The sequence below is a fragment of the Schistocerca americana genome, chromosome 1, assembly GCF_021461395.2.
Source record: "Schistocerca americana isolate TAMUIC-IGC-003095 chromosome 1, iqSchAmer2.1, whole genome shotgun sequence".
NCBI lineage: Eukaryota > Metazoa > Arthropoda > Insecta > Orthoptera > Acrididae > Schistocerca > Schistocerca americana.
In genome coordinates, this window is record NC_060119.1 from 1179259888 (window position 1) to 1179331976 (window position 72089).

Here is a 72089-nt window from a genome sequence, read left to right on the forward strand (position 1 = left end):
AAAGAACTACTATAATGAGTAGAAGGAGTTGACCACCAATAAATCCTTTAGGCTTCTCTCAAACTGAATTTCATTGGTTGTTAAGCTTTTTATGGCTGCTGGCAAGTTATTGAAAAGTGTGTTCCTGAATAATGCACATCTTTTTGTACAAGAGTAAGAGACTTCAAATCCTTGTGAAGATTATTCTTATTTCTAGTATTGATTCCATGAATTGAGCTGTTGGTTTGAAAAGGTGATATATTTTTAATGACAAATTTCACTAAGGAATAAATGTATTGGGAAGCAGTAGTTAGTATCCCCAGTTCCCTAAACTGGCTTCTGCAGGATGTTCTTGAGTTCACACCACATATAACTCTTACTACATGTTTTTGTGCCCGGAAAACTTTAGTTTGGCTTGATGAATTACCCCAAAAAATAATCTCATATGACATTATGGAATCAAAGTAAGCACAGTATGCCACCTTTTTCATTTTTATATCCCCTATGTCCGACACAATTCGCATTGCAAATAGAGATTTGTTAAGACGCTTCAGCAGTTCTGTGGTGTGCTCCTCCCAGTTCAATTTATTATCAGGCTGTAATCCCAAGAATTTAACACTGTCCGCTTCTTCTATCTGCTTGTAATTGTATATTAGGCATATACTCGTGGGACACACCTTACAAGTTCTGAACTGCATGTAGTGTGTTTTTTCAAAGTTTAGTGACAAAGAATTGGCTAGGAACCAGTGATTAATGTCCACAAATATTTTATTAGCCAATCTTTCTAAGACTACAATTCATTTACTATTTATTGCAGTGTTTGTATCATCAGCAAACAAAAAAACACCCTTTGTTTCCTGCCAGAGATAGATACAAGATTTGAACCATTTTGCAGCATTTCCTGTTTCACCACAATATTCTAATTTACTTAAAAGGATATTGTGATTTACAAAGTCAAATGCCTTTGACAGATCACAAAATATACCAGTTGCCTGCAATTTTTTATCTAATGAATTAAGTACACTTTCACTGTTAAGTGTAGATAGCCTTCTCAATATCAGAACCCTTTAGAAATCCAAACTGCGGCTCTGACAGTATGTTATTTGAGATAAGATGGTTATAAAGCCAATTGAACATTACGTTTTCTAAAATTCTTGAGAATGCTGGCAAAAGTGAAATTGGACTGAAATTTGATGCTATTCCTTTATCTCCCTTCTTAAACAGTGGCTCAACTTCAGCATATTTCAACCATTCAGGAAATAATGTACTGATAAATGACTGGTTACACAGATAGCTCAATGTGTTACTTTGCTCAGAATCACATTCTTTAGTTAACTTTGTTGATATTTCATCATACCCACTAGATGTTTTTGATTTTAAAGATTTTATGATTGACATTATTTCTGCAGGGGTAGTGAGTGTCAAATTCATAATATGGAAGTTACTTGAAATGTCTGGTCTGAGGTATTCCATAGCAGCATCTACCGAACCTGACAATCCCATCTTTTTAGTAACAGCTATAAAATGTTTGTTAAAAAGTTCTGCAACACTACACATCTGTCACCAATGTATCATTTACTCTTAATGCTATTTGTCCCTCTTCATGTCTGGTTCTACCAGTCTCCTCCTTTACTATATCCCATATTGTTTTTATTTTGTTATCTGATATGACTATCTTTTCCTTGTAATATATTTGCTTCGATGTCCGTATTACAGTCTTTAATATTTTGCAGTATTTCTTGTAATGCGCTATAGCATCAACATCAGCACTGTTTCGAATTGACAGATACAGTTTTCTTTTTGTTTTACAAGATACCCCTATTCCTTGAGTAATCCATGGCTTCTTTGTAGACTTTGCTCTAACCTTGGTTAGTTTTGGGGGTGAAGAGTGTGTTTGGGTTGGTTGCACCAGTAATCACACCTCTTTAGCAGTAGTTCATTTATTAACCTTAACACATACAAGGATCACAAAGGACTGAGCTGAACATGGCGGAACAGCCAAAGATAATGCTTAAGAGTCCAAAGATGAATGCATCTTCATCACCCCCCCCCCCCCCCCCCCCCCCCGAGTAGCACAAGGGGAAGGGCCTCCATCCATAGTGTGTCGTGGCATCAAAGAGTCGCCTTGAAAGTGCGGTGCCAGCGCTAGACTAGCTCGTTACTTTGCGGGTGTGGGTGATACGCTGTGACACAGATGCGTCGGATGCCTTACAAATCCCGTTGAACAGGGCCGACTCAAATTGTCTGTCCTGGTCAGTCATGATGATAGCTGGACATCCGAAACGTGATACCCATTACTCGGCGAAAGCTCGAGCAGCAGTTTCTGCCGAAATATTGGGGAGGGGGACAGCCTCGACCCAGCGAGTTGTTCGGTCGATAGATAAGAGAACATAACGAAAGCCATTAGAGGGGGAGAGAGGGCCAACAATGTCAATATGAATATGTTGGAAACGCCCAGGAGGGATCAAAAATGTGCCCGGGGGGGGGGGGGGGGGTGAAGTGTGCTTGTGTACTTTGCAGCGTTGGCACACGATGCAGGAACGTGCCCATTGCTGGCAGTCCTTGTTGACATTTCTCCACACAAAGTGCTCCGCTACAAGGTGGGCGGTTGCACGAACACTGGGGTGGGCTAAATTATGCAATGCACTGAAGACAGCTCAATGGAGCATGGTTGGGATGAGGGGGCGTAACGTGCCCGTACTGTCATCGCACCAGATCTCACCAGAAATGACAGGGAAGGTGGTGCGGACGAAGCATAGTTAAGAAGTAGAGTCTGAAATCAGGTTTTGTGTTTCCTCGTCAGCAGGTTGGAGGTTAGGCAGTTCAGAGAGGTCTAACAGCAAATGGACGGCATCAACTCATGAAAGGAAATCAGCAACTATATTGCCAGCACCCTTTACGTGTCTGACATTGGTGGTGAACTGAGATACGAAGTCCATGTATCTGACGCGGCGAGGAGGCAGGTCAGCTGGCGGGTTTGTAAAGGCCGCAGCCAGGGGTTTGTGGTCCGTTAAAACATAGATAGGGCGTCCCTCAACATCAGTCTTAAAATGCTTCATCACTTCATAGACCGCCAGCAACTCCCTGTCAAACGCGGAATATTTCCATTGTGCATTGGTGAGCTTGCGTGAGAAGAACTGGAGAGGCGAAGTTTGACCATCGATTGTCTGGCTAAGGACAGCGCCGATGGCAGTATTGCTCGTGTCTGTGGTGCTGAAAGGCTGCGCATTGGGATGAGGATGCGTGATGGTGCAGGCCTCAGCACAAAGATTTTTGAGGGCAGTGAAAGAGTCAGTCATTGCAAGGGTCCATGGAACGGGCAGAGATCCAGAAGTGTTGTTGCCTGCCAAGGCGTCCGTCAGTGGAGCCTGTTTCTCTGCAGCCCGAGGTAGATGTCGGCAGTAATAATTAACCATCCCCAGAAAACGCCGGAGCTCTTTGAATGATGAAGGTCTGGGTAGGTTTAGTATTGTTTGTACTTTCTCAGGGGGCGGTGAAATGCAGTTGGCAGAGACCTGAAAACCAAGAAAAGTGACAGCAGGTTGATGTAGCTGCAATTTGTCCTGGTTGGTCTCGATGCCTGTTGCCGCGAGAGAGTTCATAACAGTTTGCACATGTCGAATGTTGTCCTTGATGGAGGAGCTGAACACAAGAATGTCATCAAGATATGCAAAGCAGAATTTTAGGTCGAATAGCACTTCGTTGATGAAGCATTGCCAGGTCTGGGTTGCGTTTTTCAGACCGAAGGGCATGAATCGAAACTGAAATAACCCAATTGGGGTGGTGATTGCTGTCTTCTCGATGTCTTCAGGTGCCATGGGGATCTGTTGGTAGGCCCATTTGCAATCAATGATAGAGAACGTGGTCGCACCTGCGAGGGAACTGGTAAAGTCGGCAATGTTGGGTATGGGGTAGGTGTCCATAATTGTTTGTGCGTTTAGTCGACAGTAGTCTCCACACATGTGCCAGGACCCGTCTTTCTTGAGTGTCATATGTGTGGGTGTAGACCAGCAGCTGGCAGAGGATTAGATGATGCTGAAGCTTAGAAGTTCAGAAATCTGCTTTTTAACGTCCAAGAGGCACTCGGGGCAAAGTCGACATGGTTTGCTGGAGATCAGGGGACCTGGCATGAGGTGAAGCTTGTGAACCATGCCGTTGGTGACGACGGAATGTTGCCAGCGGCACGGGAGGCGGTTTGTTTACAATGTGTGCTGGGCGAGGCCAGCGAGGCGTGGTCGTGGTGTTCGGATCCACTTGGCGGTTCCGACGGGAGCCAAGGCGGCAAAGTGTCCCAGGAGTCAACGTGACAAGATAGCCGCCGGCCCGAAGCAGTGGCACTGTGGTCGCGGGCGAAACGCTTGGTGCAAGTGCACTGTTTGTGTTGTCAGTGGTGGTCACACGGTGGCGCACAGGAGCTGAAGTTGCGTAGTTTGAGGTGCTGTCCGTGAGGGGTGGGGTAGGAGCCGTCAGTTCAGCAACACATGATGCTCATTGCGCATGTGCACTTGTGTCCGGCCAAGTGTCAAACGCTGCCATGTTAGGAGGGTGTGGCCCTGCGGAACTGTCAGTACGTGTTATGGCAGTCTTGATAGCACAGTTGTGAGGGGTAGCGGGAGGTAAACACATGGAGGATCGATTGTTGGTACTGCAAGCAGATTCGGCGCACTTACTGACCTTGCTTTGTCGTTGCTGCAGTGTCTGTAATTCCTTTCCTGCATCGGAGAGCTGGAGCTGTGTTGCGTGGAGCCGGAGGGAGAGCTTAAAGTTTTCCTTGCATAAGCGAGCGGCGTGTTCAAGCTCGACAAGGCACTTGTGCGTGGTTTCTTGCAACATAGTCGACAGAGACAAGCATGTACGGATGAGATGAGCCTGGACCGATGTGTCATGGGGGGGGGGGGGGGGTTTGCTCGACGGAGCACAGGGGAAGTGAGTCTTGCACGGGTGATGAAACTCGGTGTTTCACACTAGGTCCGGTGAAAGTTTGTGGTGTCGCAAGAAGTCAATGCCTAGTACAGGTTCGTCAATTTTGCACATTAAAAAAAGTCCACTCAAGTTTGCAATTTGCGGAGAGTAAGATTATGTGGGAAGTTGAACCCGAGCATTGCAGTTTCATTGAATTCACGGTTTGCAGTGAAGTATGATGGGGGCGGATGTTCGATGATGCTAAGGACGTAGGCAGCAGCAAAACATCGTTGCCTGTGTCCACCAGGAAAAGGTATCCCGACAAAATGTCTTTTATGTAAAGTCGTCCAAAATTATCCGGTCGTTCCTGGACAGAATGGAGCACTGGGGGCTGCCTGTCATGTTGTGCGCAGGAGGTGGCACCCGGACCTACCTGTGATTGGCATTTGGGAAGTAGCAGGGTGGTCTGCAGTTATGTGCTGCCTCACCAAACCATGTGTGGAAGTAACAGTACGGGTAGTGCTGTTGTATTTCCTGCAGAAGGTTCATGGCCAGTGGCGGAAGCCGAGGTTTGGTGGCCACAGGCCGAGGTTCGGTGGCCACAGCAGGTTCGGTTACAGGAGGGGGGCGTGACCGTGGGTGGAGCCGGTGACATCCCAGTTGCTTGTTTACTGCTTCCCAGAGCGAGCGGAGCGGTCAGCACAGTACGGCCGTGGCCGCGTCTGGACGCAGGGCGATGAGCCTGAACCTGAGACTTGTCAGGTAGGCAGTGGCTGGCTAAATAGAGCAGTGATGCATCGTGTAGCTTGTCAGCAATTGTCATTCTTTGCTCGACAGGTTCAGGAGACCTTTGAGCCAGAGCAAAGTGGACGTGAGGAGATAGTTTATCTGACCCGATGGCAAGTGAGCTGTGTCAGAGAGTAGATTGGCGCTGACCAGGGCACGTAGCTGTCTCCAGAGCTGGGAAGGTTTGTCATTGCCTAGTTGCTTGACGTGGAGCACTTGCCGTATTGCTGCCCCAGTTGAGCGTGCATGCCGATGTAGAACTGTCTTTTTGGCTAGAGTGTACTGGGTAGGTGAGTCTGGGGCGTCGACCAGGACAGCAATCAAGTCATCCTGGTCGTGCAGGTGGGTGATGAGGCACAGAAACCAGGTTGATTCGAGGAGTTTTTAATGGTTGAACACTTCGTCCACAATTTTGAACCAGGTTGTAGCTCTGTTGGGATTGAACGGCGGCAGCATCGGTAAGCATTGTAGAATGTTCGGAAGAACAGGTTGAGTTGAGTTCGTCGGGGCACTGCCTGAATCGAGCTGTTGTTGTAGTATTCCAGGAGAGTGTGCCTCCAGGGGATGTGGCAACAACGGCTGTTCGGGTGGCAGTGTGAAGGTGACACGTTGTGGTTTCGCGTGATCAGTCGCGACGCAGAAGGCAGACGCGGGTGAGACACCGTAGTGTGTCGATTGGAATTGCAGAAGCTCAACATGTTGCGGGTGTGTTCGGATTGATGCGTCGTGGAAGACCGTCGCGGATGAGGCACCATGATGTAACGAGAACGGTAGTGGAAGCTCAACTGGAGCCGGCGCGGGGTCGACAGGTGAGAAAAAGTTCAAAGTTTGAGAATGCGTGTTAGTCCATGGAAAGCTCGATGTATGAGCAGAGCCGGGGGCCACCTGTGTTGCAGGGAGGCTGCGGAGGTGTGGGCTGTAGAAGCACAGTGTGGGAAATGATGTCGAACGTGGGATGGACCGTGCGAATGTTCACTGTTCATAGTCACTCCACTTAAAACGGTGTGCAGATAAGATGAATGTCATAGCAAAAAACACTGAGGCGTAGAGTGGGACGGAGATGAAGGTCAGGCGGAGATAAAAAGTTATTGTTCCTGTTGCAGGCTGAGGTATCGAAGTAGGAAGGCATGTGCTGATGCTGAACTGAGGCACGCGCGGGCGTGGTCGGATGATGAGGTGGTTGACCTATGAATGAAGCAGTTCTGGCCACGTGGCAGGTATCCGCATGGTACTGCACAGATTTCAGTGTGAAAAATTGTTGTCCTGGCGGTAGTAGGTTGTCCAACGAATCAGTTGCAGAAATCGGCATTGGTCCCACACTGCACAGAGATCCATAAGAGGTAACTGCACAGTTGATGAGGGAGGTCACATGTGGCATGAACAAAGGCGTTTGATAGCTGGAGTCATGCACACTCCTAACCTCATTTATTGTTGCAGGCTCGAAAATTTCCGGCGGAATCATCGAGTGAGAGGCATCGTGTTGCAGTCCTAGCGGGTGTACATCGCCCGCAACACAATGCATGTTGAGCACAAAATCCGGCATTAGGTGCTGGGCTGAAGTCATTGTTTGAATGCTGTGCCGATGTAATACATGCAAAAATAACCGACGCGGAGGTCGCGGAGACAGTAAAACAGCCAAAATGGAAGATGTTAGAACTCGGGGTCACCAGTGAGGAGTGTGTTCTGGTTGGTTGCACCAATAATCATACCCCTTTAGCAGTAGTTCATTTATTAACCTTAACACATACAAGGATAACAAAGAACTCAGCTGAACATGGTGGAACAGCCAAAGATAAAGCTTAAGAGTCCAAAGATGAATGCATATCGATGTTGGTGTCTATTTCATCGGCGCCACAGGGGAAAACAGTGTTCTACTAAGGTAAGCATTTTATTAGCAAAAGTGTTATATATTTTTCATTCATGCCATGAGCACTGTAAACATCAGTCCAGTGAATGTCTCTGAGGAGTGTCCTAAAATGATCAATTTTTGGCTTATTGATTACCCTCTTGAGCTCAGATTTAACAGATTTTATATGCTGTTCAGTAGTAATATTTAACAGAAGGAACTGCATGTCATGGTCTGAGAGGCCATCGACTATTGGTTTTGTAACAATTTTTTTCATTGAACTTTCCTATAAAGAAATTATCAATGTCGGGCTGTGACCAGTTGGCTACCTTATTGGGGAACTTTACAGTGGGAATTAAGTTGAATGCTAGTGCTACTAACTGAAGTAAGTTCTTATTGGGAGAGACTAAGGAAATCTACATTGAAATCAGCAGCAACCAATATTTCTTTGTTTTTGGTTGTTAAATGGGCCACTACAGCTTCAATGTAGTTTATGAACAGATTAAAGTTACCTGCAGGTGCTCAATATACACTTAATATTATGAAGGAATTTTTGTGAAATTCTACTTCCGTTGCACATGCTTCCATATGCTGCTCTGGGCAAAATTTATGAATGTCTATGTTCTTAAATTTATGACAGTTCCTGATGAATGTGGCAACTCCTCCTTTCTCCATTTCTGCTCTACAAAAGTGAGATGCTAACGTAAACCCTGTAACACTTAAAAGTTCTATACCAGAGGTCACATGATGTTCAGAAATGCAGATTATGTCAGCTCGGTTTGAGGACTAGTTCATCTCTGCAGATAATTAATTCATTAATTTTATTTCTCAGTCCTCGAATATTTTGGTGCAATAAAGATAGCTGACATTTCACATTGACTGAGTTAAAATTGAGTAGAGTTGAAATATCTGCTGACTGTTGGAAATTCTTAACCAATAGCTGTTTATGCTGATGTAATAAGCTAGAATTATGTTTTTTTGGTTTCTTTCTCAAACTGAAGGTTTGTCTCAATCCTAACCTCTTTTAAAATTTGGTTTCTTTCTGTCCTCCCTACCCTAAAAAAGGGTCTTTTCTGAACCCTATAACCACTGGTATTTTATCACTGACAGTGCCTCCCCCTGTAACTTTCCCGCTATTTTCCCTGCCAGTTTGCCCTTCCCTTTCCTCTTGAGGTGAAGGCCATATGTAGTACAATCCCACCTACTGAGAGAATCAACAGGAACCACACCAATGTGTGACCCTGCACCCGACATAACCAGCTGTTCCAACTCCAAATTAACTCTCTTGACAGAAGAGTTTAAATGAGGTCAGTCATGGTGCCCAAGAACAGATACAAACTGAACACTAGTATGCTTCGATGCTGATACAGTCTTTGCCAGGTCACACACTATACTGTACCCAGGATTACCTGCCCCACCCACTATAACCACAGTGTCTTCCTTAGTGAAATCTTTGCAAAGTGATCCTAAATCCTCTGTCATGTGCTCCAGACCAGCACTAGGTTTAAAAAAATTGGTGACCTGGTATTATGATCCTAGTTCATCCTGCAAAAGTTGGCCAACACCTCTTTCATGAGAACTACCTAACAACACTTTCTTTCTCTTTACTGATTTCCCTACATTCTTACTTTTCCATTTGCTGCTGAAAGTTTGTTGTGCCCTGTCTACACCTGCAACTGCTTGACACTCACCAGCTTCTAACTGAAGCAACAGGTCAAATCTATTTTCCACATTCACCACGAAGCTGTGAAAGTTCTAGGCCTGTTCCTCCTGTTGCCACTTCCCACCTCTCTTTACCCTTCTCCCTCCTTAACCTGTCAAGATCTCTCCTTACACAGCCCATTCATCAGAGAGACTGGTCGGTAGTTAAAATATGTGGGTCCTTTACCTGTTTTAGGACCACTGAGGTGGAAATTCTTCTTCCTCCAAAATACAATTAAAAAGTCTGAGGATATGTTTCATGCTGTGGGTGCAAAGATTTTTGAGCATTTGGTTGTGGATTTTTATGGATCCAGGGGCTGTACCTCAACACATTGCCAAAGTGCTGCAAAGCTCCAACACACTAAAAGGGGCATTGTATAAGAGAGGGAGACCTGTGTGGATGGAAGGATAGTGGGCAGTGCAACTTAAAATGTTTCAGGGCCAGGAAATGAGGATGATAATTACTGCAAATGGACACTTCAGTGAAGTGAGCTGCAAAACAGTTGGCAAGTACTGTGGGATCAGTGCAGATGTTACCATTGACAAGGATGCCAGAAACTGCCATAGGTAGTGGAAGCTCAAAAATATGGCAGAGTTTAGTCCATACTTGGGACAATGGGGTGTGGGATTGCATGATGATACATATTGCTCATAACACTCCTGCTACCTTTTTTTATTAAAAACTGTGCTTCTACCCAGAGTCTCTTGAATCCTGTTAAATTATCCATTGAAAGGTGGCACTTGGGCCATTAAAAACCCCTGCTGCAGTCCCTGATAGCTATGGCTATATCTCCAGACCACCACAGCACTGGTGGTCATTGGGATGAGCCGGAGGCCTAGTGGATCACTGCTGCTGCAACGTGAATAATAGTATCAATAGTATCATATAACAATTTGTTGATATCTGTTGCATGACTGGCTGAAAAAGTGGCTGTAGAGGAGAAAGCCTGCCAGTCACGTTTACAAAGTGACCAACATGGAGCGTGTTTCCGATGTGTGTGAGTGGAGAGGGAGAGTGATAGGAAAATGGTCACTGTCACAAAGATCGCCATGGTTCAATTGCTAAATCAGGGGTAAGACACTTGGGCTGCAAACTGTGACATCAGTAATTGAGTTGTTCTGTGGGCCACACTGAAATGTGTTGGAGCTCCAGTGTTGAGTAGGCAGACATCCAATTCTGAAAGATGATGTTCTGGTACCCGGCTCCACGGGACAATGTCATCACCCCACAGAGGATTATGGACATTTAAGTCCCCCTGTAGAAGGCAGGGGGAAGGTAGTTGTTCCACTAACAGCTCATGATAGTGGGAAGGTCCATCTGGGGGTAGATAAACACTACATATTGTCACCCAAATTGACTGGCAGGCTTTAATGGCGGTGGCCTCTAGTTCAGTGGTGAGGGGCACCTGCTTACTGAAAATATCAAAACATACGAGGATACAAACCGCACCAATCGTCCTCTTGACATTAACACGATTGGTATGGTAAGGTAATCAGTTTTTCAGAACAGGGAGAAATGTTCCAGTAGACACTGCCTCCTTAAGTGCTATGCCAATTGTGGACTAAGTAGCCAGTAAATGACAGAGTTCATTCAGATTGCAATAGTAGCTGTTACAGTTCCACTGCTGGAGCATTGGTGTCAGGTCTGAGAAAGTGTAGAATTGAAAATATGGGTGTGATTACTTTGCCACCAGACCAGTCTGCCTGATTGTGTGATACATTGTGAAGGTGCATAGGTTTGACCTTTGCAGAGGTGGGAAGCAGAATATCCAAAGCCGCAGAAAGTAATTTTTTCTGCTTATCCTTATTATCCTTGTGAGACTGATTTATGTGAAGATTTCCCCAGTTTATCTTCCAAGAGTGAAGAAGACTGTAGTTTTATTTGGCCTGCAGCCTGCGGCTTCTGGCTCTTGTCTTGAGAGGTGGGGGGGCTCGTTGGCAGGTGTCCTCATCCCTGAAGATGCCAGGGGATGAGCAGGCATCTCTGGCCACACCAGTGGTGTGGGAAGCACTGGTCCTACAGGGGTAGTGGGCATGGGAGCTGTCTTTCCCTCTCGCAATTGTGTGGCAGGTCCCAGAATACCTCCAGGCCTAGGAGGTATCATGCAAGGCCTTGTCATCGTTTGAGGTGTGTATTGACAACATTCGCAAAATTTAAGACCGTATCAGTTGGGTGACCTCTTTCAAAATTTTTCTTTGCTTCTTGACAAAACAGTTTGTCAGATGTTTTATACTCTTGAATTTTCTTCTCCTTCAAACACTGAGCATTGCAGTGGACAAGAATGGTGCAGTTATAGACAGTTGACATGTTTAGGGAATTGGTCAGAAGGCCTGCACTCAAGGGGACACCCGTCTACATTCCAACAGATAGCCTCATTAGAACAGTGGGAGGACATGTGTCTGAACCTCTGGACCTAAAACATCTCATTGGAGGAGGAAAATAAGGCCTGACATCATACCTAGAAGCCATGACCTTAATCTTCTCAGGCAAAATGTTGCTGTCAAAGACCAGGATAAAACCTCCAGTATCCACTGTTATCTTTGGCTCATTTCTGGATGAGGCACACAGAATGGACTCCATGCCATGAGAGATTATTATGCAGCTCTTCATCAGTTTGTAGTGTTGGGTCCTGATGGACACCTTGAAATCTATTGAGCATGTTATGAGGAGAAATGGTGACTGGTATATTTACTATCTTTACACAGGCCTGAAGTGCCTGTGATTGGTTGGTGTGCGATGTTTTGATCCACAAAAATCAATTTCTGATCTTTTCTGTCGCTGCAAGCTCCCCAAATTGATCTTCAGTAATTTCAACAAAAATCACTGGTTTTGTTGTACTGAAAAATCTGCTGTCAGTTTGGGAACAAACCAAGAACATCAAACTGTCCACTTCCATTTGTCATTACCTAGCTCCTGTCTTGAGGCATGATCAAAGACAGAAGTGCCACAGGATTGTACACTTATGCATTTAAACCACTGTTCCTGATTGTAGAGATGGCCATGTTGGCATGACCACCATAAGTTTGATCTGTTTCATTGCAGATCATTCAGCCCAATGCCACTTGCTCTGGTCAGAGGCTCTCTCCATTTGTGCCACCCACCCAAGGCAAAGGCCATCTGGTACAGTAGCCATTGCCCTGAGTCCCAGCACCCTGAAATTGATAGGCACCTACTTCTTGGCTGACATGGGGAGGTTACAGCTCAGGCATTGGCAGTGTGATCACTGCATTGTCAATGGGCTACCACCAAGACATCCCCACCTCAACAGACTGGCTACCATGCTGGACATAGGTGCAGAGGTAGATCAACTCGACTGGTAGGTGCAAAAGGTAACAGTGCACAGTGGAGAGTTAATGCACCACAGTAAGATGTACTTCCCCAAATGGCATGCACTCTGTAAAATTTGGGAAGTGGAGGTCAAACACAAAATGGGCACCAGAATTTAAAAGCGAAAAGAGGTGAGGGGAAATGGTGTTCAAAAAGTGAAAAGAGTGAAAACGTTCGGAAGTCCAAAATATAGCCAAAATGCCAAGGTGAAAACATAACCAAATAAAGACACTCCTATTAGTCACATTTAACATCAGGCAATGAAGACCATGCATATATTCTAGCTCTCAACACCACAGGGTCTTCTTAGAAAATCAGTTTGACATCTTTCACAGAAAATATTAATTTCTTGTGGCTTTGTTCAAATGGCTGCGATGTCACTGTAGTTCTAGCCCTAAAAAATAACTGCAGTGCAAGGACTGAACTGGGCGAGTCTGCAGAAAGGTCACAGTTTTGTGAATGGATTTTGAATAGAGTGCACAATTGAGAAATTGACCCTTACGTACTTCTTTTCAGGTGAATCATGGTTCCACCTAAATGGATAATTTAATTCACAAAATAACCATTATTGGAGTTCTGAAAAGTGTAGTGTAGTACACAAGGCATCCCTGAATGAGCAAATAATAGGAGTGTGGTACACTGTTAGTAGTGAGAGAATAACAGGCCTTTTTTCCAGGAAGCAGTTAACCATGAGAGATATGTGGAAAGCATTCTGTGGCTTTTTTTTGCCATTTCATGGAGAGAAAGTGCTGTTGTGACATTCACCAGGACTCTGCAGTGGCACATACAGCCAATTTTGTATTAAAAGAAACTCATGAAGTATTTCTAAGTATAGTTAACTCTAACATATGGATTCCTCATTCCCCCAATTTAACCCAATGTGATTTTTATTTGTGCGGGACATTAAAATAGGGTACAAATCAAATCCACACATGTAAGATGAATCTGAAAATAACATTTGTCAAAAATTGCTGCCATTACTCAGATGGAACTGCAGAGTGTTACAAGCAATTTCCTAAAGAGGTGTCAGTAATGCTGGAACAATTAAGGGAGGCAGTTCCAGCATCTCCTTGCTTAATATTACATGAGTAATTCACTTTAAGTGTTTTTGTTATGTATGCTAGAAGTAACTGACACTAAAAACCTTACTAAATTTGCTGTGGACCTGTGCTGCGCACACAGCAGCTGGCCTCACCAGCCAGCCATACACCACAAAAGCAGTTGTATTTATGACTCACCATCCTGTAGTTACACCAAATCTATGATATCACTTCACTGATTTATAATAACCACGTAATTTCTTTGGTAGACAGACTGCTATGGAATATGTACCTGATCATGCCATGAACAGACTATGTGTTCAAATAAAAAGTACCACTATAAGAGCAGAGGATCTGAACCACTGTGATGAAGCAAGCTGGGATATTTTTTACTTCCCCTCTTGTTTTGCCATCTTCCTCCTTAAAATTCATTTTGTTCATAACTAATCACTATCAGTATATGTGAGTATAATCTGCATTTTCATAAAAGGAAGGTTGGCCCTCAGTTTTAAAGAGTATAACACCAGATCTAATTTTGAGCTTAGTTTTATGTATGTAATTGATTTTCTAATTTATTTTGACTATTCCTAGTTAGTATCTTTATTTATAGGGTGAAATCAGTAACTGTTTTGTAACTTAAATTCTATTGTTGGTGTATAAACAAATATAAATTCAGTACTAATTATAAACATTTGGAGGAACAACTAATAGTATTCTTAATGGATCTATTTGGGTATTCGAAAACATGTTAGCAAAGCCAGCTCTTAATTAATGCCAAAGTAATTAACAGTTTTGTCAAAAGTATTGTCTGCATAATGATATATGTTAATTTCATCATTTAAACAAATAATTCAAACTAACTCTTTTAGAAGAAGAAAATTATTGCGAGGGTATATAAGGGCCCAATTTTTTGTCCTGATACAGACAGTCCATGGCTGAGTTTCAGACAAGAAACCTGTGTTGGTTAGAACAACATTGCTTCAGCTTAACTGTGAAATAAGTGTTACACAATTAGGCTTTGTGTTAAAACAATGACAGAGAGTGCTCCATACATACCTTTCTATTCTTCAAGAACTGTGAACTTTGTGGTTAGGTTTTTACTGCTTGCAGATGTACAATAGTAAAATATTGTATCAGTATGTGGAGGTTTGCCTGCAAGCTATTAATGAGGCTTATGGAAAGATTAAACAACAGTGCACTGGCCATATAACTGTAATGTAATGAAAATTTTGTGGTGCAGGTAAATACAAATAAGTAAATATTTAAGTGAGCTGGGTGGGTATATTAAATGCAGTCCATATGAGGCTTGATCCAATGGATTTCCCACTAAAAAATGTGTTCATTTGCAAATCAACAAATATGCAGTGTTCAAGGATATTTTATTATTTAATCGCACAGAACAATTTGCTTCTATATCTCTCATTTGGAAGGTACATTTGGTATTTCATGTACATAATGCAGCAGTCACAAAAATACAGAGGATATACTTTAATTCATAGAAAGGAAATACAGCTGTAGCTCATCTACAGCTAAGAACATAGCTTAAGGTTTGTCATAAGTAATGAAGACTTCATGTAAAAGACCAGCCTAATACACACAAATGTGCAACACCAAGGAAAACCATAAACAAATCTTTCATGTATTGCAGAAAATGTTATAATATGTGATCTCTTACTATCAGATAAGAAATTATTTAGTTATACCCTGGCCAACAATGGTATACTGTCATTAATAGATGAAGTGAAAGTGAATTACAGCTAATTTACTGCCTTAAGACTTCAGTGATTGTTGGCAACAGGTTTCAAAGTCAATATTACTACAGATATAACCAAGTCTTTACTACAGATCAGAAATTCCATGTGAGAAATGCATTATGTCCAAACAATATTGTTTACTGTCAGAATGAGTTAGTAGCATATCTTGAATGATCCAGCAAGACATGCAATAGCTGCTGCTTTCTTTGCCTCCTTTTTGGTTTTACCTGTGGACAAACATTATATTAATACTCAGCAATTAAATTTCCATTGCTATGTCAACAATAAAATCTTATCAAATTTTAGGAATATAAACTTGAACAATCTATTACTTACCCACACCACTGTAAGTCTTCCCATCAACAGTTACTGACATTGTAAATCTCTCATCTAGATGTGTGTGTTCCTGCCTAGCTTCAGTGAACTGTATTCCTGGTTTTAAATGATGTAATAAGAGAACAGGATGACAACCAGTTGGGTTTTCTGGAATTTTTTTCATGGGAGAATGTGCTGCCAGAACCAGAGGCTGTAACTGACATTAAGATTATACACAAGCACTGGAAAATGTTTTTCAAACATCAGATTTACAAAACGTCTGGCAATTCATTACTCACAGCAGATCAGCAAACTTCCAGGATAAAGCTGAAAAGGAAGAAAGCAGCGTGCTAGGTAGTGTTATGTGTAATATACCTGTCCAGCTGCTGCCACTGCATCCACCCTTGCTGGAGGTGGCAAAACTGGTTTCTGTTTACAAAAAGGAAGAGGTACATGTGTACCTTGACTCTGCCATTCAGTAAATAACTTGTACAGGGCAAATGAAGCCACATTTCCCCATGGCACATCATCCTCTGGGACTGGTGGCTTTCCCAATGCTTGTGCACTTTCAGCGATACTTCCATCATCAGAAACACCACTGCCAGCTGCATTGTTCACTTCCTGCTGCATGGGTTCAACAACTTCTGCATTATGCCATTTCTGTGTTTTCACTGCTGCATCAGACATTCTTTCCAAAAGTAAGTCTTTTAGAGCTTTTTCAGCAGCATTTTGCTTAGCTATTGATTTGGATAAACCTCCACCTACATACACCTTCCCATCCACCTGCAAAATAAATTTTAGAATACTGCCAGACACACATGGCTGAGTGATATACAGGGTGATTATAATTAAAGTTAAACTTTCAAAATGCTGTAGAAATAACACCACTGGTCAGAATGACGTCAAATTTCAACAGAATATTATCGGAGAAGGGGGAAAATTATGGCAGAAGAAAAAAAAAATAGTGTGAAAATTGATCAGTAGATGATGCTGTGTGTGTCAGAATACATAAATGAAAACACCTGTTATGTGCACGACCCATTGGAGTTGTTATAAACATGCAGGATACACGGCTTTTCCTCCTTTCACGTCTGTGAAGTTTGCAATGATTGTCTCAATGCAGGACCGCACTCTGTTTGTATAGCTGTATTACACGAACGATGTCTGCACACGTCACACTGCAGAAGTTCTGGACACTTAAGGGTTTGAAGAAAGACATTGGTCTGATGACTGCTGTGGGTCTGGAGAAAATGATTCAGAAATTAAAAAAGACTGGTTCTTTTGGTGTGCAACCTGGTAGAGGGAGAAAATGAACTGATTCAACGTCAGTGGAAGCAGTGGCCACAGCAATTCATGAGGAGATGAGTGGTGGTGTGCAAACGTGTAGTGCATGGAGAATTGCCTGAACATTGGACATGCCTATGAGCACAGTGCATAAAATCTTATGAAACATCCTTCTTTGCTATCCACTGAAAATTATGCATGTGCACCAATTGTTTTTCCTGTTGACCTACCAGCAAGAAAGACCTTTGCTTTAAAATTTCTTGCTTGCATGGAAGTGGACAATGATTGGCCATGGAAGATTTTGTGGATAGAGAAAGCCCACTTCCATCTGACAGGATATGGCAATACACAGAATTGTTGAATATGAGCAACTGGTTCATACCAGTATCACTTCATCCCGAAAAGGTCACTGCGTGGTGCAGGTTTACGGCATCTTTTATCATAGGGCCATATTTTTTCAGAGACACAGGTGCTTCCAGTTCTGTTACCTGTAATGTAACTGGTAAGCACTATGAGTGTGTTTTGCACAACCACGTCATTCTAGCTCTCCAACAGCTTGGTGTGTGGATAGGATCATTTTTATGCAAGACAGCACAACTCCGCACATTGCAAATCCAATGAAGCAACTGCTGAAGTGCCATTTCGGAAATGCTAGAATTCTCAGCCACCATTTCCCTACAGCCTGGCCATCCCGATCACCTGATCTTAATCCATGTGACTTCTGGCTGTGGGGCTATCTGAAAGATGTTGTGTTCAGTGTTCTGATTGCAAACTTAGCTGCATTGAAGGCATGCATTGTGCAACATTCTGAATGTGACCCCAGAAACACTTCGATCAATTGTGGAACATACTGTTTCTTGATTTCAACTTGTTGCAGAAAAACGGTGGACAGCATATTGAGCATGTTTTGCACCAGTAGCTCTGAAATTAATAATCCAATCTGATTTTGATTTATGCTTTTTATGTGATTTTTGGCCTCAGGACAGTTAAAAACCAGTTTTTCCCATCCAATATGATATGACCTTGGGGTGGTGGATGGGCTTACATAACTAACAGTATCACACCTGTACACCAATGCACACTGTATAGTGAAGTTAGTTTGGTGTCAGACATACACCTTAGGCATTGTTGTATGAATCATTTGTCATTTGTAGTCAACCACTATTAAATTATGATGCTTACAGTGCCACCTATTGCTGCATTTTGTAATTATTTATTTTTCTTCTGGCATACATTTTCCCCCTTCTCCAATAATAGTCTGTTGCAATTTCATGTCATTCTGAGAAATGGTGTTATTTCTACAGTGGTTTGAAAGTTTAACTTTAATTATAATCATCCTGCATATTAATGAATATATATTGCATTATACTGTGGACAGTCTAACATTACGGAAATGGCACAATTTTAATTGCTATTTTTTCAAAGTGTCTTTTAATGACAGTAGAAGTTAACAGCAGGTTAAATGAAACAAACTAACCTGAATAGTACAACTAACTGAACTGGTGTTCTTCAGTTTCTCATAGAATATTTGTAACGAAACAATCCACAGTTGTTTTGCCAGTTGTTGGTGTCCAAAGGACACAACATTTCAGCAGTTTATCATGTAACTCATCAGGCTCAGTCATCAAAACATTATGTCCTTTGGACAGCAGCAAGTGGCAGTATACCTATGGACTATTTTATTAACTGAACTGCAAATTGCAGTTGCACTTCACTGATAAAGTAGGTCAACAGCATTACCTGCTTCACAAAGACATTAATAACTCGCTGGTGATTTCTGTCAGAACCATATAAAGAAGTTCTATTAGTTTCATATTAATATCTAGGACACTACTGGGACACACTTAACCAACAACCAAGATGATCCATTTTGGTTTATGTAAGACACAGGTGTAGTCTTTTGTAATTTTAAGAATTACAATATTAGTTTTCTGACAATACTGTAACATTATACCAAAGGTTTGACTTATTCAGTTTATTTTATTTTTATACTATTAACTTTTGCTTCTTGTTCAATTTTCTTCCTCCTAAGCTGAAAATTTTTCCATTCACATTTGTTGTACGTACAAATCAAAAAACCACCATACGAAATAAACCACATTATTGTTAGCACATATATAATCTTATAGCTGCACTATATTTAATTAAAAAAGTGTAAGTCAAGTATGTTGGCATTGGATATATAAAAAGTAAATACTAACCTCAGCACTAACAACAAACATAGTTTGTGTTAGAGCATTTGTATGCTCCTGAAATGTAAAGTTTATTCCAGCTTTCAGTTCACGCAGAACCATCATGGCATTCTTTGGTTGCAACAGCTTCCTCAGTCGTGCATTTTGTTTTCTTTTTCTTAACTTCTTTTTCAACTGAACTATGATTGAAAGAAAAGCTTTAAAATAGTTTTTAATTTTTCAGGGTGCACAGCAAACTTTTATAACCACAAGATTATTTCAATTCAACACAGTTTTTGGAAAGGCTAATTTTTATGACTGTCCACATTAAGTTGTTATGGTTATTAAAAAGATTAAAACTGATACATAACATCACTAAGATATATTTCTATTCGTTGGGGGTGGATGAGGAATTTATTACTACTAGACAAAGCAAACCCTAGGCCCAGATGACAAAATTACGTACAGCCACTTTCCAGTTCACATTATTACCTCCACAGTGCAAGCACAGAAAATGATCACAGATACTGCATTTGTGAGTAGCTGCAACAGCTTGCTGTGAACCTCGTTAAATTTATCGACAATGAGTAGGGAAAGGAGTGGCAGCTTTGACAAAATGTGAAAGCAAAGCGTTGAAATTTAGCAACTCACTGGTTTGCAAATGTTAGGGGCAGATACGTGGTGCCAAGCAGGCTGACAAAGTATCTAGCCCAGAGTAGAAATAAGCTGTACATGGCTATCCCATTAGTTATTTATTTACTTATTTTTTATTCTTGGATCACTTTTGGTAGAAATATTGGATACATCAATGTATTTTAGCAGCACCACCGTTTAGGATAGGGAAAGTTAGTTTTGTGCAATATTCTGAGCACAAGCTACAGCCAAGTGTGGACCGGATTGCAGCGAGTTACACATACCAACATTTGCCAAGTAGGATAGAGGTCACAGGGCTATCAAATTGCTGAAAGAATATACATAGTGGTTTTGCATGCCACAAATCACAGGCAGAAGGGGCCCACTGGCCAACCTAGTGTGTTATGAGTACATGACACAAAGGGGCGCATATGGCAAAACAAAGGCACACAGCCACTTACAAATAGATGCGGGTTTCTAACAGGATTCATTCAAGTGTGGCAGGTCTCCTGGATGGCAGGGCATGTCACCACACCAGCTACACCCAGCAACAGATGGGGGCACCAGCATTCCAGTCCAAGGCGGGTCGCTGGTTCAACCATCTGAGGTTGATGCGGGGTCTGTAGCCAGCCAGTGGCAAGACACTACACGGCTCGCTAACATGGGCAGATGTCCTGGCTTCCAACACACACCGGAGGCATGCTGAGGCCAGGTTGTGGGCGCTTGTCGCGATCTCAGCCATGCTGGCGACGATGCCGAGTCGGCAGGGACGCAGACCGCTGAGTCGATTGCCGCCACCCTGATGATGCCGTTACTCCACTGGCATACAAAGCCAACACACATTGTGAAGTGGTGTCCTCACCATTGCAGGACCCGGTGACGCAGACCAAGAGGAACGCAACGCTCTAGTTGGAAACAATGAAGCACTTGGAAAGTTCAGACGAGTCTTAATATGGTGCCTTCTACCTCTTCACACTACATTTGGTGTTGCTGTTACATTTGTGGCAAAAGTTGCCACTATATTTAGTTACAGAATAGCAGACATTGTCTGTCCAGTACAACGTTCGACCCCAATGCCCGCATTACATTCACAAGATGTGGTGAGTTTTGACCAGTTTTCTTTTGAGTATTGGACATTTCCTTGCCTTTTTCTGTTTTTGAGTATGGCTCATGGCAGGCCATTTTAGATTTTTTTTTTTTTTAGGGCTCAAAACTGTTATGGTCATTAGCGCCCGGTCCGTGACTTAGGAAACAGTAAAAAACTGAAAATGGAAACCAGCAGCAATGGGAACGAAAGTCATAAAATTGGAGAAACTAAAAGCAAAAGGAAGGGAAACTAAAAGCAAAAGGAAGGGAAACTAAAAGCAAAAGGAAGGGAAACTAAAAGCAAAAGGAAGGGAAACTAAAAGCAAAAGGAAGGGAAACTAAAAGCAAAAGGAAGGGAAACTAAAAGCAAAAGGAAGGGAAACTAAAAGCAAAAGGAAGGGAAACTAAAAGCAAAAGGAAGGGAAACTAAAAGCAAAAGGAAGGGAAACTAAAAGCAAAAGGAAGGGAAACTAAAAGCAAAAGGAAGGGGAACTAAAAGCAAAAGGAAGGGAAACTAAAAGCAAAAGGAAGGGAAACTAAAAGCAAAAGGAAGGGAAACTAAAAGCAAAAGGAAGGGAAACTAAAAGCAAAAGGAAGGCTTAAAAATCCACTACAGAAAGGGGTTGGTTGTCCCCTAAAAAAAGCTTCAAATGACTGACGTCATTTCACTGGCACTAATAAACTCAAGAACGCGATCGGCTGAGCGCGTGTCATCTGCTAAAATCGACGATATATCAGGCGACAGCTGTAGACGGGAGCGTAACGGATTAAAATAGGGGCACTCAATTAAAAGGTGTCTTACTGTCCAGAGCTGAGAGCAGTGGGGACAGAGTGGGGGAGGATCGCCGCTTAAAAGATGTCGATGGCTAAAAAGACAGATAACATACTGTATCCGCTGATGGCGGCGGATGTAGTGGACAGCCTGGAGAACAGCGTAAAGCTCCGCAGTATAAACCGAACACTGGTCAGGAAGCCGAAAGTGATTTGGGGTGTCGCCAACAATATAGGCACTCCCTACACCTAACGATGTTTTCGAGCCATCGGTGTAAATAAATGTGGCTTCCTTCATTTGTGCACATAGAGCAGCAAATGCCCGACGATAAACAAGTGAAGGGGTACCATCCTTGGGAAATCAACAAAGGTCACAGAGCAGGCAGATCCGGGGACGGAGCCAAGGCGGTGCTGTACCCCAAGTTGTCAAGAAGGTTTTAGGAAAGCGGAGGGAAAGAGAATGGAGCAGTTGACGGAAGCGGACTCCCGGTGGTAGTAGGGAGGAGGGGCGGCCTGCATACCCTACATCAAAGGAGGTGTCTAAAAAAATGTCATGGGCTGGATTAGTAGGCATGGAAGACAGATGGCTAGCATAACGACTCAGAAGGACTGCTCGCCGATTGGACAGCGGAGGTTCAGCAGTCTCAGCATAAAGGCTTTCCACAGGGCTGGTGTAAAAAGCTCCAGACACTAAACGTAATCCACGGTGGTGGATAGAGTCGAGACGTCGAAGAATAGACGGCCGAGCAGAGGAGTAGACTGCTTCCATAGTCCAATTTCGAGCGCACTAAGGCGCGATAGAGGCGGAGAAGGACCACTCGGTCCGCTCCCCAGGAGGTACCATTCAGGACACGGAGGGTGTTGAGGGATCGCAGACAGCGAGCCGAAAGATAGGAAATGTGGGAGGACCAGCACAGTTTTCTGTCAAACATAAGACCCAAGAATTTAGCAACGTCTGAAAATGGAAGGTTGACAGGTCCTAGATGTAAGGAGGGTGGAAGAAACTCCTTACGTCGCCAAAAATTAACACAAACGGTCTTACTGGGAGAAAAACGGAAGCTGGTTTCGATGCTCCAAGAGTGGAGGCGATCGAGACATCCTTGAAGACGTCATTCAAGAAGGCTGGTCCGTTGAGAGCTGTAGTAGATCGCAAAATCGTCCACAAAGAGGGAGCCCGAGACACCAGGAAGGAGACAATCCATAATTGGATTTATGGCAATGGCAAATGGTACAACACTCAGCACGGAGCCCTGGGGTACCCCGTTTTCTTGGGAGAAAGTACGGGAGAGAGTAGTGTTCACCCGCACCCTAAATGTGCGCTCTGCCACAAATTCGCGAAGAAAAAGGGGCAGCCGACCTCGAAAGCCCCAAGAGAATAGTGTGCGGAGAATGCCTGTCCTCCAACAGGTATCGTATGCTCTCTCCGGAGAAAATTGTTCATGATATAAGTGGAGAGAGCAACAAGATGGTCAACTGCAGACAGATGCTTTCGGAATCCGCATTGGGCAGGTGTTAAAAGACTGCGGGATTCTAGCCACCAAGCCAAACGGTAATTCACCATACGCTCCAAAACCTTACAGACACTACTCTTGAGAGAAATGGGGCGATAGCTAGAGGGGAGATGTTTGTTCTTTCCAGGTTTCGGAACAGGAATGACAATAGCTTCCCGCCATCGTCTGGGAAAAGTACTGTCGGTCCAAATTCGATTATAAAGGCGAAGGTGGTAACGCAGACTATGGGTTGATAAATGGAGCAACATTTGGACGTGGATACCATCCGGTCCTGGGGTGGAGGAGCAAGAAGAAGAGAGTGCATGTTGGAGTTCCCGCATGGAGAAAACCATATTGTAGCTTTCGCGATTTTGAGAGGAGAAAGCAAGATGTCGCACTTCCGCTGCACGTTTCTTCGGGAGAAACGCTGGCAGGTAATTTGAAGAGCTCGAAATCTCAGCAAAGTGCTGACCCAATGAGTTAGAAATTGCGCCGGGGTCCACTAATGTATCATGCACGACAGTGAGCCCAGAGACCGGGGAGAAACTAGGCGCGCCTGAGAACCGTCGAAGCCGACTCCAAACTTCCGAGGAGGGAGTGAAGGTGTTAAATGAGCTAATAAAGAATTTCCAGCTTGCCTTCTTGCTATCGCGGATGACACGACGGCATCGCGCACGGAACTGCTTATAGCGTATATAGTTGGCCAAAGTAGGATGGTGGCGGAAAACGCAAAGAGCACATCGCCGCCCACGTATTGCGTCATGGCATGCCTCGTTCCACCAAGGAACTGGGGGGCGCCGGGGCAATTCAGAGGTGTGTGGTATTGAACGTTCCGCAGCTGTAAGAATAACGTCGGTAATATGTGTGACCTCATCGTCGACGCTGGGAAAGTGACGGTCATCGAATGTCACTAGAGACGAAAAAAGTGTCCAATCGGCTTGGGCAAACTTCCAGCGTCGCGGGCGCATATATGGCAGTTGAGGCTGCAGTCTAAGGACACATGGAAAGTGGTCACTCGAGTGTGTATCATCAAGTGCGAACCATTCGAAGCGCCGAGCTAGTGGAACAGTACCGACCGCAAGGTCCAAATGAGATACATTTGTCATAGAGGCAGACAAAAATGTAGGGACCCCAGTGTTGAGGCAAACTAGATCCGCTTGGTGGAAGACGTCTAGCAATAGTGAGCCACATGGACAAGGATGTGGAGATCCCCAAAGTGGGTGGTGGGCATTGAAGTCCCCAACCAGCAAATAGGGGGGTGGAAGCTGACCAAGAAGATGAAGGAGATCAGCTCGTGCCATTGGTGTGGACGATGGTATGTATACAGTACAAAGAGAGAACGTGTATCCAGAAAGGGAGAGATGGACGGCGACAACTTGGAAGGAAGTGTTTAAGTGGATTGGGTGATAATGGAGAGTATCATGGAGAAGAATCATGAGTCCTCCATGGGCTGGAGTGCTTTCAACAGAGGGGAGATCATATCGGACGGACTGAAAATGAGGGAGAACAAAGCGGTCATGGGGACGCAGCTTTGTTTCCTGAAGACAAAAGATGACCGGCGAGTAGGATCGTAAGAGGAGCGACAATTCATCCTGATTGGCTCGAATGCCGCGGATATTCCAGTGGGTAATGGACATAGGGTGAACAGAAAATGGAGGAATGTGACCAAGGTTGCCGTCAACTCAACGACTGCTCAGAGCTTGCGACCGACAGCATGGAATGGCATTCAGCCGAAGGCAGAAGATCCTGATCCATAGGTTGTTCAGGAGCAGCTCCTGCCACCAGCGATCGGCCGGTTGATCGGCCGCCAGCATTGCGCCTCGGCAACACAGAAGACAGCCGAGGGCGATTTCCGCCAGGTGGTGCTGTAGATGGGACACGCCTTGGCGGAGAAGGAGATGAACTGGGTTTCTTTGTAGCCTTCTTGGAAATATGATGTTTAGATGAATGAGGAACCGATGGTTGTGAAATTGGGGTATGTAAAAAATCTTCACGAGTATGCTTTTTTTCGAAGTCTTGGTGTCTGACTTTTGGGCTCGAGATTTAGCAGAACCCGATGAAGGGTAAGCCATAGAGTGGGCAGGCGAAAGTGGTGAGGTTGAACGGGCAATCTTTGCACTGGCCGATCTGACGATCGTGGCACTAAAGGTGATGTCGCAAGTCTGCGTGGCCGCCTCCTTTGTTGGCCGAGGAGAAGCAAGGACAGTGCTGTATTTTCCTGTCTGAGGCACGGTGGGCTGTCGACTGGCGAATAATTTTCGAGCAGCAAAGGTCGACACCTTTTCCTTCACTCTGATTTCCTGGATGAGCTTTTCGTCCTTAAAAATGGGGCAATCTCAAGAGGAAGCAGCGTGGTCACCCATACAGTTGATGCAGCGAGGGGATGGAGGTGGACAAGCACCCTCATGGGCATCCTTGCCACACGTAACACATTTGGCCAGATTGGAACAGGACTGGCTGGTGTGATTGAACCGCTGACACCAATAGCAACGCGTAGGGTTTGGGACGTAAGGGCGAATGGAAATTATCTCCTAGCTTGCTTTGATTTTCGATGGGAGTTGAACTTTGTCAAATGTCAAGAAGACAGTGTAGGTTGGAATGATGTTCGTGTCAACCCTTTTCGTAACTATGAACAGCCGTTACGCCCTGGTCAGACAGGTAGTGCTGAATTTCTTCGTCAGACAATCCATCGAGGGAGCGTGTATAAACGACTCCATGCGAGGAATTTAAAGTGCGGTGCGCTTCAACCCGGACAGGGAAGGTGTGGAGCAGTGAAGTACGCAGCAATTTTTGTGCCTGGGGGGCGCTGACTGTTTCTAACAACAAGGTGCCATTCCGTAATCTGGAACAAGACTTTACAGGACCTGCAATTGCGTCGACACCTTTCTGAATAATGAAAGGGTTGACTGTAGAGAAGTCGTGACCTTCGTCAGACCGAGAAACAACAAGGAACTGTGGCAACAATGGAAGAACTGTCTGTGGCTGAGACTCAGTGAACTTACGCTTGTGAGCAGACATAGTGGAAGGTGAGGAAACCATTGCGGAAGAATCCCCCATGATTACCGGCGTCTCCGATGGCGCGCTCCTCCCTTGTGGGGGCCCTCTCTGAGGGCACTCCCGCCTTAGGTGATTGTTCACACCTCAGGTCACACCTCCCGACAAACGGGGCGGGGAATTACGCGTTACCCCATCACCGGCTATGCACAAAAATGCGTGGGTCGGCCTTCAGACACGCACAGGGAGGAAGAAAGAGAAAGGGAAAAACAAAGAAAGGGAAAGGAAAGAGGAGAGGTCTCAAATGCTGCAGCGGAGAAAAGGGTAAAGAGAAGAGGTAAAGAGAAGAGGTAAGGAAAAGACAAGGGCAAAGGAAGGATGAAGACATACAAGCAGAGAAGGCGAAAAATGCGTTACATTTACGACCGTCCGTCTCCAGACGTAGGCACGAACCATACTCCCAGAGGGGGAGAAAGGGAAGGAAAGAGCCAGAGGTGAGGGGAGGAGGGGCGAATATGGGGCAGAGGAAAGGATGCGGAAAAGGAAGGTATGCAGCCTGGAAAGGAAGGAGGGCCACATTAGCTCGGGGTCCCGTGCTTGCTACGCACGTATCCACAAAAGAGTTGTGGACCCCCTGGGGGGCATTTTAAATGTTTTGCATAGACATATTATTATTTTTTTGTCAGAATAAGTGTTAGTGTATTAAGGGCAGTAAGCTTTATTTTTTTCGTGGCATTTAATTACCTTTGTATTGGTTTGAGTATGTTACCGAGTATTATGATACTGAAGCATAGGGAGTTGGGTTATTCTTGTACTTAAATGTTTTGTTTCAGGACTAACTGTGAACAAAAGCAACACAATGGCAGAGTCAGGGATGCGAGGTACGTCTGAACCCAAAGCAGTACGGATTTTGTTGGAAGAAGTAGCACAATTGACAGCGGACAATACGCAGTTGAGAAATGAATTAATATCTAGAAGCGAGCGGGAAACCACATCTGATCAGTCGTCGTCGCCTAGGGTGCAGGAGATTGATCCGGCTGCCGTGAGTTAGATTATTCCACTTTCTGGCAAGGCATCTGAGAATGTGCGTTCATTTGTGGCAGGCTTGGAGGCTTCAGCAGTGATGAATGTTTGGTCTGATGAGCAGTTGTTACCCATAGCCAAGATTAGATTAACGGGTGAAGCAAAAACATATGTAAGGTGTGTTCTGAGGCCTTAAGGAAGGCAGGACAGTTAAAGAAGTTAAAGGAAGGGCTTTTACGAATGTACAAAGAAACAGAATAGCACTCAATACTTTAGAGAGAGGTTAAGTAAAATGTCAAAGAGACAGGGGGAGACAGTGGAGAAATTTGCGGACAGGATAAGTGAAACTAATGAGTATACTTTCGAGCTGGGTCCAAGTGATGAAACAAATAGTAGGCTGAGCAAAGGGCACTTTATGAATTTTTTAGAGGGTTACCGGTGTGTATGTCATGGAAACTGCGTGAAGGGACTCCAAAAGATTTGTATTTGGCCATTCAGCTGGCAATTCAATGTGAGGAAATAGACGTCGCAACAGGGGTATGCAAGAGGCAAACAGTGTTTACAGTGGATGTGAAATGTTTTAAGTGTGGTTGTATGGGACATGTGCAGAGGCAATGTACCTAGTCACCGAGGAATAAAGGAAGCAGAGGTTGGAGAAGTGGAGATAGGAGAGGTGTTAAATGGTAGAAAAAGACCCACCTAAGTGAACTCCTGTTTAATTTCAATGCTATGAATACATATGCAGAGGTGGAATGTTCAGGGGTTGGATCCATAGGAACTAAACAGTTTAAGATTTTGTTGGACACGGGGGCTCAAGTGTCAGTGGCTACTAGGAATATAATGGGATGAAGAAAGTTAGACCCATCACGTTATAGGTTGCGTGGAGTGGGGGATAAGGAGGTCACACCTTTGGGGTTGGTGACTGTTGACTTTCGAATAGAGAAAGTCTGATTTAATGCATGCATGGAAGTAGTACCATGGGTAAGAGAGGGCTACGACATGATCCTAGGAGTAGATTTCTTGCATTAACATCATGCCAAAATTGACCTTGAACAATGAACTGTGAACTTGGTGGAATGTTATTTCAGCTAGGGGAAACTGTTGTCAATGCAGAGCAGTCGCAAGGGGTGTTCAACATAATGGACAAACCAATTTAACCACGTACATTAGCATTAAGGCTTAATTCACGTGTGTGTGTGTGTGTGTGTGTGTGTGTGTGTGTGTGTGTGTGTGTGTGTGTGTGTGTCTGTCTGTCTGTCTGTCTAGTGGCACGGGGAAGTTGCTTGGGGTAAGTGCGGAGTCAAATCTACCTGTGAGTACAGTATGTGTTATTGAACCATAGGATGATAATGAAGTTTTGGGTTCACTGGCTTCTTTCATGAAACTGAGTGTTGTACGTGTACAGGAGAGAAATGAAGGGTGAGTAGTTCCCATGAACGTGGATAATTTTAGCGCTGTAGACGCGAATTTGAGGAAAGGAGCTGTAGTAGCAAAGGGCCGTTACCAGCAACTACATTAGTTCAACATAGGATACCAACAGGGAATGAAGCACCTGTTTACCATAAACCATACAGTATACCAAGGTATTTGCATCCGATTGTGGAGGATCTCATTGATCAGCAGCTTGCGAACAGTATTATAGAGCATAGTGATAGTTACTGGAGAGTGGGCATTGTCATTGTGCCTAAAAATCTAGGGATGGAACCGAGAAATACAGATTCTGTTGTGACTACTGATACCTCAATAATGAGACAGGAATGGACGCATACCCTATTCCAAACCTATCAGAGACTTTGGATTACTTAGGACATTGCCAGTACTTTCCTACAATGGATTTCACAAGTGGTTGTAATCAGTTACATGTGGCTCCAGAGGATCATCCAAAAACTGCTTTCTCTACTCCTGGAGGCCATTACCAGTAAATTAGAATGCCATTTGGTTTGAAAAACGCTCTGGCATTGTTTCAGAGGTTGCTAGACAGTGTCTTGAGGGGGTTTGAAACCAAGGCAGTTTCTGGTCTATTTAGATGAAAGTGTTTTCAAGTAGTATGGAGCAACATAGACAGTGGTTAAGGGAAGACTTTATGAGGTTAAGAGAAGCTCATTTGACATTGAGCCTGGAGAAGTGTCATTTTGCATTAGAAGAAGAAAAATATTTGAGTCATATTATCAGTAAGGACGGAGCGTAAACAGACATGAGGTTGGTACAAGCTGAAAGGGATTTTCTGGAACCAAAAACAGTTAAGGAAGTGCAGTCACTCATCGGATTATGCAATTTCTATCAAAAGTTCGTGAAGGGATTTTCAGATGTAGCACGGATGTTGACACGATTGTTACAGAAGGGTGTGGCAAAAATAGAAGTCATATGTTATGACCTAGCAGTAAGGCAAGAATTACAGGACGCAGACAATGATTGTAAATTATACTGGACATGGCCACAGTTTAATGTGTACAATGGTCTTCTGTGCAGGTAAACGAAGTTAGGGCCAAGGGTAGTAGTGCCAGTGGAGTTGAGAATGAGGTTTTAAAGGAAGCACATGATCACGTGTTATCTGGTCATGGAGAGCTTAGAGCAACGAATAGGAGAGTGGTGGAGAGGTAGAAAAGTAGATGTGGATCAGTATGTCAAGAATTGTATACCATGTGCGCAGAGAGCAGATTTGAGCTGGAAACAGATACAGCTACAGCGATTACCAGAAGTGACATGTCCATTCTCTATGCTGGGGATTGATGTCTTAGGATCTTTCAGGTGAACACCATCAGGGAACAGATTCATTCTGACAATAATAGACCATTTTCTGAGGTATGTGGAGATGGTGGCTATACCAAATCAACAAGCAGCAGTTGTCGCCAAAGCGTTAGCAAACAATTGGATTTTGAAGTCTGGTGTACCAGAGACAATTACTGTCCAAGGGATCAACTTCATGTCAGATTTAATTAAGGAACTGTGTAAATTGTTGAATGTAAAGAAGTTGAGGACGAGGGTGTTGCATCCACAGGCCAACAGAGCGACAGAACAGGTACACAGAACAATCAGGAATATGCTGAGTTTTTATTTGGATTCTCATCATCAGTTGGACGAGTATTTGAAGCATGTTGTATGCACATACAATGCAAAAGTCCATACAAATACCGATTTGTCTCCATATGAGGTAGTGTACGGGCGAAAAATGCCGTCACCATTTGATTTGGTCAGGCTACAGAAAGGAAGGACCGGTGAATCACTACATCAATTTGCAAGGACAATTCGAGATATTTGGAAACTAATACAAAAGGCAAATGCAAAGGCTTTGGAAAGGCAGGAAGACGCAGTGGAGCATAAAGGAAGTTTACCGCAGTATAGATTGTCAGTGGGTAATGCTGTCCAGCCCCTATATGCAAAACAAAGAAGTTCCTCACGAGGTATCAAGGGCCATACCAACTTCTTGAAACCACATCCCCCATTTATGTTAAGCTTCAGCTGCCAACTGGAACAATGATAGTACACATTGGGTAGTTATGGCCATTTAAGGGTTGCCCAGATGTGATCCCAGGCGTGTCACAGGAAGGAAAGATGAAGAAAGAGCGTGCAGAGAGGTGCTAAGCACAGAAAAAACCAGGAAGATAGAGTACAGCATGAAGTACCATATGCTTTGTGATCCAGAAAGTAGAAGCAAGCTGTTTTGAATCGGGAGAATTTGCAGATGTGAAATGTATAGAGCTCGAGGGGAGTGCAATTTTAATCAATGGAACTGCGTGTAACATAATAGGACCAACCTTCCACCTGCCAGCGTCTATTTCAGTAGTCACGCAGTTGAATGTTATGCAGCCACAGCTGTACTGGCCAGAAACCACTTTAGAGTTTTTGCCAAAGCAGAATCTGACCTCGTTAAATCAAACTATGGAGCCAGGTCTGTTGTGATCTATAGAGCAAGAGCAGCACATATCAGCCCAACAGCTTGTGCAACATATCCTTCAGTATAGGGAAAAGCCACGGCAAATAATGATCATTTCGAGCACCTCTGTGCCAAGTGTCTTTGCAGCCTTAACTTTGTTATGAGTTGTTTTCTTTATGATCAGACAGAGAGCTAATTCCAAGAGGGTACCAAGGGTAGTCGAAGTCCCAGTCAATTGGATACCGAGGATGCGAGACGATTAGGTAAGGGGTTGATCGAGCAGGGGTCGTCCAGTACGGAATTTTTACGTTTTGTTTCATGTCATGGTTTTAAGGGGCACTAGACCACATTTAAGCTTTCTAATAGTAAGGAAATATGCCATAGGTGCTGACCCAAACAAATTAAGAGCTAGTTAAGGGTTGACCTTGGGACCAAGTTTTTCCGAAGAGGGGAATAATGTAGCGGCACCACTGTTTAGGATAGGGAAAGTTAGTTTTGTGCAATATTCTGAGCACAAATTACAGCCAGGTGCAGGCCGGAATGCAGTGAGTTACGCATACCAACAGTTGCGACGTAGAATAGAGGCCACAGGGCCATCAAATTGCTGGGAGAGTATACTTAGCAGTTTTGTATGTCGCAAATCACTGGCAGAAGGGGCCCACTGGCCCACCTAGCGTGTAACGAGTGCGTGACGCGAAGCGGTGCGTATGACAGAACAGAGGTGCATAGCTACATATAAGTAGGTGCGGGTTTCTAACAAGATTCATTCAAGTGTGGCAGCTCTCCTGGACGGCAGGGCATGTCACACCACCAGCTACACACAGCAAGAGATGGGGCACCAGCATTCCAGTCCACTGCAGGCCGGTGGTTTGTCCCTCTGAGGCCGACGCAGGGTCCATAGCCAGCCAGCGGTGGCCCACTCCACAGCTCGCTACCACGGGCAGGCATCCTGGCTTCCAACACATGCCAGAGGCAACCCAAGGTGAGGGCCACAGATTCGGACCCCGGATCACGGGCACTTGTCGCCGCGGTCTCAGCCATGCTGGCGAGAACCACGCAGCTGGCCGTCTGCGGCTCACACCGAGCGGCGCTGAGTCGGCAGGGATGCAGACCGCTGAGTCAACTGCTGGCATCCTGACAAAACCACTATTCTGCTGGCATACAAGGCTGACACACAGTGCATGCACGGGTCACTGAGACTGCCATTCCGTGCCAAGCCGTTTCGCAGACGGCGAAGTTGTGTCCTCGGGATTGCGGGACCTGGTGACGCAGACCGAGGGGAACATGGCACTGTAGTTGGAAACACCAAATCACTTGGAAAGCTTGGACGAGTCTTAATATGGTGCCTTCTACCTCTTCCCACTACATTTGGTATTGCTGTTACATTCGGTGGCAGACGTTGCCACTACAATATACAGGAGTGTATTACAAAGTGCGAGGTAACCAGTTAAAAGCATGGATATACACAATTTTTTTAACATTTAAGATTTTACACCATAGATATAAAATTACACATATCAGAGCATTAAGAAGAATATGCACAATTGTGCTTACATACAGTGACAGAACAGTGTCTTTATATTCTTTATATGGAGTTTCCAGAAGAAACTCTTCTTTAAGAATTTGAACATTTACATATAAGATACTCCTTTACACTGTTGCACTTTTATCTAAGAACTCCTTTACATTGCAACAAGCTGAGACCAGATGACCTTTTAGTTTTTGTTTGGAATCAGACAATGTTTTTAAGATCCTGATACTGCTTGTTTGTTTTATGAGGATTGCCCAGAAAGTAATGCACCACATTTCTTTCTCCAACAATTCTTTACTGAACATAATGAGAATTGCACACACAAAACAATGGCGTTTTATCTACACACACTATTTTTCCACATAATCTCCATTCCATTCTATGGCCTTCATCCAGTGCAAAATAAGGGCTTGTATACACTGTCAGTACCAATCCTTGCCCTGGTGGCAGAGCCAATGCCTCACTGTGTAAATCACCACCTAATCATACTCAAAATGTCTTCCACCAATTGCAGCCTTTAATGGTGAATGACATCAGCTCGCTGCTACATGTCAGGTATGACAGCAGTGGAGGGTCTCCCCCAACCACTGCAAATCGTGGAGCTCCGCTGAACTGCCTTCTGATGACCTCACCCTCCATGCCCAGCAACTAATTGTAGTTATGCTGATACCAGATGCTCCCTGGACCATGCACAAGTGTTTGTGAATATTCCCCACAGTTTTTTTCTCTGCAGTGATAAATTCACTGATGGCACGTTGATTGTAACTTACATCATCTACAGACATCACTTCAAATAAATACATAACATTTCACATTCGTAGCATTGATTTCGGCTGGGGGGGGGGGGGGGGGGGGGGGCAAAAAAAAAAAAAAAAAAAAAAAAAAAAAAAAAAAAAAAAATGCTGTGTGTTACTTTCTGGGCAACCCTAGTACAACACACATCCAGCTATTTTAGGTTCTTTGTAGCTTAAGTCTATTTGAATACATGTGGTGATTATCTTTACACTTAGTACTGTAGTTCTGTAAATTTTTGTTGATCAAAGCTGTACAGTTTTATTTTTAGGTGCACAATTGTTTCATGTATGTACAAAGAGAGTATGTACACTGTCAGTATTTGCAGTTATTAGAATTTATTTCTGCAGGACAGTCTAGATGACAGATTTCCAATGCACCTAATCACTTTATTTTGGAGTTTAAATAATTTTTTTTTGTGTATATTAGCTGCACTACCCCACACAGGTATACAGTAAGAGATATGTGGATAAATTAGAGCATAATACATTTTTAACAAAGTGTCCTGATCAACAGTGTGACTTTTTTCCTCATGAGAAGTATATTTTTGAGCATATTTCATCTATGTCATGAGAATTCCAGAAACTTACTGCAATGAACTTTTGAAAGGCAGGAGTCCCCAAGCTTGATATCAAGATCATCTGCTTTGAGTTTGTTTCGCTTCCATTTATGGAAAGGTTGCACCCCCAAAATGTGTGTTTCACCTATCCATCTCTAAACATGTCCTGGTTTCAAGGTCCTTTGTAGATTTACTTGTGATTAGTAGAGATGAGTCATCAGCATAAATAATCACTGTGTCATTTACAGCTTCTGGCATGTCATTCACATACAGAACAAAAAGTAATGGTCCCAATACCAAACCTTGGGGTGCACCACATTTTACCTAATTGAATGCTGAGAACACATTTTCCAGTCTGTTGCCATTTCTATATTTTTATCTCTATGCATTGTTGCCTATGTTTGATAAGTGTTTTGATAATATTGTTTGCTCTGCCTCTTATACTGGTTTAGTTTTTTTAACAGGACTGTGAAAAGAGCTTTTGATAGGTTAGGAATAAACTACATACTTGTTCCCGTTTCTCCAGTGTCCCGATTACATAAGCTGTGAAATATGCCACTGCTGCTTTTGTAGATCGACCCTTTGTGAAACCATATTATGCTCTATTTATTATGTTCTGTTTCTGTAAGAAATTTACTATGCTGTCTTTTATGGCTATTTCTACAATTTTAGACAGTACAGATATGATTGTAATAGGTTTGTAATTGCTGGGCTTCCCTTTGTCTCCTCCTTTATATATAGAAATTACTTTTGTTTTCTTTAGGCAATTTGGAAATATCCCTTCCTGCAGTGTTTGATTTATAAAGAATGTGAGAGGTTTACTTATGTATTTAGAAACTCACTTATTTTAAGGGATATGCCATCCAGTCCATCTGAATTTTTCTTTTTTAAGGATCTAATATTTATGACTTATACATATACAATGTTACCATCTTATAATAACATTTAGTATAAGTAAGAGTGAGATGATTGTCACAACAAGAAAGAAGGAGAGAGGAACAACTGGGATAACAATGGGTGAGGAACGATTGAGGAGAGGAGAGTTTCAAGCACTTAGGAAACCTGATACAGGAAGACAGAAAAAACGACAGAAATATACGAGCGGGGGAGAAAATCAGAAGCATTTTGGAAAAGTGTCAGAAGCCTGATATGGAGGCAAGGATGTAGCCAAAATCAGTAAAAAGGTTATATACCAGTCATACTATGTCCCAATCCTGACATATGCGTCAGAAACCTGGGTTATGAAAGGAAGAGAGAAAAGGGAAGCACAAGCTAGTGACATGAAATTCTTGAGAAACAGTATTGGAGTGACAAAGATAGACAAGTTAAGAAATGAGAGGATCAGAGTGTTAATGAATGTGGAACCATTACAGGAGGAGATAGAGAAATCAAGGCTGAGATGGTATGGACATCTTAAGAAAATGGAGAAGAGGATACTGTAACATCTCCTGGCAAAACACACATTATATGTGTGTCAAACAAAAAAGATAAAATAAAATAAATTGAACTGGATGATTATAATTTTATTTCTGCATGGACAATGATTGTGTGAACTTTATGTAATAAAGAGGAACCATTGTGTGTCATGTTTTATACTTGTATAGAATTATGTATCTATTTTGAAAGATAATATCCGTGTCAGTGAGTACTGAAACCACCACAGACGATACTTATTAAATATCAAACAAAAATGTAAATGTATTAAACTGAGTATAAACAGTAGTGACCGAGTATTAATTTCTCTGTCATCCTTTTGGAGTTATGTGAGTAGGAAGAGCCTGTGATGCTATATTGTAAGCTTGTGTAGCATTCTTTTGTCAAGATTGAGAAAAGGATGTCATTAGGCACTGATTAGTAAAGATGTGTAAGAATTTAATCTGTCTAAATGTTTTGAAGAGAGTTACTTAGTGAAAACTTGTATTATGATTTGTAAGCTTGCCTGGTATTTTATCCCATCCTTTTAAGACATTTTCAGCTATTTAAATATTATTTGTGGTGCAGAGCTGTGCTATGAACGAACGAGCTGCTGGTGCAGCGCATTCAAACTGCATTAAATGAAACTAATCATACCGCAAAGAAGCGGACAGGTAATAGTGAACTAAAATTATTTTTTTCGGCTTTCGGGATTGCAGGGCAGAGCAGCAGATTTTATGATGTGTTTCACAGGTGGACGCGGGCTGCAGATGATGTTATATTATTAACAGTGCAAAAAGATAATTTACCTTCATGACATAAAAGAAATCTTGCCGTGCGTGGTTCTGATCTGGCAAACATTATAATAAAAACATTTTTTTCCCTGATAATAGTCTCATGTTCTCATGTTGGTCGCGGTATGTATTGGTGTTTTAATGTTAACAAAAATCCACTGCAAAAAGAAGGCACCAACTTTCATTTGTTTCATTTATTGTGCCGCAGGCTGCACAATATCAAAGTTCCCACTCTGTCCAATTGAATAGTACGTGGCACTGCAAAATTTATATTGAACTTCCTAACTAAGCTTTTCTTCTTTGAGGAATGGCTATTTTTATTTTATGTTGGAACAAAAGGTGCATTTGTGTGTAGACATACCAGCAGTGTTCACACAAATGACAACACACCACATCAACTGCCAACAAGACTTTGTAGTCTTGTCTTCTTTGCCCACAGAAACCGCTCACATGTTATAAGAGTAAGTGTGTTAAGAGTTGCTTCAGCACATATCACAGCAAGGAATTGCAAAAATTATTTGCTTACTAAATTAGAAAGATAATGTCAAGAATATTCAGAACATATTTGCGTCCTAGCAAAAATTCCGGTGATGCGGTAAACAAAGGCCAAAAACAGGACCGTCCCGTTTTCTTTATGGGACGAATTCCAGTCAGCAGGTGTGCTTCTGTTCACTGACAACAGAGAAACAGGCAACGATGAAATTAAATTATTCTGTATTGTCGTTCTTTCATAGCACAGTTACATCGAATAATCCAAGTTGGTCAGTTCATCACTCCGTGTTTAAAGGAAAAGTCTTTGTTCTTGTGTTATGATGAAGCAAGCTGGGATAATTTTACTTCCCCTCTTGTTTTGTCATCTTCCTCCTTAAAATTCATTTTGTTCTTAACTAATTGCCATGAACAGACATGAGTATAATCTGTATTTCCATGAAAGAGAAAGGTTGGCCCTCAGTTTTAAAGAATCTAACACCAGGTCTAATTTTGTGGTTAGTTTTATGTATGTAATTGATTTTCTAATTTATTTTGACCATTGCTAGTTAGTGCCTTTTGTTATAGGGTGAAATCAGTAATTGTATCATAACTTAAATTCTACTGTTGACATATAAACAAATATAAATTCGGCACTAATTATAAACATTTGGAGAAACAACTGATAGTATTCTTAAAGGATCTATTTGGCTCTATTCAAAAACATGTTAGCAAAGCCAGCCCTTAATTCCAAAGTAATTAACAGTTTTGCCAAAAATATTGTTTGTGTAACTATATACATTAATTAATAGAGGGAAACATTCCACGTGGGAAAAATGTATCTAAAAACAAAGATGATGTGACTTACCATACGAAAGCGCGCCAGTGCTTTCGTTTGGTAAGTCACATCATCTTTGTTTTTAGATATATATACATTAATTTCATGATTTAAACTAATAATTCAGCCTATCTCCTCTAGAAGAAGAAACTGTTAAAAAAAACAGAATTTTTTGATGTATTCAGTTAATTTAATGAGCTAAGTTTTAATTGTAATTTCTGCAAATTTAACTTCAAACAACATGTAGTTTCAGTACCTATTATTGTGAGGATATATAAGGACTCAATTTTTACTCCCGAGACAGTCAGTCCACGGCCGAGTTTCAGATGAGAAACCTGTGTTGGTTAGATCACCAGCAATGCACCAACTTAACTGTGACATAAGTGTAACACAATTAGGCCATGTGTTAAAACAATGTCAGTGTGTTTCAATAAGTAACTTTTTATTCTTCAAGAAATGTTAACTATGTGGTTAGGCTTTTAATGCACATAGATGTTCAACAGGAAAATATTGTAATAGTATGTCAATGTTCGCCTGCACCCTAGTAATGAGGGTTATCGAAAGTTAAACAATAGTGCACTGGCCATATAACTGTATTATTGGAAGGTTGTGAGCAGTGGAGGTAAAGTACTGTGAAATGCAAATGTGCACCTGTCAGGTACATCATTTAAAGTAGTCAGTGTTGTACTTCCACACTCATTTTTCAGCCAGTGTAGCAACGCAGTAAATTGACACTGAGGACAACAAACAAAGAAATAAAGCAGGCAAATCATCACATTTGGTGCCCCAACATGAGGACTACTGTATGTAGGCACAATAAACGAAGACCCTCTAATTTCGACAGTGAAGTGTGAACTCTAGCGGTTTACAGTGATTTAAATGGAAGAGATGCTACAGCCAATCAGCATTGGGGTTTCGTGGCCATAATAAGACAGCAGTCAATCAGTGTGTGGGTTTTATGGAAGCAGCCATTGAGTACAGGAGCAGCCAAGCAGCACGCAGGTGGACACAGCTGACCAAGGTAAACAGGACTTCTCGCTGAGAGAATTACAACTTGCAGCAGCAGACGAGTCGAGGTGACAATCACAGCAGAGCAGCAGCAGACGAGTGATTAAAAACAAGGTAATTCATTGCAAAACTGTTTTGTATTAAATGATACATAATGAGTTCCTGCTACTAATAAGGGGAGTACACCATTCACTTGTTGCATATTTTTATGAGCTTCAAACAGGAGCGACTGCAGTAATGGATAGGAACTGTGACTGTTGTGTACAGATGCAAGCTGAGTTGGGAACCCTTTGCTCACAGCTCCAAGCTGTGCTGGCTTCCATCACACAGCTTGAGGCTGCTGCCAAGGGGCGTCACTGTGAGGGATCGGATGCGGGGATACGAGGTACGTCGAGTACATCCCACACTTCCTACGATCAGTCAACTACTGTGACCGCCCCAGGTACTGCCTGCACTGAGGTTGACCCCTCACCAGTGGTCGAGTGGGAGATCATTCCAAAGTCTGGCAGGCAGTGAAAAACTTTCCGAGCGGCCGATCATAGGACCTCCCCGGTTCGTTTGACGAACATGTTTCAGGCGTTATCTGTGGCTGACGATGTCTCTGAGCTGGATGCAGTCATCCACCCTGTTCCAGAGGAAGCTTCTCGGCCTGCAAGGTCTGGGCATTCACAGAGGGTGGGTTCGCTGGTAGTTGGGAGCTCCAGCATTAGGTGCATAATGGGGCTACTTAGGAACATGGCTGCCAAGGAGGGGAAGGAAGCCAGAGTGCACTCTGTGTGCATTCTGCAGGGGGGGGGGGGGGGAGAGGAGGAGTCATTCCAGATGTGGAAAGGGTGCTTCCAGATGCCATGAAGAGTACAAGGTGCAGCCAACTGCAGGTGGTGGCTCATGTCAGTACCAATGACGCGTGTCGTTTTGGATCGGAGCAGATCTGTCTGGTTTTAGGCGGCTAGCGAAAATGGTAAAGACTGCCAGTCTTGCTTCCAAGATTAAGGTGGAGCTCAACATCTGCAGCATCGTCTATAGAACTGGCTGTGGTCTTTTGGTGCAGAGCTGAGTGGAGGGTCTGAACCAGAGGCTCAAGCGGTTCTGTGACCGTGTAGGCTGCAGATTCCTTTACTTGCACTATCGGGTGGTGGGTTTCTGGGTTCCGCTTAATATGTCAGGAGTCCACTACACACAGGAGGTGGCTACATTGGTAGCGGGGGCTGTGTGGAAGGGACTGGGTGGTTTTTTAGGTTAGAGGGTCTCAGGGAACCACAGAAGGGACGTCCGTCTAAAAGTGGGCAGGTGAAACACAGTAAGGTAGTTGTAGAAACAATTGGTATTGTAGTTGTAAATTGTCATAGGTGTGTTGGGAAAGGACCAGAGGCTCCAAGCCCTAATAGAAAGCACTGAAGCTCAAATAGTTTTAGGCACAGACAGCTGGCTAAAGCCAGAAATAAGTTCAGCCGAAATTTTTTAAAACGATCTAACAATCTTCAGAAAGGATAGATTAAATACAGTTGGTGGTGGAGTATTTATTGCTGTCAGAGGTAGTTTGCCTGGTAGTGAAATTGAAGTAGATAGTTCATGTGAAATAGTATGGGTAGAGGTTATACCTGACAATTGGACTAAGCTATTAATTGGATCGTTTTACCAACCCCCCCCCCCCCCCCCCCCCCCCGACTCAGAAGATATAGTTGCTGAACAGTTCAAAGAAAACTTGACTCATTTCAAGTAAGTACCCCACTCATAGAATTCTAGTCGGTGGTGACTTTAATTTACCCTCGATATGCTGGAAAAATTATATGTTTAAAACTGGTGGCAGGAATGAAACATCATCCGAAATTGTACTGTATGCTTTCTCAGAAAATTACTTTGAACACTTAGTTCTTGAGCCCACTCAAAGCGCAAGTGGTTGCAAAAGCATACTTGACCTTTTAGCAACAAATAATCCTGGACAAATAGAGAGTATTGTGACGAACACAGGGATTAGTGACCACAAGGCAGTTGCTGCTAGGCTGAATACCTTAACATCTACAACCATCAAAAAGAAACGCAAAGTATATCTATTTAAAAAAGCTGATAAAAATGCTCTTAACACCTTTTTAAAAGACAGTCTTCACTCCTTCCAATCTGATCATGTAAGTGTAGAAAAGTTGTGAAATGTTTTCAAAGTGATAGTGTCGACAGCAATCTAGAGATATATACCACATAAATTAATAAGTGATGGTACTGATCCCCCATGGTACACAAAACAGGTCAGATCGTTATTTCAGAAGCAATGAAAAGAGCATGCCAAATTTAAAAGAACACAAAGTCCCCAAGACTGGCAAAGTTTTACAGAAGTTTGAAATTCTGTCTCGAAATCTGACAGAAAACCCAAAGGGATTCTGGTCGTAAATTAAGCACATCAGTGGTAAGACGCAATCAATACCTTCACTGTGCGATAATGATAAAGTCACTGATGGCAGTGCCACTAAAGCAGAGTTATTAAATATGGTTTTCCGAAACTCCTTCACCAAAGAAGACAAAGTAAATATTCCTGAATTTCAATCAAGAACAACTGCCAAGATGAGAAACATGGAAGTAGATATCCCCAGTGTAACAAATCAGCTTAAAGCACTTAATAAAGGCAAGGCCTCTGGTCCAAATTGTATACCAGTCAGGTTTCTCTCAGAGTATGCTGATAAAATAGCTCAATATTTAGCAATTATATACAACCACTCACTCACAGAAAGATCCATACCTAAAGACTGGAAAATTGCTCAAGTCACACCAATACCCAGAAAGGGAAGTAGTAGTAATCCACTGAATTACAGGCCTATATCACTAACGTCAATTAGCAGTAGGGTTTTGGAACACATACTGTATTCGAACATTATGAAGTACCTCGAAGTAAACTATTTATTGACACACAGTTTCAGAAACTATCTTTCTTGTGAAACACAACTAGTTCTTTATACTCATGAAGTAGTAAGTGCTATTGACAGGGGATGTCAAATTTATTCCATATTTTTAGATTTCCAGAAGGCTTTAGACACCGTTCCTCACAAGCGTCTTCTAACCAAACTGCATGCCTATGGAGTATCACCTGAGTTGTGCGACTGGATTCGTGATTTCCTGTCAAAGGTCACAGTTCGTAGTAATAGACTGAAAGTCATTGAGTAAAACAGAAGTAATATCCGGCATTCCCCGAGAAAGTGTTATAGGCCTTCTATTGTTCCTGATCTATATGAATGACATAGGAGACAATCTGAGTAGCTGTCAGATTGTTTGCAGATGATGCTGTCGTTTACTGTCTTGTAAAGTCATCAGATGATCAAAACTACTTGTAAAATAATTTAGATAAGGTATCTGCATGGTACGAAAAGTGGCAATTGACCTTGAATAAGGAAAAGTGTGAAGTTATTCACATGAGTACTAAAAGAAATCAGCTAAATTTCGATTACGCGATAAGTCACACAAATCTGAAGGCTGTAAATTCAGCTAAATACTTAGGGATTACAATTACAAATAACCTAAATTGGAACAATCACATAGATAATATTGTCAGTAGAGCAAACCAAAGACTGATTCACTGGCAGAACACTTAGAAGGTGCAACAGGTCTACTAAAGAGACTGCTTACACCACGCTTGTCCGCCCTATTCTTGAGTATTGCTGTGCGGTGTGGAATCCGCATCAGGTGGGACTGACGGATGACATCGAGAGAGTACAAAGAAGGGTAGCTCGTTTTGTATTATCGCAAAATAGGCGAGATAGTGTCACAGACATGATATGTGAATTGGAGTGTCAATCGTTAAAACAAAGGCATTTTGTCATTGCTACGGGATCTTCTCATGAAATTTCAATCACCAGTTTTCTCCTCTGATTGTGAAAACATTCTGTTGGCACCCACCTACATAGGGAGAAATGATCATCACAATAAAATAAGAGAAATCAGGGCTCACACAGAAAAATTTAAGTGCTCAATTTTCCCGTGTGCCGTTCGAGACTGGAACGGTAGAGAGAGAGAGAGAGGCTGAAGGTGGTTCATTGAACCCTCTGCCAGGCACTTTATTGGAACAGCAGAGTAACCACTTAGATGTAGATGAATGACCTTAACGAACAAGACAATGTGACAGAACAACTGTAGAGGTAAGTTGTTAAATGAACAGAAAGATCTTGGTGGGACTGGTTCTGTAGATGAAAGTGATTATAAATCAAACATGAATGTAACTTTGAATGATGGGGATGAAAGTCCTGTTGTAGATGGAAAGATAGAAGCCTCATATACACTGTATGGTGATGTGAGCAAAATGGAAGAAAACAGTACAGAAGTGGATGAAATCATTGAGGTTAAGAGGAAGGAACCTAATAGCGAAAGTCAGCAAGGGCAAAAGTTTATGGCAGATGGAAATTTGGAAGCAACATTAAGGCAAATTATGAGTAGTTTTAATAATATGAGTATGAAAGAAGACATTAGTAGGGTGGAAAATAATATGAAAGAAGACATCAGTAGTATGAAAGTAGATATTAGGAATATTAAAACTGACATAACTAGCTTAAATGATGAACTGAAGAAAGAAATTAAAAAGGAAATTAAGGTAGGTAGCTCTAGCCTTTCAGAATTAAATAAGAGGGTTGAGGCAGTAGGGCAAGATTGTGATGAAAAAATAAAGAAAGTAGAGCAGAATACTAATGAAAAATTAACATTAATGAGTTTTAAATGTGTAGAAGAGAGAAAGAAGCTTTGTGATGACTGTAGTAGGAGGGTGGAGGCTTCTGAAAAACAGTGTAAAGATGAAGTCAAAGCTGTCGGAAATTTTGTGCTGAAAACAGAGTTAAGCTTTATAACCAAATGGATCAGATTAACAATGATTTATAAACAGAGGTAGAAACCAAGTGTGCAGTAGTGGTAGAGGAAAAACTGGTAAAAGTAAATAAAAATGTAGATTCAGAATCAACAGAAATGGAGAAAAACATGGAAGGGGTACAAAACCAAAAGCATAGAGAAAGTGACAGTGTGTGTGATTCTGACAGTAGTGGTAATGATAGCAGTGACGAATCCAATAGTGATGAGGATGAGGAATTTGAATTTATAATTGATATTTGATAATGATGCCCATGTGGTATGTAAAGAAAGAACGAACAAAGAATGATAATATTAGGCCTAGTGAAGAGTTAGAGCTTGAAGTGGTAATGATGATCAATTTGGTAAGCAGGATGATGGGTTTTCCAGGGAAAGGATTAATGAGGATTTCTTTTACGAAGAAGATTACATGGCAAGTGAAAAGGAAGTGTGGCATCCTGTAATAACAGCAAGCATACAAGGTATAAATTTTAAGTGTTTACTAGACCGTTGTAATGATTTGAATGGTATTTCACAGGCATTTTTTGTATCTATTAAGAACACGGAGAGTATAGTAGTGATGCATGTTTCTGAAATAAAACTTATTGGTGCTACTGGTAAGCTATCAATGATTGTGAAACAAGAAGTAATATTAACAGTGGAATTGGCAGCACAGCTGTTGGAGTGCAATTTGTTGGTGATCCAAAATCTCAGAATTGATGTAATATTTGGAACTAATTCCTTGTGCAATTAGCAAGTAGGGGGTTCAACATTCTGTGTTGAGTTCATTATGTGGTGATAATGCTTACCCCACCTGTCTGTCTCATTTTTTGTGTTTTCTGAGGCAATCAAACTCTCCTCCTATGCTGTGTATAGTTTCTAAGTGAGTCAGGAACAGTGTCTTCTACTTCTACAGAAAGATAGTTATGTACAGAAATATTTTAGAAAAAAGTTTCTCTAGTGTTACCTATATATATTATTTTGTGTTAGGTGTAAGTAATGGAATTATAAGAGGATGGAAGAAAGTAAATGGGTACCAGGATTAAAGGATTTCTGACAAAGAGGTAAAGTAAACAGAAAATGAGAAGTGTCAGCATATATGGAAGATCATTAACATGGGAAGTAATTGGCTCATTGGTGCAGCAGTAGAGACAATATGCAGTAAAAACCATTTTGAATAATAGATCACATTATTAATTGTGGTATAATAGAAGTTTTTGTGTTCAGTGCAGTCAGTATATGGAGATAACTATCTGTGTCATGGTACAGCCTTTTCCAACTTTAAGGTATTTCAACTTTAGACATAATTGCCTGGAGTAATGTGTGGAAAGAATAAGCAAGGTTTGTATGTATATCACCCTTCAGGCTAGAATGTCAAGCAAATAATAGTTTTTCTGAGTGATAATTTCATCTAATCAGTAATGAGAGTTCAGTTAGCCTTAGCATAAGCATCTGTTACTGTGGAGTGTTTTTCCAGCACAATCAATTTTGCATTAGATAACCAGAGCAGGTGTTTATTTATTAGAGAATGAAACAAATAATGAATAATGTTAGGGTCTTAATGGTTAGGGAGCCCGTCTCTGCAGTAGGAACATTTTTTGAGAATGCACTCAACTAGTTAACGAGGAAAGAAAGGTAAGTAAAATAATGGAGCTGACAGACATGAGTAATAAATGTGTAACTGTAATGATGATCTAATTGTGAACTAGGCAACATTGGGTACTGTTTATATTGTGCAATTCATGACACTGCAGCTGGGAATGAGAGATTAATGGAAAGAGCATCATTTTAGTGAGGTAAAAGTCATAATGCTGCATCATTGGATCTATAGGTTATTTGAAAAATTTTATTTGTGTTCTGAGGAATTATGAGCTTAAAGTGGTAATACTGGGATGAAGAACAGTACTTTTACTGATTAACTGATAACTGTGATGCTAGACTGATGTGAATATTCTGACAGGTCAACTATTTGGTAACATTTAGTGATTTAATGAGGTTTTAATTTTCTGGTTGTAAGAGTAGTGCTCAGAGTGGAGTAGAGAAGTGGGGCAATGATTTACATCCATTTAATTTTGATTTGAGTAGTAATTAAGTTTTTTTTATATTGTGACTATTTTTTCATAATGTAATGATTAGTAAATCTATGCTACTGCACATCTTGTGTTTTTTCTAGAGGCAATGCACATATTTCAGACACTAAGGTGATTTTTGCAAGTGGGAAAGAAATGAAAGTCTTTCGAGTTTAACCAGTTTCAGACAGTTATGACAGAGTAATGTTTTGTAGTGTAATGTGTACTTGATTTAAAAAATTTTTAGAGTCACCATCTTTCAGACTGTAGTCAATTTTAGTGATAATTATTGTAATGTTATGAAGACTATGTAATTTATCTATTTATAAAGTAATGACCATTATTTGCCATCAGTGTTAAACATTTTTTCCTTAGACTTAAGCTAGAAGTAAAAGTAAATATCCTAAAGTAGGGTATTTTATCTAATTTTTTCATGTACTGTGGCAGAGAAGAACCACCTCCAAGGGAACTGATTCCAGTGCACTTCCTTACTAACTGCCACTTGGGCCTGTTGAAGGTGTGGACAGCTTGGTGAGAAATAGCAGAGTGGAAGGGGGCTACAGTGGGGAATGGATAGGGGAAGGAAAGGGAGAGGAATCCACACAAGGTCTTAGGGAGGGAGTTCTTCCCCATATGGTTCACACTCAAAACAGGAAATTTTGAAGTGGAGGTCAAACCTCAAGTGGAGACCTAAATGCCAAAAAGGATGAAAGAACAACCAAAAGGAACAAAATTGCAGCCAATTCAGGAAACCAGGTGGACAGTCAGGTTGACATAAATCAGAACACCAAGAGAGGGGAAGGAAGTGGCAACAGGGAAGGAGCAAGTATAGAGAGGGAGGGAGGCAGGGGGAAGGAAATCCGGCCAGGGAAAGAAGAATTGGCTGCAATAGCTCAGGGCCCTGTGTGCGCCATGCATAATCTCACGAAAGAACTGTGAGACCCCAGGGAGACAGGGGGGGGGGGGGGGGGGAGGGGGGGGGAGGGGGGGGGGAGGTCAAAGTAGTAAAGTTTGGTTGGCTGAGTGTTTGGCCTGGCTGTCCCTTGCATCAATGAGCAGAGTGATCAGTTGGTTACATTGGCACTTTGATATCCAGGCAGACAACCCATTCATTAGAAGTGTCAACCAGTTTGTGAAATGGTGGCAAGGTTATCTCCATTCTGTAATGAAAGCCTGATGTTTCTAAGTTGTGCCCTCTACAGAGAAGTTAAGTTACATTAAATCTGAAATCTTGGCTAACTATCTGATCTGTGTGTCCATGTTAATTGTATTTTTTCTCTTTAAATGAACCTTGAACTCTGAAAGCCTTTAGGTATTAACAGCGATTGTAAAAAATTATGGCTGTGATGTTTTACTCTATATCTGGTATGCTTACATAACAAATGCTGTATTCTGTAATATCTTACAGAAGAAGAAAGCTTAAGTGAGCCTCACTCACAGTTTCAGAGCTGTGATTTTCTGTTGTTAAGGAGCGAAATAAATAAATAAATTCTTAGCTTAATTTCAAGTTTTGTAATGAATTCATGCTTCTGTTCACTTAAGGAGAGCATGTATTTGCTTAGAATGTTTAGCTGTTTTAAAAAGTTTACTTGTTACTGAGTTTGGCCCAGCTAATTAGCACTCTTAATTTATTTCAACCATTTAATCAGTAATTTATTTCTGCAGTTTTTTGTTGATGTAATAAAGTTTTATTTGTATTTTGACAGATTAATGTGTTGAATTTAGAATTCATTTATGTAGATTTTTTCTACAAATAGTATTGATACTTTATGATTTATTTATGTTTATTTTGAATTTTCTTTTATTAGTTATTTGTGTTTTAATTAGTGTTGCTTTTTTAACTTTATTAGAGCGTAAGGTTTTAGGTTATATTCAAATTCGAAAGGGTCCAAATAAAGTAGGTTTTGTTGGAATTCCTCAACCCTTTAGTGATGCTATCAAGTTAATTTGTAAGGAGCAGCCAATTCCTATTATATCTAATTATTTACTTTATTACTTTTCTCCTGTTTTTAATTTAATAATTTCCTTGGCTGTTTGAGTGATTTTCCCTTACTTAACTTATATATGTTCTTTTTCTTATGGATTTTTGTTTTTTTTATGCTGTGCTAGATTAGGTGTTTATACTGTTATAATTGCTGGTTGGTCTTCTAATTCAAATTATTCTTTACTAGGTTCTCTTCGTTCTATTGCTCAAACAATTTCATATGAAGTTAGTTTGGCTTTAATTTTATTATCTTTAATTATTTTAATTGGTAGTTTTAACATGTTTGATTTTATAAATTATCAGCTTTATTGTTGATTTATTATTATTTCTTTTCCATTAGCTTTAGCTTGTTTTGCTTCTTGTTTAGCTGAAACTAACCGTACTCCTTTTGACTTTGCCGAGGGTGAATCTGAGTTAGTTTCAGGTTTTAATATTGAATATGGTGCAGGCGGTTTTACTTTAATTTTTTTAGCTGAGTATACTAGAATTGTTTTTATAAGAATGTTATTAGCTTTAATTTTTTTAGGTGGTGATTTTTATTCTTTTATATTTTTTATTAAGCTTGCTGTTATGTCCTTTGGTTTTATTTGAGTTCGTGGCACATTACCACGTTTTCGTTATGATAAGTTAATGTACTTAGCTTGAAAAAGTTTTTTGCCATTATCTTTAAATTTTTTTATTTTCTTTGTTGGTTTAAAGATTTTATTTATTTCATTTATTTAGTGAAATTTTTTAAGAAAAGTTAATAGAAGAGTTAAACTTCTAGTTTTATGTTTTCAAAACATATGCTTTTCCTAAGCTAATTAACTTATTATTCCTTAATTAGTTTATCTCATGCGTTTGCAACATGCACATTAATTAAGAAGAATGTAAAGTAAATAATTGTTAAGATTTGTCCTGTTATAATGTAAGGTTCTTCAACAGGTCGTTTTCCAATTCATGTTAATAAGCATACAACAACTACTATAATTCAGAATAAAATCTGATTGATAGGATAGAACTGAATACCTCGGAATGGTGTTTTATTATAAAATGGTAAAATTATTAAGATTCTAATCGATAAGAATAATGCAATAACACCTCCGAGTTTATTAGGGATTGACCGTAGAATTGCGTATGCAAATAAGAAGTATCATTCTGGTTGAATATGGACGGGGGTTACTAATGGGTTGGCAGGTACAAAATTATCCGGATCTCCTAGGAGGTAAGGATTAATCAAGCACAGTATAATTAATAATGATGTTATTAATACAAGTGTAAGAGAGTCCTTGAAAGTAAAGTATGGGTGAAATGGGATTTTTTCAATATCTCCATTTAGCCCTAGGGGTTATTAGACCCTGTTTGGTGGAGGAAAAATAAATGAATTGCTGCCATTGCAGCAATAATAAATGGTAGTACAAAATGAAATGTAAAGAATCAATTTAATGTTGCATTATCAACAGCAAACCCTCCTCATACTCATTGAACTAAATCTGTTCCTAAATATGGGATTGCTGATAATAAATTAGTAATTACTGTCGCACCTCAGAATGATATTTGACCTCAAGGTAAAACGTATCCTATAAATGCAGTTGCTATAACTAAGAATAGGATTACTGTACCAATTATTCAGGTGTGTATGTATATATAAGATCCGTAGTAAATTCCTCGTCCGACATGTAAATAAATACAAATAAAAAATATAGAATCTCCATTTGCATGTAAGGTTCGAATAATTCAGCCATTATTTACGTCTCGGCAGATGTGAACTACACTACTAAATGCTATTTCAATATTTGATGTATAATGTATAGCTAAAAATAGTCCAGTTACAATTTGAATTACCAAACATAACCCTAGTAGGGACCCAAAATTCCATCAAAATGAAATATTTGTTGGTGCGGGCAAATCAACTAAAGAGTTATTAATGATTTTAATTAAAGGATGTCTCAATCGTAAGGGTTTATTCATTAGTAAATTATCTTATTTTACGAATAGGTCCCTGGTTAATGTTGGTGATTTTAACAACTGCTAATAGTGCTAAAAATAAATAAATTATTATTATTATTGTAATAATGAATGTTGGTCTATTATATAGTTTTTCTAAAGATATTGTTATTTCTTGATAATTGATTGAATTATCAATATTTATAGTTTCAGTATTTTTGAAAAAGTCTATAAATTTTGTTATATCTAAAATAATTAATGTTGATATGATAAATATTCATATTATTAAGGTAATAATTATTGTAATTGATTTAGGTTGAAATATATCGTTTGATGCAATTCTCGTAATATAAATAAATAAGACTAATATACCACCAAGAAATGTTAAAAATAAAATATACGATAACCAATATCTTTCCATTATTGTTCCTGTTATTAGTCCAACTAGAAAAGTTTGTAGGATAATGAAAAGCATTATTGATATTGAGTGTCTTAATTTAATAAAATTAATATTTATTACGTTTGATAGTGATATAATTATTATTTTGATCATTTCAGGGGTTAGTTTATTTAAAATATCGGTTTTGGGGACCGATGATGGAAAGTTTTCCACCTCTGAAGTTTTAAAAGCGGGGGCTAGACTTATTTCCGGTTTACAAGACCGGCGTTTTTTTTTTAAACTATTAAAACTAATGTTTATATTCTCTGTCTTTACTTCTTTATTGATTTATTTTGCTGGTGTTTATGTTTTTTCTTCTAAACGTAAGCATTTATTAATGGTTCTTTTGAGATTAGAATATATTGTTCTTTCTTTATTTATGTTGGTTATTGTTTTTCTTATTGAGTTTGATTATGATTATTTTTTTCCTGTTATTTTTTTGGTTTTTTCTGTTTGTGAAGGTGCTTTAGGTCTTTCTATTTTAGTTTCAATAATTCGTTCTCATGGGAATGATTTTTTTAATTCTTTTGGTTTATCTTTATGTTAAAGTATTTATTTATAACTATTTTTTTGATCCCTCTTTGTTTAGTTAATAATTGTTGATGGTTGGTTCATTCTTTAATGTTTCTGTCTAGTTTTGTTTTTATGATTTGTGTTTATTCATATGCAGATTTAAATATGATTAGATATTATTTTGGTATTGATTATTTTTCTTTTAGTTTGATTCTGCTTAGTTTTTGAATTTGTTCTTTAATAATTACTGCTAGAGGTTCAGTTTATTTAAGTTCTTATTCTAATTTTTTTGTTTTTATAGTCTTAATTTTAATGATTATGCTTTATTGTTCATTTGCTAGATTGAGTCTTCTTTCTTTTTATATTTTTTTTGAGGCTAGATTTGGTAAAACAGTGAATATTGTTGAAAAGAAAATCCCTGGTGACCAATCCTTCCCATTTGAGTCCTTTCCCATAGTTCTTTTGGGCATGAATTTCCAGTTTCAATAGCCTAAATTGTAACTTAGCTATCAAACTATAAATATCACAGCCTGACTGCTCACCTCCAGCTGCCCCCGTCAATCCACAAGAACTTTTAACCATTACTACAGTACAGTACACAATGTATTGTGCTATCAGAATTTGTAGCAGTAGGTACCATTATTGAAAACATTACTTTCAAGAAACACTTAATTGCTCATTACTTTTTTATGTCACTTCTGCTGTCTTACTAATGCTCATTAGCACTACAGCTTGCATTAGATGGAGCCTGTTTCTCCACACTGATCCTCTTCCTGGGAGAGGATCTGTGACAGTATGAACTTGCTTCTTACACCCGCTCCCCTGTTCCTCCAGCTGCACAATATCAATGTAATTTCAACACTTAGGAAGAACAGTAAGTTGTGCATAAGAATAGTGGCAAATTCAAGCAAGACAAATCATCTCAGAGTATTTCACCAGGGCAACAGGTAAGATTGGAAAATTATTTGATCAGTTTGAAGTTCTTTCACACCAGAGAAATTTTTCAGTGCTTTTAACAAAACAATGCTTTCTTGCAGAGGTATAAGGTATTTTGGCAATACATTTTTAGCATTTCAGTATCACTCAATCTACACAAAGAAAGATGTGCAACTAAAGTACAGGTGAATTTGCACAAGCCTCCAACAACTCACCATTAAAATTAACCTACAGCGTGACTTTAAAAAGGCTAAAAAAAAAAAAGGCCATCAGACTGATCAGGTAATCTGATTATTCAGCTACTGAGAATTACTCACAAGCAAGAGATCTTTTCTTCTGCTGTGGTTTTAGCATAACTTCACTTCCATCATTTGGTTTATCAGGATCAGCTTTTATCTGGAGACCAGCAGCTGGAGTGCCTGGAAGTACATTTTTAACAGTTGCTACACATGTCACTTGTGACTGTTCCTATAGTGGTGGTGGAGCTAGAGGTACCTTTGGTGCTTGCTGCTGAGACGCCAGTGATTGAGGTAGCGCTTGAGGAGGTGGTTGAAATGGTGTTGGCTGTCAATTTGGTGGCTGCTGCTATTGTGGTGGTGCAGTTTGTGGCAGAACCTCTTGCTGCAACTGGTGGGATGTTGGCAGGAACTGCTGCTGCAACTGCTGGGATGATGATGGGGGCAGCTGCTGTTGCTGTGATGTAGGGTGACAAGGCTCCATCAGGTTTATACCCACAAAAACACATCACTAGATACTCAACTCTGATATAGATCAAGAAACAATACAGACAACTGTAGACACCAACTGGTTGTATGCAAACATTGTTCACTTAGATACCAGTCCATTACAACTGAAGTCTGAACCATATACAGAGAGAAATTGTAACCCAATGATACTACTGGCTCAAGGACAAGTGATATATGTGGAACAACACTGCCATCTCAACTAGGCAGTGCCATGTTCCACTACTGTATGTAGTGTAGCTGAGCATTATTTCTTCTCTTCGGGTTGTTACTCTCAGCATATTTGAGAAAGAGATACATTACTTGCAACAAATTTCATTAAGGAATGAATATACTGAGAAGCAGTGGTTTGAATACAAAATTCATTGCACAGGTTTCTACATGATGTTATTGAATTTACACCACAAATGATTCTTATTGCACCCTAGAAACTTTTGCTCCATTTGATGAGTTACCCCAAATATGATCCCATATGACATAATAGAGTGAAAGTAAGTGAAGTATGCAAGTATTTTTTTATATTTAATCTCCTACCTCTGACATCTTTGTCACTGCAAATTCAAATGGCTCTAAGCACTATGGAACTTAACACCTGAGGTCATCAGTCCCCTAGACTTAGAACTACTTAAATGTAACTAACCTAAGGACATCACACTGAAACTTCAGAAATTCTGCAGTACTCCCAACTGAACGAGTTGTAATCCCAGAAATTTAACACTGTCAACCTCTTCAATCTGCACATCTTCATATGTTATACACATGCTGAAAGGAAATCTCTTACAGGTTCTGAGGAGGAGGAGGTGGTTAGTGTTTAACGTCCTGTCGACAACGATGTCATTAGAGACGGAGCATATGCTCGGATTAGGGAAGGATGGGTAAGGAAATCGGCCATGCCCTTTCAAAGGAACTATCCCGGCATTTGCCTGAAGTGATCTCGGGAAATCACGGAAAACCTAATCAGGATAGCCGGATGCGGGATTGAACCATCGTCCTCCCGAATGCGAGTCCAGTGTGCTAACTATTGCACCACCTCGCTCGGTTTACAGGTTCTGAACTGCATGTAGTAGGTCTTCTCAAAGTTTAATGACAGTGAATTAGAATTAACCATTTATTAATGTCAGTGAAAATTTTATCAGCAGTTATTTCAAAATCTGTACCTGACTTGCTACTTATGATGTTTCTATGATCTGCAAACAAAACAGACTTAGCATCTCGCAATGTAACAGACGAGAGGTAATTAATGTATACAAGAAAATGCAATGGACCCAAGACGGAACCTTGAGGAACACCACATGTAATTAATTCCCAATCAGATGAAGACAGACTGCTTACTCCACAGGTATTTTGCAACAGCATCCTTCGTTTCCTATTAGATAAGACTCAAACCACTTCACTTCATTGCCAATGAAGTGAAGAGAATGCTGTAGTTCACACAGTCAAAGCTTTTTACAGGTCACAGAAAATGCCAGTAGCCTCTAATTTATTATCTAATGAATTAAGTACATTCTCACTGTCAGTGTAAATAGTGCTTAAGGAAATGCTTTAACACAACCTTTTCAAATATTTTTGAAAAAGCCAGCAAAGGTAAATTGGTTGATGGTATCGCTTTATCCCCATCCTTGTAAAGATGCTTAACTTCAGCATATTTTAACCAATCTGGAAAGGTTTCACTGGTAAGAGATTGACATATCCCACACCCACGAGAATCATCTCATTTTTTGGATCTATGGAACGAAAACTGAATCTAATCTTACACAAATAGAACTGAATTCACATGAACGTACTTTGATTAACTTCATTCATATGTTGTCATATCCACTAGAATACTTAGATTTTAAGAACTTAATGATGGCTGCTACTTCTTTGGGAGATGTGAATGTCATTTCCATTTTACTGGAGTTATTTTTAAAGACTTGTCTCAGATACTCCATTGCACTGTTCATGTAACCTGATAACCCCAAGCTGTCAGTAACAGAAATGAAATACTTTTCTAAGAGGTTTGTAACACTACATGCACTTGTTACCAATGTCCCATTACTTTAGAGCCATCTGTTCCTCTTCCTTTTTGGCCCCAGACATTTCTGTCTTTGCTATTAGATTAGATTAGATTTACTTTCATTCCGATTGATCTGTAGTGAGGAGGTCCTCCAGGATGTAGAACATATCAGAAAAACAATAATACATGACAAATATTGACACCTAAAACAAATAAGCTAATGTACCTTCCACAGGTCCCAAGTAGAATGATCATTTTCTTAATGAACACTATAGGAAAGAATCATTTTACAAACACTCATTTACTAAGATAGCATTAATGCACTGAATTTCAAAATTTAATTTTTTTTTTGTTATTTATAAGGTAATAAACATATATAGAACTACTACAATACTTATTTACAGTGAACACATTACTGCACTGAAATTGTGCAGAAGTTAGATTGTAACACACACACACACACACACACACACACACACACACACACACACACACACACAAAATAAAATAAAATCTGTTGGTTCTACTGAGAAATCCATCAATTAAGTATGTGGCGACTATCAACTCTACGAGTGATATATCTCTGCCATAGGAGGCTCTCTGACCCATGCAGACCTATTGTGCGCCGCCATATTGCTTTCCATTCTGTTTTGTGCTGCTGACTGTAAGACGTTGTAAATATTCTCACTTAATAAAGTTGTATTAATGTATGTTGGTGTGTTATTTAATGATTGCCGCGGCTCCGCGTATCAGGAATAACCACATTGATGACCCCGATCTGTTTTAGTTCAATCGTGAGTGCTATTAACAGTGATTTGTATTGTGCTACGAACAAAGTTTCAACAACCGTTCAGTCCCTGCGATCAGACTTCTCAGAGAAAGTTTTTCAAAGTGGAAAATGAACCCATACCGGAAATCACGCCGCCAGTTTCAGTGCCAAAGTGAACTCTGCTGTCAACCGGATTTCAACCTACGTGGCTCCGAGATAACCTCAACGGTTCCCACTTGGGCACCGCAGCATGTTCCCATGCCTACGGCTGCCTCACGACTGGCGGACTGTATTCTGTTTATCGACGCCCCAGCACTGCCAGTGCCTGCCGTTCCTGCTCATCTGCTGCACCCACACATGACGCCTGCTCTACAGCCGCAGACTACGCAACTCCACGGATATCTTACAACCACTCAGGTATGATACAGCCGCGCCGCGCGCCATCCCGGCTCCTGTTCGTCTTCCGCACATTTTCCCGATGGTTTCGTCCGTCTCTGCCGCGTCGGTTTCAACCGTGCCCGCTACACTCCCGCACCCGTTGTTACCAGCTCCTGCAAGACTACCGGCCGCCCCACCCGCACCGCTCCACAACATTTCATCGACTTCCGCGCCGGGTTCTTTCGTTTGGCAAACACCGGTCGCGTGCTCACCAGTCCGAACTGCACCTGTTTCCACGGTAGTGGAGAGTCTTCCGCACCCAACCGTGCCCCCACCAGCCGGAGCCCCAGCAACTGTACCTGCCTACACTATGCAACTGAACTCATATGTCAAGACTGAATTCTCTCCTTGCACTCCTGCTGCTTGTATATTGTGTGGTTTTGTCCCTAATAACCAGATTAGTACAGCTACTGTGTGCCCGTCTCCTGGTGCCTACAATCCCAATTTGGCACCACTCTACACTGCTACACCGTCTGCACCTCCAAGTAGTGTGTTCACTGCACCGACCGTTGCTCAGTACCTCGCACCTAGCAGATTCCCGAAACTGCCAGCCCTACAAATGTACAAACGAAGAACCCTAAGACATCATTTGCATTAGGAGGGGGTCTTGCTCCTGAAGTAGGTACCTTGGGAGCAATGGAAGGAGATTTTCCCCTACTACCAAGGAGGCAGATGTATTCTGGAGGCCTGAAGGGCCCACTGTTCATGGCACAAAGTGTGGTATGACTTACTCGTGATGGTGATGCTAATGTAGCTGCAGAGTATGTAGACATCAACTGAATGAAGCACAATTGTTCAATTTTGTGTTTAGCCTCTTTGTAAGTCAACCAGTGCAGAATCTTTTACTCCATGATTTTCCGTTCCTTTTCAAGTACTGTGCAGTCTTACGAACAGGGGGAGGGCTGCTCTCCGCAGTTCATACAAGTGGGAGGTGGCGTACGGGACTACCTGGATGGTTAGTTGGCTTAAAAGAGGAGGAGGAAGGGACCAAACTGTGAGGTCATCGGTCCCTTGTTCCCAGTAAAATAATTACACAAGAGAAAGAAGAAAAGAAAGGAGACATACAGCACAATAACAGGAGAAAGGAAGACCAGAAGGACAACCAACACTACTATGGATAAACCAGGAAAAAACCACAGAGAGAAACAAGAAATAGTTAGAAGGGGTAAAAATGTGTCACTATGTGACATTAAAATATCTACCCCAAAAGCATTAGAGTGGATAACACAAAGGACATGTGCTAAAACTTAAATATTATGATAAAACCCACCGTCACATGTAAAACTTGAAACTTAATCAGCCGATGAGGCGTTGTCAGTTAAAATTAATGGCAATGAGTCCGGTAACTGAATAGTCTCGCAGAGCAGCCAAAGGAGGACAGCACACCAAAGTATGGGCCACTGTCAGCCAGGCACCGCATCGACACTGAGGTGGGTCATCACAGCGCAGGAGGTAGCCATGTGTCACTCAAGTGTGGCCAATGCGGAGCCGGTAGAGAACCAGAGTCCCTGCGAGATGCCCGCATGGAGGACTGCCACACATTCATAGTCTCCTTAATGGCTCGCTGTTTGTTGTGCATGCTGAGTTTATGCCATTTCATTTCCCAAAGCCTCAAAACCTTACGGCATAGTACTGAATGCAGGTCTGTTGCATAAAAGCCTATCTCCATAAGCGGTTTCCATGTAGCCTGTTTGGCCAGCCTGTCTGCAAGTTTGTTGCCTTTGATTCCGGCCTGACCTGGGGTCGAGATAAACACCACTGAATTACTGGACAGTTCCAGGATATAGATTGACTCCTGAATGGTTGCTGTAAAAGGATGATGAGGGTAGCACTGGTCGAGAGCTTGTAGGCTGCTCAAGGAGACAGTACACAGAAGAAACGATTCCCCGGTGCATGAACGGATGTGCTCAAGAGCACGCGATATAGCCAGTCATTGGCTCAGCAGTGAAAACACTGCAGCCATAGGGCAAGGAATGCTGTTCAATATGTCCTCCATGGACATACACGGAGCCGATGGAGCATCAGCCATTGAGCCGTCTGTGTAAAGAGACAAAGTGTCAGTGGAGAGCCGCGGTGTTAACTGAGTCCTTAGGGCCATGTGAAAGGTCCAAGCAAAGCTGTGGCCTAGGTGTACACCATGGAGGTGAACGTGAATGGGCCTTGAGTATAGGTGGTAAAGTCAAGGACTCTTGTTCAGAAAGAAGGGATCAGACACGAACTGCAATTGGAAGCCCTGACCTGGGTCGCCAATGTGAGAAATGAACTGCCGTGGGTGGAAAAAGGAGCCGGTGATTCAGATGCACAGGAGAACTAAGAATGTGTGCTACGTAACTGGAATGGAGACACTCTGGCTTCCACAATGATGCTGGTCACCAGACTCATCCTAAAAGCTCTGTCACTAGGCAAACACCACAGTGGTGCGCTGGGTGGACAGAACGCAATGCTGAGGGCGACACCAAACCATAAACCAGACTCCCATAGTCAAGGTGGGATTGAACAAGGACTCTAGAGCTGCAGTAGCATAGACCGATCTGCACCCCAGTTGGTGTTGCTCAGGCAGCTGAGAGCATTTTGGTGCTGCAAGGGCTCTCACTTAAGCTGACAAAGGTGAGGTGGCCAAGTCAACTGGGCATCGAAAAACAGTCCTAAGAAGCAATACGTCCCCACTACAGTCAGTAGATTGTCATTAAGATAAAGTTCAAGTTCCAGATGAACAGTGCGATGCCGACAAGTGCATGACATGACTTCGCAACTGAAAACTGGAAGCTGTGGGCTAGAGCCCATGACTGCTCCTTGTGGATGGCTCCCTGTAAGCACCGCTCAGCAACACCAGTATTGGAGGAGCAATACGAAATGCAGAAGCCATCTGAATACAGAGAAGGGGAGACAGTGGCCCTACTGCTGCTGCTAGGCCATTGATGGCCACTAAAAAGGGAGATACACTCAATACAGAGCCTGCGGAACACTATTCTCCTGAATACAGGGGAACTATGGGAGGCAACAACTTGGACATGGAAAGTACAGAGTGACAAGAAGTTTTGGATAAAAAAAACCATGAGCAGGCCCCGGAGACCCCACTCATATAATTTGGCAAGGATATAATGTCACTAGATTGTGTCATATGCTTTTCGTAAATCAAAAGAGACAGCAACCAGGTGTTGGCATCTGGAAAAGGCTGTTCGGATGGCAGACTCAAGGGACAGAAGGTTATCAGTGGTAGAGCAACCCTGGTGGAAGCCACCCTGACATGGAGCTAGTAGGCTACATGACTCCAGGACCCAACCCAACCAGAAACACATCATACATTCCAGCAGCTTGCAAAGAATGTTGGTGAAGCTGATGGGCTGATAGCTATTCACTTCAAGCAGGTTTTTACCAGGTTTGAGCACTGGAATGATGGTGCTCTCTCACCATTGCGATGGAAAGACACTATTGCACCAGATCCAGTTGAAGATGAAGAGAAGATGTCGCTTGTAGTTAGATGAGAGATGTCGGCTAAAGATCTCAATGCATGATGGACACGATGCGCCACGTAAGGCACCCTTCCCCAACAGACTCACTCACTCTTCAGGAAAATTTTGAAAAATGGAGTTCAAACCCTACAGGGGACCATCAAAAAAGCCGAAATGTGAGAGAATCCTTTTGGTCGCCTCTTACAACAGGCAGGAATACCTCAGGCCTATTCTAAAACCCAGGCCCGCAGGAGGGCGAATATGGCTCTTTTCTTTCTGTAGCCCTACGTTCCTCCCATGGTGTAGCAGGGAGGGAAACTATTAAGGGTCATATCTGTCAGCATTGTACTCGATCTTGCCCTTCTTAGTTACTGCAGGTGCGGTACAGTCACTAGCAAGAAATGATTTAGTCCACTTCATTGCAGGTCATCTGTCTTGATGCCACCCACTCCGATCAGGGTCTCGCCCTACAGGTACCACCCAGCCACAGCAAAGGCCACCTGGCACGATGGCCATTGCTGAAAGTCCTGATGCCCCAGGAAGACAGGCATCTACTCCTTGGAATACATGGGGAGTTTACAGATCGGGCATCTGCAGTGTGATCCCTGTGTTGTCAGGGGGCTACCATCAAATGGGTACACGATGGCCCCAGCACAATGGGCTGGCTACTGTGCTGGATACTGGGTGCAGAGAAATACAATACTGTCATGGGGGTGAAAGAGGACAGGGGACAATGGAAGAAAATTACATATCCTGAAAAAGTGTCCTCACTCAAATAGTTGAATTGCAGGTGGAGATGCAAAGCCATGACAAGAGGTTCAGGAGATCAAATCTAAAAGCACTATTGATAACTCATGCACCAAGTAAGGCATCCTCCCCCATATGGACCACACTTCTGTAGAATTTGGAAAGTGGCAGGTCAAACCATAAAATGGGACCTAAACTTATAGGGCCAAAAAGTATGAAACTCCTTTTAGTCACCTCTTACAACAGGCAGGGATACCTTGGGCCTATTCTAACCCCTGGACCTGCAGGGGGAGCACTGGTGTATACAAAGTACCCTCCACAACACACTGCAAAGTGCCTGACAGAGTGTAGATGCAGAAAGGGGCAGCAGTATTACACCTGGCATCATGCTGCGAGAGCCATCAGGTATGATTTAGGTCGTGGCTGGTGGTGAACAAGGGAAATGACGGCACTATGGTACTTCAGGGATGTCCTGTGTTCATGTGTTACAGTTAATGTTGTTAATGCAACAGTAGCATGGTGCCATTTTTCAATATAACAATGCTAGTCCACACATGGTACATGTCCAACTTTTTCTGGCTGATTTTGAGGTACTACCATGGTCCACAATCTCTACAGATCCATCACCAAAAACAGATGTGTGGGACTAGCTCAGATGTCAACTCTACCACAGTGCTAGGAATCAGAATACCAAAGATGCTAGCATTAGGGAAGGCTATAACATCTTTAAGACATCCTTCCCAGTCAAATCAGTGGATGCATCCAACACCAGATAGGCGACAATGTTGTACTGACAAGTGGGCTTGAACAGCCAAGTTCTTTGTTATCCTTTTCTAGGTAATCCACTTCCTCAGGCAGTGTAGTCAAATGAAAAGCCATATGCACTCCACAAGGTAAATTCATTTGAGAAACTGATGTACACTGAATGCTCCCTGGTGACCAGCATAGCCAAGTGATTGGTCTCCTTAGTTAGAGCTATAACAGGAGTGTAACAACAATATTTCAAAAAATCACAGAACAAAACTGAAAATACTTATGTCCAGGTATGTGGTCAATGTTGTACTATACAAATCTAAGATACATGTGTACCTCTTCAGTAATCAGGACATACATCTACTCCATTGTTGAATCAGGTTTTAGATTTGACAAAATATCACTATGGCTATGGATATCCAATGACCTGGGACAGAAGATAGGATTTAACATCCCATCAACTACTAAGTCATTAGACACCGAGTACAAATCCAGACTGGATAAAGATAGTAAAGGAAAGGAAATTGGACTTTTCCTTCACAAAGCAACACTGGATGTTTTGGCAAACAGAAAACCCAGATTTGGATGAGGATTTGAATTTAAATCCTTTTGGATTAGAGTCTAGTGTCCTATCACAGAATTATCTTGCTCAGTGGACGAGCAACAGTTTGTAATGCCATCCTGTTGGAAACAGCTGAGATACCTGTAGTCTTACAGTGTAAAATCACATTTCTTAGCCTTTAATGTCACTAATTTAGGATTGCAGAAGAATGTGCTTAAATGAATCTTGAAACGAATACACCTGAAATTTCTGGTGAAACTTAAAACTTACCAGGATGAAACAAGAGCACTGAAAGACATGGTGTTATGTAGGTAAGAAACATTACTAGAAACGATTATTTACCATACCTTACACTAAGATCAGTTTCAAAGAAAAATATGAGGCAGGTCCAGTGTCTTAATTTGAAACAGCAGACCAAATGACAGGAATGCAACTGCACAAAAGATGACTCACTATGAAATAGTTCCAAAGAACCATTGTCCTTCAATTAATTCTGTAGACAATGACATAGGACCAAAGTTATAACTCAAAGTGATTTGGAACATATGAAACCAGAAAATATTTATGCAGGAATCACGATTTAGTAAATGTAGCCAATTTGTTTCTCGTGTCTCATGACAATGGATGTAATGAAGTCTGCAGTACTGCCTATCTTCTTTGATGAGAAACATAATTAAGTAGGATGTGAACTCTCAACCGACACTAGGTAGACAGCATGTAGAGAAGAATTTATGTTCACATTTCATGTTACCTTCACTGGATAGTTTTTGTTCAGTTTTGTCAGTGTGAACATAAGCCTTTCCCTAATGAGTTAGTAAAGAGTCCAGCATCATGGTCCCACATTCGGACATAAACCCTTCTGACTTTTTTGTGGGGTTATCTTACTGACAATGTTCAGACACCAGTTCCTGACTTGCAGACATTTACAGCATGAATACTAAATGCTGTAGAGGTGACAGAAGAGATGTCAGTGAAGACAGAAATCTAGTATCACCTAGATGTTCTATGGACAAGTGGAGCACATATTAAAGTGTACATAAAAATGGAATAAAAATAAAAACTTCAGGAGTGAAACTACCTTTTGCAACAAACCACATAGCTGTATCTAGCATAGTTCCTCAGGAATGAAAATGTTGTAATCAGAGTACAACCACCCAGTATGTAGAAAACAGCTGCTGGAAACTCCCATATCCTAATTGGGGGTCCAGATATTTTGATAGCTGAGAGTGCTGTCACAATCTTCAGTTCAGATACAGACCACAAAGAGCTATTACCAATTAGTTGGTACTGTTCACAAAAGGGATGATAACAAAGCCGCTAAGCAGTTGCCTACATTCCTTAAATCAAGGCAGACCACTACAACTACTATGTTTTTTTAACTGAACAAATGTTGTGAAATGCATATTAGAACATAATAAAACATTTCAATAAATCAGTTGTCACATGTATTTCCACCTGAAAGTATGTAAAGTCTTCATAATGACAAACTCAACCTATGTAGCAAATACCTGGCTGCTCAAAAAATATTTTAGAACATAGTATTGGTCTTCCTTATCTGTGAAGTGTGGAATACTTTCAATAGGTAGCTATTGGACCTGTAGTATAATTTTAACATACTGGGCAGCAGTAGATTTTATTCTTTTATGCACAGATATACAAATTTTAAAAACTGATGCATATTGCAAATTGTTTTATCAGAAAGTGTATAATGCTTACAGCTTTGTTAACAGTGTTATTTGCTTGTGAATGTCAAACAAACTCCAGGTAGGAATAACAATGTAGGAAGAGAGATTGCTACTTACAGTAAAAATGACTAAGTTTCAGACAGGCACAATTAAGACACTTACACAAAGCTCCCAGCCACAGCCTTCATCAGAAAAAGAGAAACACACCATTCATACATGCAAACAAGCTCACCTCATGCTCACATGGTTGGTTGGTTGATTGGTTGGTTTAAAAGGGGGGAAAGACACCAAACTGCATGGTCATCAGTCCCTTGTACCCAGTAGAACAATTACCCAAGGGAAAGAAGAAAACAAAGTAGACATACAATGCACAACAGGAGAAAGAAAGAACCAGAAGGACAACAAACACTACAATGGACAAAACAGGACAAGAAAAACACAGAGACGCAAGAAACAGGGAGAAGAGATTAAAAACAAGAAAGCTGATTACCATGGCTGGCTGACCATGAGAATAAAAAAGGAGAATTAGCCACTCTGCAACACATTAAAACTACTACCCCACAAGCCCTAGGGTGGAGGATACAGAAGGACAAAGGAGGTGCGCTAAAACTTAGATCAAATGATAAAACTCACCCTCATGAATAAAATGTAGAACTAAAGCTGCCGTTGACACATTGTCACCCAACACTGAAGACAGGGTGCTGGGAAGGTTAAAAGTCTGCCGCAGAGTGGCTAAAAGTGGGCAGTCCAGCAAGAGGTGGTCAACTGTCATTTGGGAGCCACAGCGACACTGAAGTGGGTCCACGCGATGGAAGAGGTAGCCACGTGAGAGCCACGTATGGCCAATGCAGAGTTGACAAAGGACAACTGATTCCCTGTGAGAAGCCCACAGGGAAGACTTCCACACATTCACAGTCTCCTTAATGACACGCAGTTTGTTATGCATACTGTTATGACACTCCATCTCCCAAAGCCAAAAAACCTTGCAGCATAACACAGAATGTAGGTCAGTTTCACAGGTCTCCAGAAGTGGCTTCCACGTAGCCTGTTTGGCCGCCTGTCAGCAAGTTCATTGCCTGGGATTCCGATGTGTCCTGGGGTCCACATAAACACCACAGAACAACTGGACCATTCCAGGGCAGAGATGGACTCCTAGATGTTCGCTATCGAAGGATGGCAAGGGTAGCACTGGTTGATAGCTTGTAAGCTGTTCAGGAAGTCAGAACAGAGAAGATACGACTCATCAGAACAGAAATGGATGTACTGAAGCGCACAAGATATGGCCACAAACTCTAGAGTGAATACACTGCAGCCAGCGGGCAAGGAATACTGTTCAATACAGTGTCTGTGGACATAGGTGAAGCCAACATTACCATCAGCCATCGAGTCGTCTGTGTAAACAACTTCAGAGCCCTGGAACATGTCAAGAACCAATAGGAAGTGACAGTGGAGAGCAGGGAGGTTAACACAGGTCAGAACGAAGCTTCGGCTGAGGTATACACCATGGAGCTGTACGTGAATGGACCTCGAGTATATGTGGTAAGGGCAAGGACTCCAGTTCGGAGAGAAGGGATCACATGTGAACTGCAATCATGAACCCCGACCTGGGCCACCGATGCGGGAGATGAACTGCCTGCTGCAGGTGGGAAAAGGACACTGTAATTCAGATGCTCAGGAGAACTATGAATGTGTGCAACATAGCTGGTGAGCAGTTGTGCACGTCACATCTGCAATGGAGGGACTCTGGCCTCCACCAGGACACTGGTCACCGGACTCTCTCTAAAAGCTCCTGTCATTAGGTGAATGCCACAGTGGTTCACCGAGTCGAGTAAACAAAATGCTGAGGGCGCTGCTGAGGCATAAATCAAACTCCCATGGTCAAGGCAGGATTGAACAAGGACTCTGTAGAGCTGCAGCAGCATAGACTGATCTGCACCCCAGGGTTGGTGTTGCTCAGGCAGTGGAAAGCATTGAGGTGCCACAAGAGCTCCCGCTTAAGCAGATGAAGTTGAGGTAGCCAAGTCAATTGGGCACTGAAAACCAGTCCTAAGGAGCGATATGTCCCCAATACAGTCAGTAGATTGTCATTAAGATAAAGTTCAGGTTCTGCATGAACGGTACAATGCCGACATGTGCATGCCACATGACTACGCAGCTGAAAACTGGATGCTGTGGGCTAGAGCCCATGACTGCTCCATGTGAATGGCTCCCCGTAAGTACAGCTCAGCAACACCAGTACTGGAGGAGCAATACGAAATGCAGAAGCCATCCAAATACAGAGAAGGGGAGACCGATGGCACTACAGCTGCTGCTAGGCCATTGATGGCCACTAAAAAGGGAGATACACTCAATACAGAGCCTGCAGAACACTATTCTCCTGAATACAGGGGGAACTATGGGAGGCTACAACTTGGACATGGAAAGGACAGAGCGACAGGAAGTTTTGGATGAAAAACATCAGCAGGCCCCGGAGACCCCACTCATGTAATTTGGCAAGGATATGATGTCATCAGGTTGTGTCATATGATTTTTGTAAATCAAAAGAGACGGCAACCAGGTGTTGGCATTTGGGAAAGGCTGTTCAGATGGCAAACTCAAGGGACACGAGATCATTGGTAGAGCAACCCTGATGGAAGCTGCTCTTACATGGAGCCAGTAGGCCACGATACTCTGGGACCCAACCCAACCGCTGACACACCATCATTGCAGCAACTTACAAAGAACGTTGGTGAGGTTGATGGGGCAATAGCTATCCACTTCAAGCGGATTTTTACCAGGTTTTAGCACCAGAATGATGGTGATCTCCCGCCATTGCAATGGAAAGACACCATCGCACCAGAATCAATTGAAGATGACAAGGAGATACTGTTTGTGGTCAGAGGCGAGATGTTTAATCATCTGATTGCAGATCCGATCTGGCCCAGGAAGTGTGTCGGGGCAATGTGCAAGGGCACTGAGGAGGTCCCGCTCTGTAAATGGGGCATTATAGGGTTCACTGTGTAGTGAACAAGAGGATTTTCCTTTCCATCTGGTGATTAACTGTCCAAAACGCTGGTAGGTAGTTCTCCGACTCAAAGCGCCCGGCAAAGCGCCCGGCAAAGTGGCCGGCAAAGCGCCCGGCAAAGCGCCCGGCAAAGCGCCCGGCAATTGCTTTTTGCATCAGTAGAGAGCACACCATTGATGTTAATGTTAGGGACACCTGTTGGGGTCTGATACCCAAAAAGACATATGACCTTCGTCCAGACTTGGGATGGTGGCATATGGCACCCAACAGTCAACACATACCTCTCCCAATACTCATGTTTCCTTCATTTTATAAGCATGCAAACATGGGCACGGAGCCACTTAAAGGCTATTTGGTGCTTTAGGGAAGGGTGCTGCTCATGTTGCTATAGAGCTCACCGACGCTATCATTGCCTCAGTGACTTCCAGTGACCACCAAGGGACTGTCTTTCACCCTGTGCACCCTAGATAATAAGGGATCGATGCAGAAATTTTCTTTGTAGTGACCTGTTTGATCACAACATCAATGGTGCCACATGGGGGAGATTCAACAGTGACAGCAGAGGTGAAGGCTACCCAGTCTGCCTTGTTTAAAGCCCATCTGGTTAGGAGTCTTTGGGCATGACACCGAGGGAGTGATAGGAAGATGGGGATGTGGTGACTTGTACACAGGTCATCATGTGGTCTCCAGTGGATAGATTGGAGGAATCCCGGGCTGCAAATTGATAAATCAATGGCTGATTAACTACTACGAGCACACTGAAATGTGTGGTGTCACAAATATTTAAGAGGCATAGGTCAAGTTGGGACAGTAAATTTTCAACTTCTCTGCCACGGCGAGTAAGCATGGTGCTACTCCAAATGGGTTATGGGCGTTAAAATCTCCTAAAAGTAGGAAAGATTAATGGAGTTGATGAATCAGCGCAACCAACATGTTCAGGGGTACCGCACCATCTGGAGAAAGATACACACAGTCAGTTATTTCCTGCATCGTCCGTATCCTGAGAGCAACAGGCTTCAAGAAGAGTTTGAAGGACGCAGGTTCACTACATACCAAGTTGAGGACAAACACAAACTCCACCTGACACTAAATTATAGTCGCTATGGTTCCTGTAATATTCCCTGTAGCTGCAAAGGGCAGGGGTCCACACTGACAGGAACCAAGTTTCCTGGAGGGCAATGCAGAAAGCAGGTGTAAAGCTCAACAGTTGCCGTGGCTCAGCTAGGTGGTGGAAAAAACTGCCCCAATTCCATTGGAGAATAACGTGTTTGTGAGACTGGGAAGGCATGAAACACTTAATGACGAAGTCTACGCCTCAGGGCAACTTGCTGCCACTGACTGATTTCCTGAACAGGCTATATCCATTGTGACTGAGGATCTGGCAAGATCTAAGTCCTCAGCAGACACCAGAATCTTCAACTCATCATCATACACAGAGCTTGTAGGCAGTGGTGGTGGTGGGTTTTTTTTTTGGGGGGGGGGGGGGGGGGGGGCGCTCAACTACTGAGGTCATTAGCACCCAGTCACAAATGTAAGTGCACAGATAATCTGGTAAAACTCAAGGGGGGGAACACCAGAAAGTTCTTACAAAGACGCAGATAAAATAATTAAAAGAGTTAGATGTCTTGGGACAAGTCCGTCAAAGTAATAAAACGAAGAACATGAGCAGCTGCTCGAGTGTCATCAGCTAAAATTTCCTGTAAGGTAGATGGCAGAGACAGGACAACACGAGATTGATTAAAACGGGGACACGACAATAAAACATGGCGTACTGTCAATGCATGATCACAAGGGCACTGTGGGGCGGGGTCACCAGATAGCAGGTAGCGGTGGCTAAACCGGCAATGCCCAATCCGCACCCCGGCCAAAAGGACCACCTCTCACCGAGATGGTCGGGAGGAGGTTGTCCAAGCTGTTGGGAACAGTTTTATGCCCCGGAGCTTATTCCCTTGAAGTGACGGCCAAGTATCTGGATGCAGTCTGACCTTGACGCCACAATGCGGGGAAACAACAGAGCAACCAACAGAGTCCCCCTGCTACTCATCCCTAAAAACAGCTACATGGTCGTGGTACTCAGATAAAATATCAGAGAATATCGCATTAAAAATGGAAGCGGGAGGTTTTTTTTTTTTTTTTTTTTGTGGTTTTAGGGCGCACAACTTCAACGGTCATTAGCGCCCAGACTACGTGAGGAATGCACCGCGAGTCACAAGTTTAAAACAGCAACAAAACGGAAAACACGATAAAAGACAGACTGACAGGCATAGGATTAAAAAAGGAAAACAGCAGAATCAAATGTCCTTTGAGAGGGTTGTCAAATTGATAACATGAAGAACGCGAGCAGCTGCTCGTGGGTCATCCGCTAAAATGGCTTCTACAGTACATGGCAGGCCAAGATCAAGACGCAGGGTGTTAAAATCCGGACAGACCGTTAAAATGTGGCAGACCGTCAGCAATTGCCCACAGGGGCAGAACGGCGCCGGCGCAGCCGTCAGCAGATGGCGATGGCTGAACCGGCAGTGGCCAATTCGTAACCGGGCCAAAACGACCTCCTCCCGCCGAGAAGGGCATGAGCAGGACGTCCAAGCCACGGGAAGAGGTTTCAGGGCCCGAAGTTTGTTGTCTTTAAGTGCAGCCCAATCGGCATGCCACTGCGATAAAATGCGCCGACAAATTACCCTGCTACAATCTGACGAAGGGACACAACAAGATGCTGTCCGAGGCTGGAGGACCGCAGCCTTGGCCACGGCATCTGCAGCTTCGTTCCCAGGGATACCGACATGGCCAGGAACCCACATAAAGCTAACCGGAGAACCGACGTCCACCAGCTGCTGAAGAGAGCGTTGGATCCGGTGCACGAAAGGGTGAACCGGGTACAGATCACTGAGGCTCTGGATAGCGCTCAGGGAATCGGAGCAGATGACATATGCAGAATGTTGGTGGCGGCAGATGTAAAGGACAGCCTGGTAGAGGGCAAAGAGCTCAGCTGTGAAGACCGAACAAAGGCCATGGAGCCGGTATTTGAAACTTCGTGCCCCGACAATGAAGGAACATCCAACCCCGTCATTGGTCTTAGAGCCATCTGTATAAATGAAGGTCATATTAATGAACTTCGAACGAAGTTCGATAAAACGGGAGTGGTAGACTGAACCGGGGGTAACCTCCTTCGGGAGCGAGCAGAGGTCAAGGTGGACGTGAACCTGAGCCTGGAGCCAAGGTGGCGTGTGGCTCTCGCCCACTCGAAAGGTTGCAGGGAGTGAAAAATTAAGGTGTTGAAGGAGGCGACGAAAGCGAACTCCAGGGGGTAGCAGGGCAGAGACATACAACCCGTATTGACTGTCGAGAGAGTCATCAAAAAAGGAACGATAAGACAGGTGGTCGGGCATTGCCAGTAGCTGACAGGCATACCGACAAAGCAGTATATCGCGCCGGTAGGTGAGTGGCAACTCACCAGCATCAGCATGAAGACTCTCGACGGGACTAGTATAAAACGCTCCGATCGCAAGTCGTAAACGCCGATGTTGTATGGAGTTGAGGCAGCGTAAGATGGATGGCCGTGCAGAGGAGTATACGAAGCTCCCATAATCCAGCTTGGAGCAGACGATCGACCGATATAGACGAAGCAAGACGGTTCGATCCGCTCCCCACGACATACCACTGAGAACACGGAGGACATTTAGAGAACGGGTACAACGGGCAGCCAAATATGACACATGTGGAGACCAACTAAGTTTCCTGTCAAATGTGAGACCTAAAAATTTTGTTGTCTCCACGAATGGGAGAGCAATGGGACCGAGTCGTAAGGAGGGTGGGAGAAACTCTTTGTAGCGCCAGAAGTTAATACAGACCGTCTTCTCGGCAGAGAAACGGAAGCCATTGGCGACACTCCAGGAGTAAAGATGGTCAAGAGAACGCTGAAGACAGCGCTCCAGGAAACACATACGCTGCGCGCTGCAATAGATGGTAAAATCGTCTACGAAAAGGGAGCCTGATACATCAGCTGGGAGGCAATCCATTATTGGATTAATCGCTATGGCCAAGAGAGCGACGCTCAAAACTGAGCCCTGTGGCACCCCATTCTCCTGGTGAAAGGTGTCTGACAGGACAGAACCCAGACGTACCCTGAACTGTCGATCCATTAAAAAGGAACGAATAAAAAGAGGGAGGCGACCGCGAAGGCCCCATGTATGCATGGTGGGGAGAATGCCCGCCCTCCAACAGGTGTCGTAAGCCTTCTCCAAATCAAAGAACACAGCTGCGGTCAGGAGCTTCCGCAAGAAGTTATTCATAATGAAGGTCGACAAGGTAACCAGATGGTAGACAGCAGAGCGGCGCCTACGAAATCCACATTGTACATTGGTAAGTAGGCGTCGAGACTCGAGCAGCCAAACCAATCGAGAGTTAACCATTCGCTCCATCACTTTACAGACACAGCTGGTAAGCAAGATGGGTCGATAACTGGAAGGCAAGTGCTTGTCCTTCCCCGGCTTAGGAATCGGGACAACAATAGACTCGCGCCAGCATGCGGGAACATGTCTCTCAATCCAGATGCGATTGTAAGTACGAAGAAGAAAACCTTTACCCGCAGGAGAAAGGTTCTTCAGCATCTGAATATGAATAGAATCAGGCCCTGGAGCGGAGGACCGTGATCGGCCAAGTGCGTTTTCGAGTTCCCGCATGGTGAATGGGGCATTATAACTTTCACGATTCGAGGAGCGGAAGTTAGGTGGCCTAGCCTCCTCTGCCTGTTTGCGGGGGAGGAAGGCAGGGTGGTAATGAGTGGAGCTCGAAACCTCGGCGAAAAAGTGACCGAAGGCATTGGAGACATCCTCAGGGACCACAAGGACGTCATTCGCGACCGTCAAGCCAGAAACTGGTGAGTGGACCTTAGTGCCAGATAGCCGGCGCAGGCTACCCCAGACAACAGAAGAAGGAGTAAAACTGTTGAAGGTGCTTGTGAAAGCAGCCCAGCTGGCTTTCTTGCTTTCTTTAATAACACAACGACACTGAGCACGTAATCGTTTATAATTGATACAATTCGCGACTGTAGGGTGGCGTTTAAAGGTGCGTAAAGCACGTCAACGAGCACGTAAAGCGTCTCTACATGCTGCAGTCCACCAGGGGACCGGTACGCGACGTGGAGAAGAAGTAGGGTGAGGGATGGAATATTCAGCAGCAGCGAGAATGACGTCCGTGAGGTGTGCGACCTGACGATCGCAGCTTGTGAAGGTTTTATCCTGAAAGGTCGCCCTGGAAGAGAAGAGCCCCCAGTCTGCCTTGGAGATGGTCCAACTAGAGGAGCACGGAGAGGGGGTATGCTGCAGGAGATGGATAACACACGGGAAGTGGTCGCTCGAATATGTATCAGAAAGTGCATACCACTCAAACCGGCGTGCAAGTTGGGGAGTACATATAGAGAGGTCTAAATGGGAATAGGTGTGAGATGTGTCCGAAAGAAAAGTAGGGGCGCCAGTATTGAGGCAGACAAGATTGAGCTGGTTGAAAAGGTCTGCTAACAGGGAGCCCCTCGGGCAGGATGCTGGAGAGCCCCAAAGGGGATGGTGGGCATTGAAGTCTCCAGTTAACAAAAATGGTGCAGGTAGCTGAGCAATAAGTTGCATCATGTCTGCCCTGGTAACGGCAGATGACGATGGAGTGTAAACGGTACAAATGGAAAATTTAAAAGTGGGGAGAGTAATGCGGATGGCTACTGCCTGCAGGCCGGTGTGCAACGTGATGGGATCGTAGTAAATATCATCCCGGACCAGCAACATAACCCCTCCATGGGCCGGGATACCTACCACAGGGGGTAGGTCAAAATGCACAGAGGTGTAGTGTGCCAAGGCAATTTGATCGCATGGGCGTAGCTTCGTTTCCTGGAGGGCTACAACGAGCGGACAGTGCAAGCGGAGCAGCAACTTCAAGTCCTCTCGGTTGGAGCGAATGCTGCGAATATTCCAGTGAATAAGTGCCATCGTAAGAAGAAAAGAAAGACGAAAGAAGGCGTCACCTCGAAGGCCACTGAGGGCCTGGCTTCGAGCGAGCACTGCCGCCGCTATCAGTAGGCGGACAGTCATCGTCCATGGGGTCTATAGGTTCATCGGCCATCTTGGGAAGATGGCCGGGAGGGGGAGCTTCCTCCGCCAGATGTTCGGCTACCAGCGGTGCGGCCAGGCGAAACGGATGACGGCCTGGGGCGGCAACCGCTGGGTGGCGCAGGAGAAGAAATGCGCCGTGGCGGAGAAGGAGAACTGTGCTTCCTATGAGCCTTCTTGGAAGGACGTTTGGTGGAAGTACCGGTCGAAGGCTGGGAGGTCGAGGTACGTAGGAAGTCTGCACGGGATGGTTCCTTCTTCAAGGCCCGTGCATCGGACTTCTGGGTCTTCGTCTTGGCAGAAGCTGATGAAGGTGCTTGTGGCTGAGGGGTGACGGGAGGAAGAGGAGACGTTGACCGGGCGATCTTAGCACTGGCCGAACGGACGACTGTGGTGCTGAAGGTCAGATCGCATGTCTGGGTTGCCACCTCCCTGGTAGTCCGAGGAGAGGCAAGGACAGTACTGTATTTCCCCGCTGGGAGCAGCGTGGGCTTCCTACTAGCCAATAGCTTGCGAGCACCCGAGGTGCACACTTTCTCTTTGACCCGAATTTCTTGGATACAGCGTTCTTCCTTATAGACAGGACAGTCGCGGGAGGATGCGGCATGGTCACCCTGACAGTTCACACAACGAGGAGACGGAGGTGGACAGTCACCCTCATGGGCATCCCTGCCACAAGTGACACATTTAGCCACATTGGAACAAGACTGTCGAGCGCGATTGAAACGCTGACACTGGTAGCAGCGCGTAGGTGTCGGGACATAGGGGCGAACAGAAATAACC

General features: G+C 42.7%; 1 protein-coding gene across 1 annotated transcript; it reads right to left on the minus strand.

The window, feature by feature from the left end:
* Window positions 1-15369: 15369 nt before the first annotated feature.
* LOC124597905 (double-stranded RNA-specific editase 1-like) lies at window positions 15370-51807 on the minus strand. The gene is made up of 6 exons (XM_047135968.1): window positions 51558-51807; window positions 51380-51481; window positions 19137-19306; window positions 16054-16434; window positions 15673-15862; window positions 15370-15563 (listed from the first exon to the last, which is right to left on the minus strand). The coding sequence occupies exons 1-6, from the start codon at window positions 51805-51807 to the stop codon at window positions 15490-15492; spliced, it is 1167 nt and encodes a 388-aa protein (XP_046991924.1). The 3' UTR covers window positions 15370-15489.
* Between the last annotated feature and the right edge of the window lie 20282 nt (window positions 51808-72089).

Coding starts and splice junctions, on each gene's coding strand:
- LOC124597905 (XM_047135968.1), bottom strand. CDS start 51,807: ATGTGTTTTTGTGGGTATAAACCTGATGGAGCCTTGTCACCCTACATC. Junction 51,482..51,557: donor CTCAGCAGCAAGCACCAAAG/GTACCTCTAGCT, acceptor ATGTACTTCCAG/GCACTCCAGCTGCTGGTCTC. Junction 19,307..51,379: donor GAAGAAAAGATCTCTTGCTT/GTGAGTAATTCT, acceptor TTTCAATCATAG/TTCAGTTGAAAAAGAAGTTA.